Source organism: Eublepharis macularius, chromosome 3 (assembly GCF_028583425.1).
Source record: "Eublepharis macularius isolate TG4126 chromosome 3, MPM_Emac_v1.0, whole genome shotgun sequence".
Classification (NCBI taxonomy): domain Eukaryota; kingdom Metazoa; phylum Chordata; class Lepidosauria; order Squamata; family Eublepharidae; genus Eublepharis; species Eublepharis macularius.
This window is the reverse complement of record NC_072792.1, coordinates 57,697,125-57,768,662: the sequence shown is the minus strand read 5'-3', so window position 1 is coordinate 57,768,662 and position 71,538 is coordinate 57,697,125. Positions and strand designations below refer to the sequence as shown.

Here is a 71,538-nt window from a genome sequence, read left to right as displayed (position 1 = left end):
TTACTGCAGACTAAAATGGCTACCTACCTGAAAGGAAAGAGTATAAGGAATGTGAACAGGAGAAAGAAAGAAAAAGAGGGAAAGGAAATTTGAAAAAGGACATACTGGTGGGCACCATGGTGCCTGTGGAAGCAATGTTGAGAGGCACTGGTTTATACAATAATTATTTTAATACTTAATCAAGTAGATCAAAGCGTTTCTAACACAAGGCACAATGCCAATTCCATTCCCAGAGAATAAAAGCCATAAGTTCTTTTACTTCATTTCAAAAGCAAGCCTTCCTATCCACTACCACCAAAATTCATGCTAATCTTTCATGTGATGAATCAAGTATGAAGTTAGAGTTTTAATGTTTCCAAGACTTTCTAATTAAATTCAGTAAATTGGGAAGCCTGTGGCAATATAGTTTAATTTGGCTATTTATCATTGGGCCTGGACCAGCAATCTGAAATGTGAATGAACTGGACCTCTGACAGGGTTGAGCCCCAAGAGAGAAAAGCCAAAGGAAGACAAAGTAGAGAAAAGAATGAGAATACAGAAAAGGGATTTCAAGAAAGAATTAGAATAATTGTCTAGTTCTGATGAATAAGATAAATGAATATAATCTTATCCAATTTTATTATCTTTAGGGTTGATAAAGCTGGTTTTCAATGACAAAAATAGGGAAATGTATGCTAGATGAGAGGCCAAATGTTCCCTAAAAAAAATCTGCACTGAAATTCGAAATACAGGATATATATTTTTTAAGTCTGAACTCTGTCCTTTGATGTGGTTTCTAGTGATCTTGTGATGGTCAGATTATAAACCAGCATTGTCCAAAATTGCTGCTAATGCCTCAGCAATACCCAGTTGTTAGAAACAATAGCTTGAGTCCAAGGATACCCTTCCACTAAGAAAGAAGTGTTTCTCTGACAGAATAAGTCATCTTTGACCATGGCTGAAAGGTAAAGTATTCATTTTACATGCAGAATGTCCCAAGTTCAGTTCTCAACATCTCTATTAAAATATTAGGTAGGTGATGTGAAAGACTTCTACTCAAAACTTTGGAGAATCTTGGAGAGTAGAAAAATCAACCATGATAGATGAATGGTCTGATTCAATACTAGTTGATTCCGCACACGTTGGATAATGCACTTCCAATCCTCTTTACAGATCACTTGGAATGGATTTTTTCATGTGCGGAACAAAAAATCCACCTCAAACGATTGATAAAGTACATTGAAAGTGCATTATCCAATGTGTGCGGAATCAGCCATAAAGTAGCTTCCTGGGCTCATGTGTTTCTCCAACAGAATTCTTAGAGGAAGGCTCTTTGGTGGCTCTGACAATATGTTCAGTATCTACTGTAACCACTTTCTATGTTCTCAGTGCTAAATTTCATCCACATCTACCTGCACTGGAACAAATTAAACACATCAGTGTTATCTAAAAGCCTGGAGCAGATAAGAGTTCCCACCATTGACTGTGGAAACACCAAGCTTTGTGTTCATGGATTTTTCCCTTTCACTTATGAACTATGAGGGTTCAATGTGGTCATGGTCTTCTGGAACTCATCGAGTTCTGAGGTACATATCCAGAAGCAGGGACCCCCAGGCCTGGGCAGTGGATGCCCTCAACTGCGAGTGGCCACAACAGCTGCTGTATGCCTTTCCACCAATTCAACTGCTCCACAGGGTAATACAGAAAATCATCAAACAAAGGGTGGAATACTGGTGGCACCCTTCTGGCTCAGGAGAGCATGGTTCCAGGAGCTAATGAGATTCTCGACCATGGAGCCATGGAACCCATACAGAACAACCTGTTGACACAGGGAGAGGTGCGACACCCTCAACCGGCTATGCTAAAACTAGCTGCATGGAAGTTGAAAGTGACTGACTGAAAGGAATGGGATATGCAGAATCCGTGATAGGGATGTGCGTTTCGGCATTCAGAATGCCGAAAGAATGCCGAAACAAAAGTGTTTCGGCTTCTTTCGGGGAATGCCGAAACGTTTCGGGGAATGCCGAAACGTTTCGGGTAGCCGAAAGAAAAAAGCCGAAACGTTTCGGGATTCTTTCGGCTTTCTTTCGGCTTTTCAATGGGAAAATGCCTCCGTCTTCCCGGACGTCTGGGGGAGGCATTTTCCCACCGAATAAGCCCAAAATTGGTAGGGACCTTCCTCTAACCCTTCTCTAACAACCACCCATGTTTCAGACAGATTGGACTTTGGGGGGCCATGTTATGGCCCCCCAAAGCAGGTCCCCCCATCCTCCCATAAGAAAGCGAAGGAGCAGCATATTGTTAGCATGCTGCTGCTCATCTTTCTTCATTATTTCCTATGGGGGGAAAATGAAGAGGCAGGCTTCCTTTGCCAGGGGTGGCATTTTGCATGCAAAATGCCCCCTTACCCTCAGGGGCCCTTCTCCCACCCCTCCTCCCACCCCCCACCAAGGCTCAGCCTGCTCCCACTTGGGGGGGGCATTTCATGGCCTCCCCAAGTAGGTGCTCTAATCTCTACCACTGACAGCTGGGGGAGGCTTGTGTTGCCAGGGGTGGCATTTTGCATGCAAAATGCCCCCCAACCCTCTGGGGCCCTTCTCCCACCCCTCCTCCCACCCCCCACCAAGGTTCAGCCTGCTCCCACTTGGGGGGGGGCATTTCATGGCCTCCCCAAGTCGGTGCTCTGCTCTCATCTCTACCACTGACTGCTGGGGGAGGCTTGTGTTGCCAGGGGTGGCATTTTGCATGCAAAATGCCCCCCAGCCCTCTGGGGCCCTTCTCCCACCCTTCCTCCCACCCCCCACCAAGGCTCAGACTGCTCCCACTTGGGGGGGCATTTCATGGCCTCCCCAAGTAGGTCCTCTCAGCCCCTAAAGTCCACCCCTTACAGCCCCACACAAACCCAATTCCCCCCCAGCTGCCACACACAGACCCAAATCCCCACATTAGCCCCTCACAGACCCAAATCCACCCCCACCTGCCCCACACCCATAACCCCAGGAACAGGCTGGCAAAGGCCAGCCCTCTCCTTTTGTTCCCTATGCTGGGAACTTCTAAACTCTCTTTCCCTGGGCAATTCTGCACAGCCCAGGGGTGCCACAATGGTGGGCACACTTCTGAGTGCCAGCTGGTCCCTGTGAAAGAGCACCTGAACCACAGACACCCTCCCTCAAATTCCCCCACCACCTACAGAGATGGCTGGCCAGCCAGCCCTATTGTTCCCTATGATGGGAACCAACTGCACAACAAAGAATAAAACAAGAACAACACAAAATAAAGTTTTAAATTTTTTTTTCTCCCTTCCAAAGTACAAGTAGGCAAAGCATTATGACACATTACACCAGCAGTCCCCCACACAGAAAAATAACACAACTCACTTAACATCAGAGAATCACAAAGCACAATTCCTGGCAAAAACACTTTATTTCTTGAACAGCTTTAGGTTACACAGTAGGAGGGCACAACAGGGCATGATAGCAATGTACTACAAAAAATAATACAACCCACTTCACCGTTTTTGACAGCAATTGTGTTTGTGTGATTCTCTGATGTGAAGTGAGTTGTGTTATTTTTGTGTAGTACACTGCTTTCCTGCTCTGTGGTGCCTTCCTACTGTGTAACCTAAAGCAGTTACAGAAATAAAGTGCTTTTGACAGCAATTTTTTGGGGTGATTCTTTAATGTGAAGTGAGTTGTGTTATTTTTGTGTAAGATATTGCTTCCATGCCCTTTGGTGCCCCCCCCCCTGCTGTGTAGCCTAAAGCTGTTCAAGAAATAAAGTGTTTTTGACAGGAATTGTGCTTTTGTGATTCTCTGATGTTAAGTGAGTTGTGTTATTTTTGTGTAAGATAGTGCTGCCATGCCCTTTGGTGTTCCCCCCTGCTGTGTAACCTAAAGCTGTTCAAGAAATAAAGTGTTTTTGACAGGAATCGTGTTTTGTGATTCTCTGATGTTAAGTGAGTTTTGTTTTATTTTTTCTGTGTGGGGGACTGCTGGTGTAATGTGTCATAATGCTTTGCCTACTTGTACTTTGGAAGGGAGAAAATAATTTTTTTTAACTTTATTTTGTGTTGTTCTTGTTTTATTCTTTGTTGTGCAGTTGGTTCCCATCATAGGGAACAATGGGGCTGGCTGGCCAGCCATCTCTGTAGGTGGTGGGGGAATTTGAGGGAGGGTGTCTGTGGTTCAGGTGCTCTTTCACAGGGACCAGCTGGCACACAGAAGTGTGCCCACCATTGTGGCACCCCTGGGCTGTGCAGAATTGCCCAGGGAAAGAGAGTTTAGAAGTTCCCAGCATAGGGAACAAAAGGAGAGGGCTGGCCTTTGCCAGCCTGTTCCTGGGGTTATGGGTGTGGGGCAGGTGGGGGTGGATTTGGGTCTGTGAGGGGCTAATGTGGGGATTTGGGTCTGTGTGTGGCAGCTGGGGGGGAATTGGGTTTGTGTGGGGCTGTAAGGGGTGGACTTTAGGGGCTGAGAGGACCTACTTGGGGAGGCCATGAAATGCCCCCCCAAGTGGGAGCAGTCTGAGCCTTGGTGGGGGGTGGGAGGAAGGGTGGGAGAAGGGCCCCAGAGGGCTGGGGGGCATTTTGCATGCAAAATGCCACCCCTGGAAAGACAAGCCTTCCCCAGCTGTCAGTGGTAGAGAAAAGAGCACCTACTTGGGGAGGCCATGAAATGCCCCCCCCCAAGTGGGAGCAGTCTGAGCCTGGGTGGGGGGTGGGGGGAAGGGTGGGAGAAGGGCCCCTGAGGGCTTGGGGGCATTTTGCATGCAAAATGCCACCCCTGGCAACACAAGCCTCCCCCAGCTGTCAGTGGTAGAGATTAGAGCACCTACTTGGGGAGGCCATGAAATGGCCCCCCCAAGTGGGAGCAGGCTGAGCCTTGGTGTGGGTGGGAGGAAGGGTGGGAGAAGGGCCCCAGAGGGTTGGGGGGCATTTTGCATGCAAAATGCCACCCCTGGCAAAGGAAGCCTGCCTCCTCATTTTTCCCCCATAGGAAATAATGAAGAAAGATGAGCAGCAGCATGCTAACAATATGCTGCTCCTTCGCTTTCTTATGGGAGGATGGGGGGACCTGCTTTGGGGGGCCATAACATGTCCCCCCAAAGTCCAATCTGTCTGAAACTTGGGTGGTTGTTAGAGACGGGTTAGAGGAAGGTCTCCACCAATTTTGGGCTTATTCGGTGGGAAAATGCCTCCTCCAGGCGTCCTGGAAGACGGAGGCATTTTCCCATAGAAAAAAGCCGAAAGAATGCCGAAATAATGCCGAAAGAATCCCGAAAGTCGAAAGCCGAAAGCGATTCTTGTTTCGGCTTTCGGCTTTAACGATAGAAAATCTTCTTTCGGCTTTCTACTTTCGGCTATAGCCGAAAATTTTTGGCTTGCACACCCCTAATCCGTGATTCAGACCATGCTGGCCTCACGGAAGAGCTCCATGAATAGGAGCTACAACAATACCTGGCAAGTGTTCCGAGATTGTTGTACAGATAAGGGAAAGGATCCTATAGCAATTCTAGTAAAGGACATTCTTCTTTTCCTCCAGGAGGGACTAGAGAAGGGTCTCAGTCCTAGTACCCTTAAGAGGCAAGTAGCAGCCATTTCGGCAATTAGGGGTCATACTAAAAAGGGACCCCTGTCTCAGCATCCTGAGGGGGGCCATGCTACTTAAGCCACCAGCATACATAGATTCCCTACTTGGAATCTCAACATTGTGCTGAAGCCCTTAATGAAGGCACCATTTGAACTGATGGCATCAATTCCACTTAAAGAGCTGACCTTCAAAACCATATTCCTGATCGGTATAACAACCGCGAGAAGAGTATCTGAATTCAGAGCCCTCTTGGTAAATGAAGAACTGTGTATATTCCACAAAGACAAGGTGGTGCTTTGGCCAGACCCATCCTTCATGCCTAAAGTCAATTCAGCTTTTCACAAAAGTTAGGAAATAATCCTGCCCTCATTCTGCCCTAATCCAGTGCATGACAAAGAGAAAGAATGGCATTGCCTGGATGTGTATAGAACACTGAGTTTCTACATGGATAGGACTAAGCAACTGAGAAAATCAGAGACATTGTTTGTGTCATTTCAGAAAGCCTCACTAGGGAAGAGTGTATCCACCTCGACTCTGAACAGGTGGGTCAGGGGATGCATTATTCTTGCTTACAAGGCAAGAGGATTGGATCCTCCACAAGGGATTACTGCCCATTCCTTAAGGGGGGCAGCCACATCGGCAGCTTACAGATCCTTCCCTTCACTAGAAATGGTTTGCAGAGCGGCCACTTGGAGATCAGTGCATTCCTTCAACAAGCATTATAGGATTGATAAATTTTCTTCAGCGCAGGCGGCCTTTGGGAGGAGAGTTTTGCAGTATGCTTTCTAAACATAGACCTGAACATTTCCCACCCTAAGGTACACTGCTTATGGATATCCCAAACGTCAGGAATGACCCACTCCCAAACCACCAGAGAATGGAAAATGTGTATTCACTTACTGTGAAGATTCATTCTAGGTGGTTTGGGGAGTGGGTCATTCCTACCCACCCACCCCAAAAAGGGTGAGGAAGGAAGACAAAAGCGACATATTTCATTTATTAGTGGGGAGGGTGATAGTATAGTACAGGTCAGGAAAGTTAAGTATAGCAGATCATAGCTGGAAAAAGAACTGAAGGTCACTGGAACAAGCCCCTCCCCATCTGGGATCAAGAAAGAGTCAGCTGACCCTACAATAAGAAGGAGCTACATTCCCAAACATCAGGAATGACCCACTCCCGAAACCACTGAGAATGAATCTTCATGGTAAGTGAATACAAATTTTCCATTTTCTTATCCTTTTCAGGCAAGGACGATAAAGGGAGGAGGCCCAGCTTGTCCCGGCCGCTCCTCTCATCCCCACAGTGGCTAGGTGAGTAGGTAGACATACTTAAAGTTGATCTAATGACAAATATCCTTTGCAAGTTGATGCCAAAGAAGAACGAGGAGCCCCAAAGAGCCCCCTGGCCCTACCAGGTGCTGGCTCGATCATTCAGCTTGTTTCATCCCACGTACACTTCCTCAGGGGGCAACACTAATTCCACCAAAGAGAGTAAATTTTGCAGCGACTGTCCTGTTGTGCGTTGAATGTTTAGCACATGAGAATTTTTCCATTTGATGTTGAAGTTTACTCTCTTTGGTGGAAGTAGTGTTGGCATGTGTACATATAAATCACAGCATTTCATAGCAAAATCCTCAGGAAGAACAAGGATCTGATTCCTGCCTCAGTGCATTTTGCCAGAAAAGCAGCATTTTAAGCATACATGTGGCATTCGTGATTACCAAGGCAGGCCACACGGATTTTGAATTTAGGCATCTACTGTACATAAAGTCAGGGCTTTTTTTCAGCTGGAATGCAGTGGAATGGAGTTCCGGCACCTCTTGAAAATGGACACATGGCCTGTGGCCCCGCCCCCTGATCTCCAGACAGAGGGGAGTTTAGATTGCCTTCCATGCTGCTTGGCGCAGAGGGCGATCTAAACTCCCCTCTGTCTGGAGATCAGGGGGCAGAGCCACCGGCCATGTGACCATTTTCGCCAAGAGCGATTTAAACTTTAACCCCGCCCTCCTTGTGCCAGCTTATGCAAAGTGACGTCATTGTGCAGCCCTGAGTTCCACCACTGAGTTCCACCATCTCTTTTCCCAGAAAAAAAACCCTGCATAAAGTGTTTTAAAAAGCAGTACTATCACTAATGAATCAATTTCACATTAAATGAGCAAGTGTTTTTTACAGTTGTCATCAAATCAATGTCCTATTTTGTGTCTGACTTGGAGAAAGTATAAGAACAACTAGAAGCTTGGATCGCCTTTGCTATCTATGGCCAGTTTTAATATTTCCAACTCTGAGGCCATGGTTTATGACATATTGAAAAAAATTAAGTCAGGGAAAGTAAGTTTTAATGAAAATATCTTCTAGGAGACCTGCTACAATATAAGCTCTAGCTTATACATTGTTCAAAAAGATTCTTTTTTGAGCCTTGAGCAGGTTGTTGGATGACACTTCTGTTGTGGAGATCAGAAACTTAAACTTTAAATGTTATTCTTTCTTTGAGATTCAGTTTGTTCCTTAAAATGTAATAAAATAGTTTTCACAGTGGAGTTGGCTTTTTAATACCGGTCTTGTGTCATATCTATCTTCCAATATATGTGTTCCAAATCACTACTAGTGTTGCTACTCTAATCTGCATTTTTCATTTCTACTTTTTTGTAAGTAGTAGAAAATCTCCATAAGAAGTAAAAGGGAGGCCTGCATAATACAGAAACCCAAATGGGTTCAGGTTGTAAGGCTTTGCCCTAGGACTTGGGTTTTGGTGCTCATTCTTAGGGCCTCTGGAGTCTGGACAGAAGGATGAAATTTTAAGGCCTTCAGCTAGCTCACATACCTGAATGCTTCTCTGAAGACTTTAGTGCACACCTGCTTGTGGTTACTGCTACACCTGTAGAGATGAGAGAAGCAATAATCTGACACAGCACAACTACATTTTACATTCAGTGCACAGTTAGTCTTTCTCTCTTTTTCTGTTTGTATATGTGTAGAAGAATCCATCTCTTCAAAGTCACATGAATACAACTACGCACATTCATAGATACTACAGAATACAATTCTCAGTGGTGTGTACAAGTATTAACATTAGAACTGCTATTCCACACCTATCCCCTAACATCCCGAGACTATGTGTTTGGGATATTCATAACCTGGCAACCCTGGGATGAGGTAGGGCTGCAAGATTTTTTTCCTTTATGTACTTAACAACGTCCATTAGCATGATGAGGTATATAAACCAGTGTATTATAGAAATACATGAGAGAGGTGCAATGTGTGTCTGTTCTACTTTTAAGAACTTCTTTTAATGTAATTTCTGTTTACTTCCTTAGATTGGGATTTGCATATGGCTCATGCTGCCCCTGCTATAAAGAATAAAGCATTTATGAAAAGCTAACTTGATTTATTTGCAGTGGAAGTTGGGGAAGGTTTTTATTTTGGAATGCCTAGTCTTCATATGCAAAATATAGTATTAAGCTCCTCTATGTACCTAACTGTGCTGAGCAGCTGATTGGCCACTGCGTCAAACAGGATACTGGACCAGATGGACCTCTGACTTGATACATCAGTTCTTTCCCAATGTTCTTATGTTCTCAAGCCACTCACCTAAAACAGAATTTTGTTAGTCGTGAACCAAAAGAAATCATAGTTATAAGGGGGTGACACTTCCGTTGTAGAGATCCCAATGATTCAGAAGACCCTAAAATGTTGCATCAAAAATGAGAGTGGTTAAGCACAAGAGTTTTATGATTCATGGTAGTTCACTCACTCATTCACTTACACATGGAGCTCAAATCAAGGAATATCAAGGAATATTAAAATGAGTTTGCATTTGGATCTTTGAGATTCTTATAAAAATGATGAACAGGCACATGGTTTCCAATTAACCCAACATTTTGCAAAAACACTCCCCCCACCCACACACACACACACACATATACTCCAAAAGGAAACCCCAGTGGCTGCTACAGAATATATAAAAATGAAGATCTGTGCTTAGATTTTATTCTTAAAATGTCTATCTTTGATGACATAACATGAATTTTTTAGACTGGGAAGAAAACCACATTTTTATATAAACCATGCCAATCTGCTTAGGAAGAATGATACATTAGCACCAATACATTAAACCAACCATTTCCAGCAAGTGGGGAAAGCAAAAATAAAACAGAGAGAAAGAGTGAGAAAGGATTCAGCAGGCTCAAAGTACTGCAGACGCCTAAATTATTCTGGATTCATATTGTATACATATGTCAATCTTAGAGCAAAATTGAACCCTTAAGGCAAAGGTCTCTTCTCAGAGTCATACATCAATGGGTGTTCCACATGTAGCGAGAACAGTTTATTGGAACAGAGAACTGGGCTGTAGATCTGATTGCAGAATTTTATCTGGAATATTTACCATTTAAAACATGATATTCAAAATATATTCATAACCTTAGCAGCCCCTCCCTATATATTAATAATATCTAGATGTGATTTGTCAAGATGAGCTACAAGTGGAGGACATGTATGGATTTCCTCTTCTTTTCTATGATTTTGCATATTAAGGCTTTCAATCAATTAAAGATTTTTCAAGTCTATTAGCTCTTGAGCTCAAATGGATTAATCAATTAATTAACTATTCCAACATACTTTAGTACTGACAGCAACATACAAATTGTGGAAGAATCTAGAGATTAACAGCGCACTCCTAAACAGATCCAGAGGAGTTAGCCGTGTTAGTCTGTAGTAGCGAAATCAAAAAGAGTCCAGTAGCACCTTTAAGACTAACCAATTTTATTGTAGCATAAGCTTTCGAGAATCAAGTTCTCTTCGTCAGATGCCTGATCAAAACTGGGCAGATACAGAAGAGGAGGGGAGAAGAGAGAGAGAGAGGAAAGAAGGGGACATATATCAAGGGGACAGAATGCAATTAGCGTGGAGGCAATCAAAACATTCCTTTGCTTGGAAATGTAAACATCTCCTTTTGGTGTGCAGTCAGTTTGCCGTATTAGTTTGTAGCAGTGAAAGTATCCAATTCCTATGTAGCATAAGCCCTCGATAACCACAGCCCTCCCTGCCACATTGGAAGTGGAGGCGTCTGGAGACCAGTGGGAGAGCACTTCGGTCTGCCGGGGCATTCCACCGGAGACTTGGGGGTCGCTGTGGTTCAGCAGAAACCTTTCAGGAACAGGATCCAGCGGGAGGCTGCTGAGTTGGAATTCATGTGCAGGTTTGGCTCTGTCAGGCTGGGACTGAGTGGAGACTGTGGGTGGTTGTCACATTGTCACAGGTAACAGATTCTCTTTACAGAGGCGTGATCTGGGGGAGCCCAGTGGCACCTGGTGTGGGCTTTCGGGGACCACAGTTCTCTTTGTCAGATGCAGCTGGCAGGGAGGGCTGTGGTTATCGAGGGCTTATGCTACATAGGAATTGGATACTTTCACTGCTACAAACTAATACGGCAAACTGACTGCACACCAAAAGGAGATGTTTACATTTCCAAGCAAAGGAATGTTTTGATTGCCTCCACGCTAATTGCATTCTGTCCCCTTGATATATGTCCCCTTCTTTCCTCTCTCTCTCTCTTCTCCCCTCCTCTTCTGTATCTGCCCAGTTTTGATCAGGCATCTGACGAAGAGAACTTGATTCTCGAAAGCTTATGCTACAATAAAATTGGTTAGTCTTAAAGGTGCTACTGGACTCTTTTTGATTTTGCTCCTAAACAGAGTTCCTCCAATCTAAGTTCATTGGAATCAATAGGTTTAAACTGGAGTAACTCTGTTTAGGATTGCACTGTGTTGATGCCAAAGGTGCTGGCATAACAGCACTTATATTGGCAGAATGGCATTTCCATTGGTAGAGGAAAAAGAAATTTTTACTCTTTCTTTCCACCTGTTGCAGACCCTTCATTTCGTCCCATGCTGTTTGTGAAGATTTCTTAACCCAAAGGAGCAAAATTTCAGAAAGCTCAGTTGACTGCAATGTAAAGTAGGAAGGGAAAACTTATGTTGATACAGTACATTATAATACTTCATTGCTCATCAAATAAGATGGTGTGATGAAATATTTAAACATGACACCAATATTTATTTTCTTACTTCATTTATACCCACTTACTTCATATTTACCCACTTTTCTCCCCGGTGGGGACCCAGAGTTGCTTATGACATTTCCCCTTCTCCATTTCAACCTTATAACTTATTTCTGTGAAATAGATTTGGCTGTGTGACTAGCCCAAGCTTACCCCACAAGTTTCCATGACAGAGCAGGGATTCAAACTTGGACGTCCCAAGCATTCAGGCTCAGCATTAGGCTTCTTGCCAATTTTCTCTTCATTAATTTGTTCTCAGTTTACCTCTCTTCATAGGGTTGCACTTTGCTCCAGGGTTGCTGTGTAAATGGTTTCAGTATGAACTCAGTGTCAAAAAGTAAATTATGTTGCAGGAGAATTCACAATGAGAAGTCCACCACACCTGCACAAGGGTGACCCTGCCAAGTTCAGGACCTAGCTAAACCTAAATGGGCTCCACCGGAGAAAACAGTCAACATACAAGAGAAACTCCGGTGTAAAGGAACTCAAAGGTTCCACAAACAAACTATAATGAAGTGTTTATGTATTGCCATATATTTTTAAAAGTGCTAAGTGCTAATATAGTGCAACTACCAGCAAATCCAACTATATACAATACACTTGACAATAGTCAGTCAATATCATCAGGATCAATCAATACTTATCAAAGTCCAACTGGTGAATAGCTTATTAATCAATATTTCAATATTTCATGCAGATATCAAGACCATGACCTCCAAGTCCATTATCTAGCAGGAGAGCTGAAGCTGAGTGTTCCTGCAAATCATCAGGATGGTCTTGATATCTGCATTAAATATTGAAATATTGATTAATGAACTATTCACCGGTTGGACTTTGATAAGTTCAGGACCTAGACAAGTACCTTCATGTGCTTCTCGCCCTTCACCATATCAGTCTGCTACTATGGCTCAGCTATCTTGACTGCTGAACTTCTAAGTGATATGAGTAGAAAACTCTGAGCCTAAGCAGTTCAGTGCAAAACACAGGTATTTTTAGATCTTTCTCTCCAAGCTGTATGGAAGCTCATGGCAGGTGAGAACTGGCACACTTCACAAGCTCTAATATCATTTCTCCATTCCAAGCTATTCTGGGCCATCATAGGCTTTTCCCCTTCATAGCTTACAGAAAGAAAGCTATTAGTGAGGACTGGCTCTTTTTCTTTCAATATTCCCCTCTCCCAGCTCTGTTGCTTAGCAGTAGTCAAAGCATTTAAAAGCTTATATGACATCATTGCATGGAAGGAGATTAGGGCTGGGAAGGGCAGGCCACACACTCACTGACCAACCCTCTCTACACCTTTCAGGATACTAAAAACTGTTGGGGGCTCAAGTGGATTCATTCCCCTTCCCCATCTTTTTTCTTCTCCCTACTGGAAATAGCTATATTTTGTTTGCTAGCACAGTTATCCAGTTAGAAGGATTTCCCCCAAAGTGCATAGTTAGCCATGTTAGTCTGTAGTAGCTAAATAGTAATGAGTCCGGTAGCACCTTTATAACTAACCAACTTTATTGTAGCATAAGCTTTTGAGAGCCACAGCTCTCTTAATCAGAGGTGCATCTGACGAAGAGAGCTATGGCTCTTGAAAGCTTATGCTGCAATAAAGTTGGTTAGTCTTAAAGGAGCTAACAGATTCTTTACTATTTCCCCAAAGTGCAAGCAATCTTCAGGCAATTACATTCTGGAAAAAATAGAACTTACAGTTTATTGTGGTAGACTGCATTCATACTATTTTCTTATAGAAGGCAGAAGAAAAAATCCTAGCCCAAAGTGATTTTTTTTCCTATTTGGCATGGCCAACGAATTTAGCATCACACTTGCAGGTGGGTATGTGGATTAGGCTTCCATGGCAGGAGCTCTAGAAAAGGTTTATCCTCTGTTTGAAGACCATGAGAAAAGAGACAGGATCTCTCACAGTGAACACAGGAAGAGAAAAGGAGTCAGGAGGCTTTCCCACCTTAGACAAAGAGAAGTATGTTGCTGATCAGGAAAATAACACAGACAGAGAGAGAGACATGCTGTGCCTCTCAAAGTCCAGGTCATGCTGAGTCACCTATTCCAACACCCCCATCTCTCACTTTCCAATGCTCTGGAGCATGCTCAGTTCTCACTTAGATCTTCACCTCTGAAGTTCAGTTCTGTAGAACAATGGCCTTGTGGTACCACAGCTAAGCAGAAGCTACTTATCTAGCACCATAGAGAAATTCTATCTTTCCCTCCCATGCTGGTCAGGAGAAATGGGATTGAACAGAAATCCCCTGGCCATAATCTCATCCCTGGTTTCTGAATATTTAAGGTTCTGAAGCCTTTGCTGCTTAGAATCTTTGGGGTATTGTCACAGCCCTGGGCACCCTACCCCTGGGGGAGAAGGAGCAAAGCATGAAGAAAGGCAGCAGCACAGTTACAGAGCCAAGGAGAGAGTTCTAGTCAGGCCTCCAAGAGCCTGCAAGGAGCAGACAGGAGGAAGGCCAACGTGCAGGAGGTAGAAGGGATAATGGCCTGGCAGCTGGGAAGTACAGGAGCTGAAGGAGCTGAGAGAAGGGCTCATGTTGGGAAAGCTGCCCCTGCACCTAGGTGTGAGCAGGTGGAATATGAAAGGTGGCCAGGCTACAGGGAGGTGGTTAACCACTGGAGCTAGCATTGTAGTGTAGTGAAGGAATTAAAGTGCTACTGTTACAATTCTGGTATGTTGTCTTAACTTTGGCATTGTGGAAAGGAGACATCTCCATAGGGCCCAGAGGGCTTCACGAGTATGATTAATTAGGACTAGAGGGTGAAGACTTTGATTAATTGCCTGGAGAGCTCTTTAAGCTTCAGAGTGGTAAGACCCTTTTAAACCTTATAGCATTCCAAAACTAGGGTAGAAATTAGGGCTGAAGGATGTGTATCCCTGACCCCAATCCTTCCATCACCCCATCCTAGAGTATATCATGAGATGATCAAGCCCATTGTTATCTCTTTTTTCCAACTGGTGTTCAACATTTCATAGGCTTGTAGAGAGGGCAGTGGCCAAGCATTGTCTTCATTGGGTTGAAGAGGTAGATTTCTTATCTTTTTAAATTTTGAAACAAATATTTTTACTATATACCTAAGGATCCCCCTGCCCCAACAAGTATGTAGAAAGCCCACGCCCTGCCTGGGAACAGCTCTCTTCAACTGCCTACAGTTGAAGAGTTCACCATCAGAAGAAGCAATGAAGGCCATGTGGCAGCATAGAATATCCTATTACCTTATCTCTTTCTAAAGATTAGAAGCATTGACATTATTGTTGCCAAGTTTTATGGATAAAGATTAACCACTCTTCCTAGACAATACTGAAAGATCTTGGTAGAACTCAGATATGTAACAGGCACTTCTGACAGGCAAGGGACCCCTGTCATTTATTTGAGATTTAGTGTGAAAGAATGTTTGCTTTGAAAAGAAATGAGTGATCCGATGCTTGGTTTAACACCACATCAGCCATTCAAGTCAGTGCGTACATCTCCCATCACATAATTTGTTACACTGCATAATTGATTATATTAGACTCCTGCATATACCATTTGGACCACTTTAGACCTGTTAAGTTCTCCACACACACAACATGCTTAAATGATCCTTAGGCCTCATATGGACCCTCCCAGGCTGGTATTCATTTCTCCCTAAAAGCCAAGAGTAGCAGTGATGTCACCTCTTTATGCTTTGCAGTTTCAATTAATGTTCAAAGGCTGTCTATCTTCTCACTCATGCCATTTGCTGTGTTTTAGTGCCTTAGCGCAAGAGTGCTTCCATATTCATTACTCAGTACCAAGGTCATTAGTACACAGATTAGGCTGTTCATAATCAAAACCAAGCAGGGAGCAGCCTGATCACATTTCATATTCCAGTTCTGGAAACAGTTGTTTCGCATGCAGAATAGTGAGAAAAATCTCAGTTTCAAACAGAAAGGGGGGAATGCCTAAAAACCATGTTGCATCAAGAGAGCGATACTTTAAATTATTTAAACAAACAGATCTAAATAGAGCCACACTCTTGGAATCTTCCAAGAAAAACATTAAGGATTTTGTAAATATTTATTCAAATTATCCATCCATCCATTCTACATGTCTGAATGTGTGCATAGTAGGCATCTCATTTTTTTTTCAATGAGCAGAATAGATTTCAGACCTAAAAAATGTGACATGCATGAAATAGTTGGCATCACATATTCTCTCAAGAGACTTCAGTTTTTGTTTTCATTAACCTCCTTTTAGAAAGATGAGTTCTGAGATGATCTCATAGAACAGAATTGTCCATGTTGCCATTTCATAGGAAGGCTACAGTCTTCAGGCATTACTGTAAACCTAAGAGAGATCAGAACCTCATCTGACATTCAGCCCACGGAAGGAGCTGCTCTCATTGGATGGAATGTAAATGTGCTTTGAAAATGGCTTTGCAAAATTTGTAGTGTGCATAATTCAATAATTGAAAGAACCTGTCCTTTTCCAACTGGGCAACTGCTCGTGTTTCTTATTTAAAATACAGTGCCAGTGGGTTGCCATAGTTACAGTGAGTTTCTGAAATAAACTTTACTCCTTTGTCATCCCTTTGCCTATACACAAACAGTGGAATAGCAGTCTTCTCTTTACCTCTTGATATGTTGACAGAATTATGGTGATAGGTTTCATATTAATCTTGGGACATGTATGAAACTTGCTCAGATCCTCTATAGAAAGTCTTTGTGGGCTCCATAGGTCGGAGAGCATGGTCATCAGGGATAAGGACTTTTCTGTGCCTGCAACTCAGCTTTGTAATGTCCTTTGGTTAGTGCCTGGCCTATCTAGTGTGGGGAGTCAGGTGAAAACTTTTTGCTTAGATTTTTTTTTTGCTGGCTTTGTAGATGTTGTTGATCAGAGTATGTTAACAGGAAGTAGAACTGTGTTGTGATCATTGCTCTATACCTACTGTAGAAATGCCCAGCAAGTCAAATAAAGTTCCCAAGAAATGCATTTTTACTAACAATATATAAGGGCTCCATTCTGTTACTTGTATTGAATTTCATTTCAAAATATTCAAAGAAAAATAGAGACACCATCCCAAACTGCTTGTGGCAGTGGGTCAAACTATATGCTTTTGGAATGGAAAATGTATTCTCAGAGCCAAAAGCATGCATGGATGAAATTGAAAGGATAAATGCCTCAAAACTTTATTTTTCAGAAAACAATTGACATTTCATAGAACAAACATACTTCAAAGCAAAGAGAGGACAACAGGTTTTTTTTAAAAAAAACAGCTATTTTATGTAATCAGTTAAGCAGCATTGATTTATTAACTGAAGGTTTAAAATGTAAATTTTTAATCATATCTGTCTCAAGCCAAAGGTTGCAGGTTGCTAAGAGCATTTTTGTTCTTCATTTAATTCAGTAGGTTTGTTTAACATAATCGTCACAAGATCTTATTTGTATACTTTATTGAGACGATTCCCATAATTACATCTCCACAATAAAATCCTTCAGATACTGTAAACATTCATCAAGCCCATTAGCTGGCTAAAAGCACCTGCATTAACCAATTAAAAACATCCAGCCAGTTGTCAGATCCTAACATTCAACTCATGAGTTTCCAGATGTATAACAGAGAGACGAGGTAAAAGCTTCCACCAGGTTTTGCTCTGTTCATCAAGACAGCTGAGTTCTTCTGATGTTTTCAATTTACACACATTACTAAAATAAATATGGTTCTTACAAAAAGACATACTGGCAAAATGTGAAGAGCCAGGGGGTCATGCAATGAAAATAAACAACTGTCTCCCTCTCTTTGCTCCCTGAAAAGGTGTGGAAGTTAAAATGAAACAAAGATGATTGTGTTCTGGCAGTGATTTTCAAACTATGTTACTAGGCATACTGCAAGATGCAAGAACCTTGGGGTTTCTTGAGAAATTATCAGGGATTCCTTGGTGCCAAGATCAGTAAAGGCAGATGTGCTTCTCTGAAGGGCAGTTTGTCTCCCATGGCTGATTTCCTTTCAACAGCCTCAGGGAAGTTGTTGGCCACACTGAATTATTCACACTTGGGTTGTATATTGGCCAGTCTGAGGCAGAATATCCAAATGGAAACCCTACCACCACCATCCTACACACACCATGGAAATATAATAATAAACCTAGTTAATGGCAGTCGGGTTTCCTTTAATGGCAGACCAATATTTGCCATCTGAAGTGGGGCCTAATTGTAAGATGAGCACTATCCCATGCAATTAAGACTACATTCTAAACCACGCCCCCCAAATCCTCTTGTGTGTGTGGGGATTTCCACAACATTTAACTGGAAACAATTTCCTAAAGTCAATAAGTTTAAAAATGCTATTCTAAGGCAGTAAACAGATTGGGGGGAAATGATCTAGGTCTTTGGATGCAGTACCAGATGAAAATAAAAAGCTGGACTGGCTACAAAATGCATGGGAATAACAGAACTACATGGGCACACAATTGAATATGTTTTTCTACCTGATAATCACCTGAGAGTGGGAAAGACCCACTCTGTTGACTCCACCCACATGGTGCCACTAATCACACACATACTGCGGTAAGATCTGATGGCACCACAGGGAAGCTACTCCCTAGCCACTGCCCTGGTGTGAGACAGCAGAGCCTACAGGACTGAGATAAAGCAAAGAAAGAGCAGAGCCTGTCCCCAGGGCCCATTCATGGCATTTTATCACCCAAAGCAAAGTATCCCCTCACTGCTTCCTCCCGTATCTCTTAGCTCCTGTGGTACTCCAGCTGCAACCGCATTGTGGTGTTCCAAGCAGTCACTTGGGCAGCTTTCACAGAGAACTTACACAGGCTGCCTCCCTCCTGCAAACATTTTGTTGGAAGTTTTGCATACAGGAAAGAACAGAAACTAGTATTTCAGCATTAAAATGTTGATTTTTGTTGGCAAGCAGTGGTTCCTATCCTGCCATACTTAAAAATTTAATTTACTCCATTGTAAATCCTACTTATAGAGGCATGGCAAGTTATGAATACACACTATATAATTTCCTTGTACAAACATAGAAATGAAAAATAATAAGCAATCTCTCTGTACATTTAATGCAAAGAGTCTTGTTATGTAATATTTCCTTTGGCATCATTCTTTTGAGTCCTTTTTAAACACAGGAATACAAATATTTGTAAGTTTATTCACATCTCACTTTTACAAGATGTACATTCATATCATGAGATTTGATGTAATGTGATCAGGAATCAGAACTTAAAGTGTCCAATGGATTCATGAAGGATAATGCAGATATAACTAAAATTATAAAAGGTATCTATTTTCTTTAGATTTTCACAATAGCAGAGGGCCACATAATATAAACCAGTTGGTTTTAGATAGGGTATTTCTTACTCCTATTATAAAATTCCCTAAATTCCCTATAAATTCAGACTGTGCATATGGAATTAATATACTTCAGTGATATAGTCAATCATACTGGCATCCTATAATTCAGCAACATCAAGTGCTTTAAAATATTTTTTTTAAATGCAAACCATCATCAATTTTATCCTCAACATAATTAAACTATTATACATTAAAATAAAACAATAAAATATCCACATATGCTAATCAAAGTAAGAGAGAAGTTTGTCTCTAGGATGCAATTCACATATAACACAGGCCAAGAAATTACTGCCTTTCAATAAACATTTTCCATTTCAGAATTGATATATTCTACATTCCTTAGCTGATTCTTGTCAAATACCAAAGATCCGTCTAATGTCTCTGAATTTTATTAAGTTTAGAATACCACTGTATAACGAGTGTGACTTTGGACAAAGAAATCATCCACTGATCTACTGGAGAGCTTGTTCACAGAGATTAAATTAATCTTCCCAGCACTGTTACTGCAGGAATCCTCAGCAATACGATTGAACAGGCAGAGCAGAATGCACACCCCTCAAAAGCTGATCATTCGCCAGAAGTTTGCTTGGGAGGCTCATTACCAAGCAGCAATTGAGTAATCATGGGCTATTGACATAAACCTATGAGAGAGAAAAATTCCAAACATAGCATGTTGATACAGAACGAGCAGTTTAAAATTGTTTTTAAAGTTATGGCACAATCCAGCCAAAGTTAAGAGTGATGCCATCCTAAACAGAATAACACTCTTCTAAGTCCATTGAAGTCAATGAGCTTAGAAGCGTATTACTCTGTTTAGGATCTCACAGATAAAATTCTATTGATTTTACTGAAATAGTTAAGCATGTGCCTAAAATCTCCCACTTGAATCAGTGGAACTCTGAAATGCTTAACTTTGGCTGAATCGTGCCAAAATCATACCCATCTCAAAGTACCTTGACATGGCTCCCTTTAACATAAGATAGTCATTGTTCAGAATTATTGTTTCTATTCTCTCTGATTTATCACTCAGTATTTCAAGATAATTGATTAAACAGTATTGATGTACTCACTGGCATTTGAATTCTTGATGATAAACTGTAACCACTGCATATTAAGAAGAGAATACAGGACAGATGCTTTACAGAAACTATAAATCAGTATCTACTTTGACCATCAGCAACTATGTGATGTCTTTTTAGGCTGTAGTCTTTTTTATACTTACCTAGGAACAAACCTTTAACACAGTGAGGCTTACTTTCAAGTAAGCGTTCATAGGACCATGCTGCTGTATCCAACTTTCATCATAAACTGCCACTTCCATAATTTTAATGCTATAGTACATTAAAATAATCAAACTGGATTCTTTTGAATGAGATAATAAATAACATCACTTTACTATTTCTGAAGAACATCACTGAGAAACAATAGATTTTTATGACAAAAAGCTCAAATATCAGGGGCCTGCACCATACCACTTAAATTAGTTCCAGCTGTCGAAAATGTTTAAAGGTTTAACCATCATTGCAGTCTGAACTCACTTAAACTTTAGTCTCTGTTACCTTGATCTAGTGATCCATCCACAGCAGACAGAGAGAACATTATGCATGCACTACAGCCATTTCACATGTTCGTCCCTGTTGCACATGGAGAACGATACCCACATATAGTTTTTACATGTGCAAGATTATGCACCAAGTAGCTTGATTAGACTTTTGGACCCTAGCCTACATATTATGGCCTCATATGTAGAGGAGAATTTGCCCCGCAAACTGCTCTGGATTAGACCGACTGACAAAAGCACATGGAATGAATGTGGGCCTGCAGCTGGTACATCCAATTTTATTGGCATCGCTGCCCTGTTGAGAGAATTCAGAAGCCCATTCTGTTAGCTTTTACCCGTGCACCCTCTTTGACCCAGGCCTTGATGGCCTACTTTGTAAAATCGGTGGCAACCCTGGAGGGCCCTGCATAGACACTTCATTGCCCAGCCTGCTGCCCTCATTGAAGTGTGTGGGTTCTGGCTGAGCTGAATTAGTTTCAGGTCGGCCAGAAACAACCACTTTTCAGCAGATCATGTTGCTCCCAAATGACCCAAACCTAAGGTGGGCCAGCCAGTGCCTATTCACTTCAATGAAACTGCATTAGAGGGAAATACACCCACAGAGAGAGAGAGAGAGCATAGCACAGCACAGAGACCTCATCATACTGTATGGTTGGCCTTTAACAAATGCAAGCCCCAGGGCCATATTAGCATGAGATTCTAAAGCATATTTCATAAAATTTGCCCAGGACAGGATGGAACAATTTTCACTGTTTTAATCACCAAGCCACTTTTAAAGTGCAGGAGAACACAGTATAGCCGTCTCATAGGCCTAAACTCCTCACAATGCATGTGAGCAATCACTTCCTTGAAACGCTCCCATTTCAAGAGTTGCCGGCCTATGAAAAGTTAACATATGATGAACTTTTTGTTTAAAAACTTTCTATGGGGTATGTTAGTTTTTCACATGTAGGGAGCTTTTAAGAAGGGGTTGCTTTCAGATAAGTGATTTCCCCATGTGTATTCTGAGATGGCACAGGTCTATTAGATGGATGGGCCACCTCCCTCTCGGCATGTTTCACTTCTGGACCTGGCAGATCTTGATGGATCATTCCATTTGTGCACCTGAAACTTATTGCTTTTAAGTTCTACAGCACAGTAAAAAATATCATTTGGACAGTATTAAGGATTGAGTTTTCAATTCATTCCTTCAACTACAGCAGAAAAAAATAAATGAGACAGAGAAACAAAAGTGCAGGAAAGTAAAGTTCTTCCCTAATATAAATCAACCCTACCTAAGCATAGTTAATTTAAACAAGTGCCATCAAGAGAAGGGCAGATGTATTTCTTGGCAAGCACTCCAAATCATGAGAGTTAATTTGTTTCTGCTTATATAAGACTAGCCAGTAGTTACCAAGAAAAAAAATGAGAAATTGTATGTGGTTATTAATATTCTGTACTATATAGACTCTTCCTTTTGAAATAATTGTCATTCTGATTGCCCATCTGCTAAATCAAAAAAAAAAAAAGCTGAAACTGACCTGGCACCTTTGTTTCCATGGCTAAAGAGAGAGAAGTTATTTTAGGGGGGAGAGTGATACGATGAACTATTGATTTCTGGTAAATGATTCATTTCTTTTGTTCTGAGGGTTTCTTCCTAGGCAGACTGCTTTACAGGTTTTGGAAGCATTGTGAACACTGGGGGGAAATGTTTGAACAGCAATAATACCAGAATAAATGGGCATTGCATGGAAAACGATGACTGTTGTGTCAGCTTTCTAGGAAAAACTTCCTCCCAAACTTTCATAAGGAGAGTGTCTACTGTTATTCTTGCATATTAAACGAACCCCAGGATGGTATGTCTGTGGTTATCTTGAGCCAGACTGCTCTGTTCCATGGATGCTTCAGCAATGCTTACTTCTCAAATCTGCTGCAACACACAGCATCTCAACTTGTTTTTTCCAAGACAGATTAATATTGCAGTCCTATGCAGAACTACTCCAGTCTAACTCTTTTCAAATCAATAGTCTTAGACTGCAGGAACTTTGCACAGGATTTACTATATAACTCTGCAAACAACACACTGAAATTACTAACAGCAGACAGTTTTCCTACACCAAGATAACTTCTGTGCAGAAATGAAGTACATTACACTATCACATCTGAGGTGAAGCAAATGAATTTATTGTGTAGTAAGAACATGTACTGGGCAAGTGGCAAGTGCATTTCTGGAAAAGTAAATATGCCTGCCACATTTCACAAGTGATATACCCTTTTCCTGGAAAAAATGGCATATGAAGTCCCCCCTTCACCCCTACTAATAGGAAAAAATAGTACTTCCCCAACCCAGTCCTGAACACAATAATCACAGTCCAGTTATGCACTTTGTTTTTATATTATGTGCACAAAGTGCCTGAAGTTAACTGGGACTTAACTGTGCATAACAGTGCAATAGATAGCACCATGATATGCAAATTCTGTTCTTTACCACTGAAGTATCAAATGAACAGTTCTCTTCTGGAAGGAAAATTACTACTGGCCCAATCTTTACTCACAAAGAAAACATCACACCAATGGTCCGTTTAATTCAGTATGTTGTCTCCAACAGTGGCCAGTACTCAGTGTTACAAAGCAAGGGTACATGATTTGAAGATGTACGAGAATGATTGTATGACATTGCTACATTCTTTATGACAATTAAAAGTATTGCCGCCATATGAAGCGCATATTGTACAGAACCCCAGTGTCAGAGAAAATCTCAAGTTGATGTAAAGGTTACCTAATATAACAGAAATGTGTTGTATGGACAATGGCACACAAAGAAATGTAGTGATAGGTTAGGGGCTGAAAAACCTCTTTCAATAAAGATGGCTGATGGTTCCCAAGGAGAATTCAAAGGTATAAAGTGGCAGGTTAGTTTAACTTCTTCTATTTTCACTAAGGACAGACTTTTGTGCCTTGAAAAATCTCACGGGGCAGGTTTTAAAAAGCCAAATAGGTCTGTTTTATAGGCTTTGCTAACTGACCTATCAGCTTATGATATTGAAAGCCATCAATTTCTATTGATAAAAGCGCTCAAGATCTGGGAGACAGCTGTATTCTTTTTAAAGCAGGAAATTCTGTAGTAATAGTGCATGAATGAATTGAGTTTTGTATAATATGAATCTTTCATTAGTCGTCTCATGGAGATGGGAGTTCAATTCAAGAGGAGCATATCTGTTATGGTACTAAATCATTGTGAATCTTCCTCCAAAAATGTTTGCTGCCATTGACTACTGTTTCTTTATGGTGAATTAAAGTGGACTCTATTGACTGCACTGACATTAACTGGATCCAAAAGGTTCCTTTCTCTCCCCCTACATATTCAAAATGCTGCCGCTGAGTGAGAAAGGGGAGAAATATTTATTTTCTATGGTAATATATGATTATCTCTTATAATAAATTAATTTTCTAGTTAGAGTTGTATACAGGTTCATAAAGTATTTGTCATTTGACTTCAGTTCTTCTATCATTCGCTAGCATAAAGCACAATCCAAAGTTTGGCTCTTTGTGCTACTCCCATTGGTTTAATTCAAGGGGACTTTCAAACAAGACATTCCTTATAGATTATGTCCTTTAGCTGCAACCTTGCACACTTATTCAGATTTTAGAGCACTTTCATGCCACAAACTGAGTTTAACTATCATGGCTTTTCTTGTAGAGAATTCTGGGAACTAGAATGCCATGACAACACTCAAGATGTCTGCCAAAAAACTCAGTGATCTCAGAAGGCTAAATTCCTAGGATTCCCTGGAAGATGCCATGGCTGTCAACCTGTATAAAGCTGGCTTTAAGGTTGCATACATTCACTTGCAGGATTGTAGCTGTATTTATGTATGCACTATAGTCTTGGCATCGCGAGGTACTGGGGCTTTTACAAAGAGGTAGGAAAGTCAGGAATCATGCATCAATGTTTAAACATGTCCAAAATAAAATCACTTTACACAAAATAAATATGTGGAGAAAGAGGGGCTAAAATCCCAAGAATGAAGTTACATGTCCGTTGGAAAATAGCAACATTGGAAGGGGGGAGCGGGAATTGTGAGCATCTAATTTTTACAAAAAAGTGATCTTTTGTTTGTTTGTTTGTTTGTTCTGTAGACACTGTTCAAAATTAGCAAACATCCTAGGCCACAAACAAATTTCTTTTTAAAAAAGAAAAAAATACACTTGAGGGAAATTCAAGAGGCTTAATGACTTTATGACACTGCTATTGAGAAGCAAAGATTCCATCAATGAGGCCTTACTATTAAAGGCATAAACAGAGTGGTAGAAGTTGACAAGACCAGTATTTGTTTCCAGAAGAAGCACCAGTTAATACATTGATCTAAAGGAATTTACATAAAAGTGAGGGAGACAGTTATAATCTACCCAGACACTTTGGTAATTTCAGTTCAAAGAATTTTCTCCCATTTTTATCAGTAACTCATACTATCTTAAAATGAACTGACATGTGATGTGTACAAAATTTATACTTCTAAAAAATCCCATCCACTGAACTTGTCCACCTCTACATGCCACTGATTTGGTTGTTGTTTCCTTACTTGAAAACAATTGCCAAATAATAATAATAATACAATAATAATAATTAATACAGACTTTTGAGCTTTGTGCCCAGAAATATGGCACATGAACTGGATTCAAAATCATGGTATTTTCTCTTTTATATATGCAATTCATAATTATTTACCAATCTGTAGAAGGCTCAGAACTATATTATTTTGGCAACAAAACAGCAACTCTCAGGTCTGAGCACAGACAACTGGGTTACAGTTCCTACAGAGTTGGTTATGAACAGAATAAGAATGCGCAGCTATTTTTTCCTTACTCTATAATATATACAGTATTGCACTTTACTGCACTTAATTGCATTTCACTAAAATTAATGCTGCATCAGTATTATGCCTTTAAAAGTGTGTGTCCATCTTTGACAGATGAATCAACCATTCTAGATCCTGTAAACCAGCATAGTTTTCCATTGAAAGATCCAGACATTTGGAAATAAAAGTGATGAAGTAAACCTGTTCATATGGCACAAGCATTTTGGCTTGTTCAGATGGTTCTTGATAAAACAGATGTGTTCGTAATTGTCCCCATTACCACATATTTGGGTTTCTCTTTCTCTCTCTCTCTCTCTCTCTCTCTCTCTCTCTCCTTCTCTCCACACACGCTCTTTTGCTGTTGTTTGTTCCATGCGAAAGAGATAGCCTTTTGGACACATTTTTGTGTTATTGCTGCTTTGTTTAAAGAAGAAAACTGCCTTGTCTCAGATCTGAAATTCCACATTTAAATTCAAACCAGTTCTGCAGCAGCAGTAGCAGCAGCAGTCCACGGTGATGGAAGAAATTCATGGGATTGAAATAATACTGTTGGCAACAAAGAAGAAACGTCATCTTAATGGAGACCAGCCCCAAGGATACTTTTTTTTAAGCTTTGTTGTTTCAATTTAATCGGTGATTTTTCAAACGGTGTTTAAAGTTAGGCACATGCATAAAATAGCAAAACTGGCAGCAGCAGACGGCGTCAGGCTGACAGGATGATCACTTTGGCCAGGGTCAAACTCCAAGTGTTCCAAGAGTCACGGGTTTCACATGAGCTGATGAGCTGCCCCCCTCATCCACTTTCCTCCAAACATCATCTGGATTTTTGTTTTAAATCAGCGCAAACAATTGGGATTCAGGATGTTCTCACCCTAGCAAGATTCATCTGGTGGCAACAGAACCGTTTCATAATTAGCACAAAATGCCTTTTTTAAAAAAATGAGATGGCAAGGTTGATGAATCCTCAGATCAACTGAATAAGTTGTTGAATAAAAGAAAGGAAGGAAGAGGAAGAACAGGCCAGTGTTGATCATCTCTAGAAGTACTGACAAGCCTTTTTTAAAAATAACAACAGTCCAGATCCCAGCCAAGCTTGGAGATGGGCTAAAGAGATGAGGAGGGAGAGCTATTGTCCATCGTTTGCAACAAACAGGCATCTGGGAAGGGAATGTCAAAGCCCCAGGGCTTCTGCGTGTTTCCTGGCCTTCAGCCTCAAATCCGCGATACTTGAGTTTTTGCTGTTGCTCTTTGCAGCTGCGGCCACCACAGCAGCTGCAGAGGCAGAATCTGCCAAGGAGGCAATTGGAAGTCCAAAGGGGGGTGGAGGGAACATCAGGTAAGGGGCATGTGCAGCCAGGTGAGGGTGGAGGTGAGGGTGTGCATGGGTGACTCCTTCCAGCTGCAGCTGAGCTTGGACCTGGGGAAAGAACCACACAAAAGAGTTAGGCCTGGTCTACACAATACCGCTTACTACATCCCCAGCTGGTGACGTCTGGCAAGAGTACTTGCCATGAGTGTTGATCATTACCGATTACAACATGTACATGGTGTGAAGGATATGTGGCTACAATAAATAAACTGTAGTCTTGTCTTGTGGATCCTTAAAGACGAATACAATTTTATTATAAAGAAGTGGGCAGTAGCCCATGAAAGCTTGTGCTGGGATGAAATGATTTTAGTCTTCCCAGTTACACAAACTTCTGCTTATCAGATCATCAAATAGTTGTCTGTAGCAAGTTGCACCACCACCTTGGGATATCACTTTACTTGGCCACTTGGTGCGATGCTTGGTGCGATGCTGAATGGGCATGCATCTCATTCAGGATGGGGTTTCCTTGAGTGGACCTGGCTTCACAAAGTGTAGTAGGTATTAAATGATCTCAATGGGCATACAAAAGAAATCTGTTCCCTTACAGGAGGAGGATGCTGTGCAAGAAATCCATTCTCACAACAAAAGGTTTCTGTACCATTGAAACAAAGAGCAATCACATACAGACAGGGTGCATTTACAATCTATTTAAAACTATCTGCATTCTAATCCTTTCTTCTCAGTCCTCCTGCCAATATTCCTTTCCTTGTTGAATTTTATGTGCCCCTGAGAGAATGCAAAGTTCCAAAGAGGTATTCAAGTTAATTTGCTGTAGCAAAACCGAAAAGGAGTCTTGAGAAATCTTAAAAACTAAATATTTATCATGGCATAAATAAGAAAATAGATTTGTTGCACAAAGCTGATGCTGCAGTGTTATGTGTTAGTCCTAAAGGTGCTGCAAGCCTCCTGTTTGTTTATTAGTAACAAGCATACAGTGCCTGCCTTAGACTTTCAGCCCCTAACAGCCATGAACTCTTCCCTCTTCTGGAGTGTGGTTCATGATCTTGTCAAAGAGGGAGCTTCTATCAGTCACTCAAACAAGGTTAATACTTCCAAGGAAGACTGTTTCAGTAGGTAGCCATGTTGGCCTGTAGTAAAAGAGCAAGATTTGGATCTGGTAGCACCTTAAAGACAAGCTAGATATTCAGGGTATGGACTTTCATGAGTCAAAGCTCTCTGACAAAGGAAACATTAATGTTCAAAAGTTCATACCCTGGAAACCTAGTTGGTCTTTAAGATGCTACTGGACTCAAATCTTGCATTTCCAGGGAAGACATGGAAGTTCCTTTGTGCATGTATTTACAATCTCCAGTTTAATTCATTCTGGGAAAATTCCAGGAGAAGGCAGGACTTCATTAAACAATGTTGTGTAGTTATTAGAATGTCCGACTATGATCTAGGGCACCATGGCAAGAATTCCCACTCAGCTGTGGAAGCTTGCCTGTTGACTTATGGCTTGCCCAGTGACTTAGGTGACTCTAAGCCAACAACTCAGCTTTGTTCTGAGGATAAAATCAAGGAGAGAAAACATGCAAGTCACTGAGTCCTCCTTGGCAGAAAGGTGGAGTATAAATGAAGTAAATAAATAAAGGAGACACTGTGGTTTAAATAGATTAACAGGGTAATTCTAAGCACAATTATACTCCTCCAAGGCCACTGAGGCCAGTTGCCTAAGATTTAGCTCTGCTTAGGAATGTAATGTAAATGACTGCGCTGGAGATAAAGTCAACATTCCCGAACCTTAACTGAAATTCTTGTAGCAGGACCCTACGCAGCAATCCTTCTGCAGATCTGATGCATATCAGATAAAAAAAAGAAGGGGAGAGAGAGGGTTGAATCCATCGTCGCTTCCTCCTATGCACAGTTAGGTGCAGACTGCAGCATTCTCCATCTCGTCCCTTCTCCTTTTCCATATTTGACCACTTTCTGGGTGAAATGGTTATTTTAGGTATGTTTATTTATAGCCATCTATAAAAACTCCAATAAGGGATTAGAAACAGCCAGCGAAGTCTAGCTAATCCTGTGTTGGGGAGAGGGGGTTCAAGGGCTGTGGAGTGGAAATACAAACGCGTGTGTGTGCTTGGGATTAAAAGTATCGGATGAATTGAATTCTGACTCAGGAAAACTCACACTGGAATAAATGTTGTTAGTCTTTGAGGTGCCACCAGACTGGACTATCCGGGCCACCCACTTGGAATTATCACGGTTGGTGTGTGAGAGTGCAGCTATTCAATACTTTTAATTTACTAAGTGCCTTCCAGACAGCCCAGCGCCTTGCCATTCATTGCCCAGAACACTGGACGCTGCCTTACTTTCCCCGCCCCCGATCCCCGTAGTAGAACGCTGCCTGCACATTTTACTTTACATCCTTAAGCATGAAAAGGGATGGAAAGTGGAGAGTTTTTAAAAACCATAAACGCTGATAACGGGGAAGGGGCTTGAATATCCTTGCGCGGGCTACACACCCACATGTCCCGCCTAGTGAGGATTCATTTATTTTCTTCATCTCCTTCCTTGCCTTTAGCGGGAGAAATCCATCCTGTCCAACGCAACTTTAACCTTGTGGTGCCTTTGAAGAGTTCCTTGGTCAATTTCGCTCTCACCCGTAAGAGGTAATGGAGATGAAACTGACAAGCGGGCGGTCTCTTGTATCCTTATTGCCTCTATGCAATTGCAGGCGGCGAGATTTTTTCTCTCTGCTTTTTTCTTTGCTCCCCCTCCCCCCAAGTTTTCTTTAGGAAACGCTGGAAAAACAAGCTGGAGCAACTCCTCTTTTCCCGGTGTCTCGGCGGCAAGGGCGCTTCTACAGGACTCTGCCAATTTTCTGGCTTTGTTTCGTGGGACCTCCTCCTTCCTCCCCTGACCTTGGCCTGAAAGAGTCTAAAAGTAGAGCTCGCCTCTGCCACGTCTCCATCCAGCAATGTACCCAAGCCCCAGGGATACCCGTGGGAGCGATGCAAGAACCGCCTGCCCACCCCACACGTCCTGACTGGCGACAGAAGTTTTTTTCTGGTTCCATCTTGTCTCCTCTGTTGGATAACATTAACTGAAATGAGCCTTATAGGCGACATTTCTGGGTAGCTTTTTTAAAAATCACACAAGCCTCTTTGAGGCAGGTCGCCCTCTGCACATACCAGTGAATGCGTGGCCGGAAAGCGCCTTTGGGATCTAGGGCGCTACTGGAAATGGTCAAGCGCGGCTAAATCTGTAGATGGCAGCAGGTGAAGCTTTCCAAGGCATGAAGCAAACGTTACCACGGCTCCTTACCATAGAACAAGCACAGCAACTGGCTCGGTTTTAAACGTTGGCTGCCCTCCTTATCATGGTCCTCTGTCGTCAGCGATGCAAAGTAGAATGCGGAACAGAAAGCAAACGTGCCTTCTTCTCGCACGCTCTAGCTCCCAATAGTAGCAGGACGTGATGGGGAAGTCGTGCCGGACCTTGCCCAAGTTGCTACCGCTGCCATTGCAAGGCAGGGAGCAGGAGCAGCTGCTGGCACTACCAGTCTACCCTGACCTCTGCCGCCTTTCTGTTGCCTACCCTTTCAGAAGAAACATTTCTGCCTGCCTGGAGAAACCCTTGGGGCAACTGATGAAGTCAGCTCTAAAGCCTGTGCGGGAATAAACCGTGTCAGGCCCGGAGCCCTGCTCTGTCTTCACAGAAGTCAGCAGGACCCTCCCAATGGCCTGTGACTCACGTAGGTCAGGTGCGCCCAGCCCGAAGGCGACCGACTTGATGCTGCCGCCGCCGCTGCCGCCTCCTTCTGGCTGCTTAGTGATTCCTTCCTGCGCTGTGGCCATCTTTTGCTCTCATCTATTAATGCTTTCCACTGCCTCTTGTCAGGCTAATGAAGATTTATTTTAATGTTGAGGCTAAGCCTTCTGGAGTTTTGATACAGCGCAGAGCGCAGCACCAGTGGAGTACTAATCTCGATCACAGAAACCCCTGTTCCACCTCCAATCTGTATAGGGCTTGAGATGTTCAGAGTAATTCACATACAGCATCTCGGCCCTCCTTTCTACAACAAGTATGCAACCATTACTACACCCTCAGTTGCCGACTGGGAACCTAAGCTTGCCGGGCTGTTTTTCTGACATGCTCACTTTCTCTGTACATTTTTTAAAAGGAGGAAGCATCAGTCATGTGAGCCCCACCCTTGTCAGTCTGAACGACAGCCCAGAACCCGGTTTGAGAACCAAGCCTGTTTGTCACAGAGGTGATTTGGGACCCGTCGTTACCTTTCGACCTAACCTACCAGGGTTGTCGGGTGGGTCAAGGACTGCGCCGGCGGGGTCCTTAGAAGAGACGCAAATGGCAAATGCTTGGATTTTCGAGAAAGGTCAATAGAACACCAACGAACCCCGCATTGGGGGTGCAGGAGAAGGAGCCAGAAGAGCAGCACATCTCGAGGTAGTTTACACCTCAGCATGCTGGACTGGTCTAGCAAGAGAGCGCTGGATTGGGGTTGTGGCCAGCCCCAGGGGCAAATCCTCACTGGCTATGAAGCTCACAGGGGGTCCTCGGGCCAGTCGCACCCCCTCAGCCTAATTTAACAGGCAGGATTTCTTGTGAAGCTAAAATGGGTGAGAGGAAGTACCACACTAATTTCCATGATCTTTTTAGGTGAAGACAGAGCTAAAGAGGAGAAAAACTAAACTAGAAAAGGAGAAGCATTTGCATTGAGCAGGCCGGGATGGCTATGTCTCTTTCCTGACTCCTAGGAGGTCCCTGCTCCTTTAACAGCTGGCCTGAAACTCAACTGGTGTTGATAAGAAGACTGCATCTGTTGGGTTTCTATAGGACAGTCAGCAAGGACAGGACCCCTTCAGAAACCAAAAGTGATAAAAGGGCAGAGTGTAAAACCCAAACTTGGTTCTTTAGCAAGGATAAATAAAGGGCCTGAGTTTTTCTTTCAGTGTAGCAGCCCTAAGCACTCTGGCTTGGAAATCCTATTGAAATGAATGGCGCTTGCTTCTGAGTAAACTGAATCGCCTCTGAAACTTGTTTTCAGTGCCAAGACGGCAGCTCTGGCACCTGTGTTGATTGATGAAGTGAGCGCTGACTCAGGCAAGCTTAGAGTTGCAGACATTTTATTAGGCTTCAAGATGCCTCTAGCCTCCCGCATGACTGAAGTCAACCCCCCCCCCCAACCGACCCCCCCCCCGAGCTGCGAGAAAAGAACCTTTCAAATGAGGAGGGCGTGGCTTCCAGGCGCCACCCCTTCCGATTAACAGCGTGCTCGTTAAATGCCCCTCCGCTTTCGGTCCAAACATTATTGGCAGCAAACGAGACAGGCAGGTGGAGGGACTTGCTATAGGAAGAAAAAGAAGCTACCTGTTGGAAAGGCATCCGCAGAGCGCCCATGTTGACGTAAGGAGCCACTCGGCAGGCGTCTAAATGGCTGGCCGTTCCGAGGATCACCCCTGAAAGCAGAGAGACACCTGAGTGAGGAAGGGGCAAAGAGGCGCCCCTCCTCTCCAGCCCTTCGCTCTGAGCTCTACGCACCTTTGTGCATCTGGTTTTCTTGCTTTCGGCATTTGGCTCTTCTGTTCTGGAACCAAACCTTCCGAGAAAGAGAGAGAAAGAGAGAGCGCCGGTCACAATCGCTGGAGCAAGGGTGAAGGCGGCTGCTAGAGCGGTCCTGAAAGCTGGACGCCACGGCCACGTTTAGTTTTGCTTGGGGCCCAGGTGCCATTCCCAACGAGTCTTACCTCGGATGATTCGCTGAACCTCCTCAGGCCTATAGCAGGATTAGTCAAGGACAACAAACTTTTTTTAAAAAAATAGAGGGAATGGGGAAACGATGACAAAGTGATTCAATTACGAAAAAGAGGCGGCTGGTGAAACGGATTTATTTCCCCATTCACTCTGGCTGTTCTATACTACTGACAGACGATAGGGCTCACATAACTGCCACCTTGGGGCGGGGGGAGGGCACCGTGCCAGATCTACAGCATTGCCTCTCGCAGAAAGTTGCAAGAACACACACACACTGCGCCAGGCCCACACGAACTAAGGTGCCAGACTTTTGTATTTGGTGATTAAATATGCCCTATCTCTCTCGGGGATCGTGGCTTTCTTGGTCATTGCGACGCAGAAAGGTGAAAAGGCAGCTGAAAAGGCAGGTGAAAAGCAGCTGACGTCCCATTGGATCATATAAATCAGCAATACAAGATAAATGGGATAGGGCGTGCCACGTTGGGACATGCACAGAATTCCTGGTCAGGCAGTTGTGAAAGAAATGCTGGTATAATTCATTCCAAAAACAAAAACAAAACAAAAAAACCCGAAGCTCATTGCTATGAGAGAGTTAGACAAACATCTGTCAGAGATACCATTTCTGTTAAAACCTCCTTCCCCCCATTTAATAGCTTATGTAATCAGTATTCTTTTATACAATTCTATATGCAATTAATGTGAAAACCAAACTTTGCTAACAGCTGTTGGTGTGGCCTCGGAGAAAGACTTCAGAGTCACCGGCAGCGAAAGGGGACGTTCAGCCATAGTTTTAAACATACTTCAAAATAAATTCTGTTGTTTCAATGGTAATTTCTCCCCTGATGCGTACATAGAAGAGCTATCCTAAGCAGAGCAACACCATTCTAAGCTTCAACGAACTTAGAAGGGTGTAACTCTGTTTTGGGACGGCACTGTTAAGAGTGGCAGACATAAGCTGCCTAACCTACTTCACCGAGTTGTTTTTTTGGATAAAACGGAGAAAAGGAGAATGTTGTGAGTCACTTTGGGTCCCCCCATTGGAGAGAAAACTGAGGTATAAATGAAGTCAATAAAGTGATACAGCCTTCAATTGTAGCGAGACCTCACAGAACCTTTTAGCCGGACCACTGTATTTATAAGGTCAACAAAGAGAACCAGTGTCACTTGGGGGGGGGGGGGGGGAGGCGGTCAGCAAAGCCTGCTTTGTATTCAAGACTCAGTGGCAACAAAAGCGGCAGTTCTGGGAGTGCCTCCTTAATACCGCCTTCACAATTTAGGAGGGGGCCTCTGGGGCTGTTCCAGGAGTTACTGACATTCCTAATACCCGGTCCGCTGTGTCCTAGCCCAGGGGGAAAGTGAGCGCCTCCTGGCCTGGGCAGAAAAAGTGAGCCCCTTTTTCCCTAAAGCCTCGGGGGAGAGCAAGCAGTTTGGGTTCTCCTTGAGAGGGAAGGAAAGCAAAGAAAAAATTGTCGTCCCCCCCACACACACACACGTCAAAAAAATCCACATGGCCCTTTTATTCAGGAGGACTGAACCCATGGGAGCCTCTTTGTTGCGGAACGATAACTGCGTTTGAAAATCATTCCCGGAACACAAAATTAGACGGCTGGGGAGACACACCGGGAGCTCCGTATGCCCTCCAGCCGTGTTAGAGGTATATTTTGGGCCCGGAACCGGGCTGGTAGTTTTCGGAGATCTCTACGTTCAGGAGGGAGAGTGCCTCAATCGAGCCCCCGTCTATAGTGACTTAAAAACAAAGTTGTGGTTCTGGGAAGCAGCTACAGTAAGACCGCGGCCGAGCGTCTGGGATCCCGACGCCAACCAAAGACTTTCGTAAGCGCACTCGCCTGCTAGAAGAAGCTCGCAGGCAAGCGGCCGGCCCCTGCGCGAAACGGCCTTCCTCTCGGCGCCTCGCGCGCAATCCCAAAGGAAAGAGCTCTGGCAGTGATGCGGCACCCTTTGCCCCGCGCTTCCAGCCAGGCACTCAGCATGCGGAAAGGGCTTCTGCGCTGTTGTGGTTTCGAGCGGACGTCTAAAGACGATCCGTATTTCGTCGAAAGAAGGCCTCCTGAGATCCTGAAGTGAAAGATTGCAGCCGAGCCTACGTTAAGCATTTGCTCGGAAGCCATCAGAGTGGGAATTGCTTCGAGGAAACAGGCCTTGGATGCACAGTTGAAACCAGTTAAGGCTGCACTCCGAGACTAAAATCAGCGAAGACCCCCCCCCCCCTCCAAGACTCCCGCATTTATTGAGCCTTAATTCACCAGACGCGACGGAATGGACTCAACTGAACTCTGGGGCGCTCATTTCGAGTAAGCAGGCTCGCAGCGCATGCTTATGGCACAATACAATCCTACGCATACTTACCTTGGAGTAAAACCCATGGAACAAAGTGGGACTTACATCCGAGGAAGCGCACGTAGGGGGCAATGTTTTAATGCAATCGGTGCACGTTTGTTCAGAAGTCCCAGCGTGTTCAGTGGGGGTGTCAGTGTATCTAGGGTTGCCTCCTTAACTTGGAAATCAGTTCAATTACTATGAATTGCTTCCCAGTGAATGTGAAGGACTGATCTGAATATTTATATTTTCAACTGGCTAAGTGATCCCACCGTAAATCCACCAGCGGTGGCGTCATGTTGTATTTCGACCCTGGTTTGTCTTTTCGGCGTCCCTGCTGAGTTTTTAATAGGCTTCACTTCCAGGCGACAATCAAAATCTTTCCTAATTTGGGTTTAAGGAATTATTTCTAATCCTGTCATCAAGATTGTTTTCAAAGCTGCAATCCAGTAATCCTCCTCTAATTCCTGAAACTCAAAGGCAGAACTTCAGGGGTGTCCCTGTGTCTCCCTGGCGCGCCAGACAGCCGTGGAAATTTGGAAGCGAGGCCCCGCAGAGAGAAGAGCTTTCCCCACATGTGTTGAAGGCTTGCGCCTCTGGGCGCAGCGCCCTCTCCCAAGGCGACCCGAGCCACCCTGAATCGGGCGTCGAGCAGACACCTTCGGGCCCCGCCCTTTGCCAAGTTTTCCCGCTCGCCCAGCTGAGCGTCCCGCTTAATTAAGACGAACTGCGCTCCTGCCGCCCGTTTTCGCTCCGAGCTTTCTTGAGTGGCCTTAATGACGGCCGTTTGCCGGGGAGTAATTAGAGCGAAGGAAGCCTTCCCGAGGCACTCATTACCCAGGGGCACTTGGCGGGGAGTCCGAAGCAGGACTTGGGAGTCTTCGCGCGGGGCCGGGAGAGGAGGGCGCGAAATAAGAGTCGCAGCCGGACCCGCTCCCGAGCGCGCCCAGGCCCTCGCACCCCAACAGGAGCGGCCCTTCGCGAGGCCGGGCGCTGCGCCCGTGTCGCTTTCCTTCTGGGCGCCGCCGGGCCTTCCCGAAAGAGCGCCTTCCCTGTAACGCGGCGGCATCTTTGGAAACGCAGCCCCGCCCCGCCTCCCTGGCTATCCCTTGAAGCCTGTGGAATTCAAGCCCACTGGCGCGTCGAGCCCGACTCGCCTTCCTCCCCCTGGGGAGCAAATCCTATCGATTTCAAGGAAACGCGGCTTCACAATGGGGAGGGGGCGTTAGACTGGGCAGAGTCCTCAGCCCAAATGCTTCGGTCTTCAACTCGGGTTTGGCTGAGACCTCATTTGCCAAAATAAACACCCCCCCCCTTCCCATGAAAACTTTTTTCCTTTGTACTAAAACGAACTATCCTAAAGAGCTATGTTATTTTGCAGAAGGGATCTTTGTACAATGTGCTTTAAATATTTACTGCGCTCGTTCACCATCAGTATGAATTCTAAAATATATTAATGGTACCCTCCATGCTACGATCCTAAACATCCTTTGAAAGGCATTATTTCAATCCAGATCGGTTAGTCCGGGTTAATTAAGCCCAAATCATTTACGAGCTCTGGTTTATTATCACAGTGTTAATTCGATGGGAACTTTCTATCAAAGAGGCTCATATCTTCCCCGATTGTCTGGCCCAAAGTGTGGTTGAGAGTATTAAAAGATAACTCATCAGCCAGTTAAGATCATGTCCCGGGGTGACAGCCTTTACTTTGCAATGACGATTCTGGAGCAACATTGCCTCGAAACAAACACGGATTAAGTATAGACAGAACCCATAAATATGGAAGAGCCAGTTGGTCGTCTGAATCATCTGGGCAAGTGCAAGTACCGCTTTCTGACGTCTGGTTGATAGCACCGCGTTTGCCTGCTGGACTGGGGGTGATTGCATAGGGGTGGCTATGAAACTGCCCGCGGGGTAACTAATCCGAATTAAAGGATAGGGGCAGGGGAACTGAACCCGGGAGCGCCCGCTGTGAAACGCTTGCTCTCCCGAGCCGCAGCAGGACGCGCCCCCTTCCCTCTCCTCTCTGGAAGGGGGAAAGTGATGAGGAATATAAAAGTGATGAATTAGCCGGCGCACACAGCCCTAATAAATCAACCCGGGTGTGATTCCCGATCAATTCCAACTAGTCATGAATATGCTAAGTAAAGCGCAGGACAGTGTTTTAGACAGTTATTTCTTCATTAAGGATCACTCAGTGATTTCTTTCACAAATGCTCTAATCTGATTTCCTTTTGATTTCCATTAGAGACAGTGAATAATGACATTTAATTTAGCCCTGCGCCATAAAACCCAAAGATATTTGCTCGTAATTGAATTACTGCCTGCTCCTCACTATGGTCTCATAACTTTCAATTATAACCCTGACAGCTGGGCGATATGAGTTGCCGGTACAACACTAAAAATAAAAGGTTAATAAGGAGTAGCTACCGTAGGAGCTTCCAATTTATTTACAGCACTTTTCCACACTAAATTGAAACTAGATCCTTTAACAACAAGGGACAGGCGCTAGAGACTGGGATTAGGAAGCAATTCGGCGAGTATTAAAATATCTTTGGGGTTCTCCGGGGCCCCCTTCACGGCCTCCTTCCTTCCCCTTTTCTCTGGCTCTTTAAGCCAGTGGAGCCCCATTTGGAGGGTCAAGCTATGCTTATGTTTTGATTTAAGGATTCTCTCTAAAACGGCTGTTTCTGTATTGCTTATTCTCTTTCAGTCATTCTTGCAGGCGGGGTTAGGACAAGGAAGAATCTTTTCCTCCGTTAGAATTCCCACCTGAATCAAGATAATCATGTGAAAGAATGAAAAGACTTACGGGGGAGGAGAGAAGGGGGGGAAGGGGGGAATATTTCAAGACCTGCAAACTCTTGAGACACCAATTTTCCTGTAACTATGAATATCCTGTTAAGGTGCCTCGCCACGCCGGTAATAAACTACTTGAAAGGAAGAGTGCAGAATTCAATTACAAGTAATTTATTTTTATAGAAACACTACCAGTAATTTATTTTTATAGAAACACTACATCAAGGCTCTGGCAAGATATTACAGAGCCTGGCCTAGAAGGAGCTGGAACGATGACATAAAAGTTGATGTCCCCTTCAGCCAAAGTTTAATCTTTTCATTCATTTATCTTGGACGGTTAGATCAATCTTCGGCGGGGGGAGGGGGAGGAGGGGCAATGGACAGCAGCAGCTCCTTCGCCCTCAGACTATTTTCCCCAGCTAGCCTCTTTTCAATGGGTAACCCATCCTCTGCTCTGGGATGTGGTGGTGGGTGTTACTAGAAGAAACTGGGCGGGGGACGCTTCACCACCAGCATTCCTTGTTAAGGGAGACTCTGACGAACCCCCAGAGATTTTAAAAGTTAAATGGCTCAAAGTAGAGGGGTAGGCTGGGAGTCCTGGCTAGCTAAAACCTGGTTCCTGCCGTTCATCCTTAGCCCCATGCGTTTAAAAGGCGTGAGGTGGCAGTCAAGCCCCCTGAAATGAATAGGTCGGCGCCACTAAGGTGTTCGGGATCGGCTTTCTGACTGTGCACCCCCCACTCCTCAGCAGGAAAACTGAGGAGCCGTTCGCAAAAGGGGGTTTTGTTCTCAGAATAAAAGCCCATCTCGAGCTTGTTCTTCGCTTGTCTTTGGCCAGGAAGCCGTTCTACCGGCCGGCCTCCTTGGTCCCCCTTTCTCTGTGGCATCTGGAGAGGAGATCGATGCTCCAATGACTGCTCCAGCTGACCACCTCATACGTGTGTCATTTTTTCGTCCGGCCTCTAATGATCGACCACAAAATGGCATTTTAAAATAAGAAGCAGCGCCCTATTCCAACAGCCACGTGCCAAACCCTCAGCAGAGAAACGGGGGGGGGGGCGTTATATCTGAAGGGAGCAAAAAGGCCGAGCAGATGGAGCGCCATGAATTCATACCCTTGTTCTGCAAGTCAAATGGAGGGCCGTTTCCGCCGCCGGCTCGGGCTAATCCAGTCCCAAAGCTCCCCACCCGCCCAGCGTGATCCCTGCCCATTGTCCTCCCCGGTCGCCCCTCTTCCCGCCCCGCAGGCCTCCTGGAAGAAAAGGACGGGCAGAAGAGGGCGTGGGGTGGGGGATCCTTGCGGCTTGCAGCGCTCGTGCCCGGGTCGCTCTCGGGGAAGGAAGGCGCGCCGGGCCGGAGCCCGAAGCGCCTCCTGCGCCGGCCCCTCGGCTCACCTGGACGCGGGCCTCGGACAGCCCCAGCCTCTGGCTCAGCTCCTCGCGCATGAAGGCGTCCGGGTAGTGCGTCTCGTCGAAGAGCCGCTCCAGCTCGTTCAGCTGCTCCAGCGTGAAGTTGGTCCGGCTCCGCCGCTGCTTCAGCTTGGTCTGCCCGTCTTCGTCCTCGGACTTCACCTCGTCCCGCTTGTCTTTGCACTCGTAGATCCCTGCAAGGCAGAAGGAGAGGGACGCGGCAGAGTTGGAGGCAGAGGCGCAGCGGGACAGAGTCCCCGCGGCCCGCGTCGCGACTCGGGGGTTTGTCTCCTCAGCCCCGAACAGAAATCCCCCCCAGGGGCTCCGGTGATTGGAAGCGAGTGTCCGGACTACACAGAACGCTTCTTCTGGTGGAAAGGGCTCTGGCGTTCTTCTGTCGGCGGCCCTGTGCCGAACACCAATTCCCAGAGCCTTGTCCCATGCTTAACAGTTCAGATTTTTTTTTTAAAAAAAAAAAACTTTAAAAGGAGAGTAGGACTTTATTTAAGAGGGCTTTATTTCGCTCTCATTCCCTTGAAGCAAGAATCCAATCGGCTGTCCCCTATTGGAAGAGACCTCTGTGCCCCGCGCAACCTGTCAGCTCGGGCGTCTGAAGGCTCGCCAGGAGACCACCGTAGCTTTAGACTCACCCAGCTACGAAGCGGGTCCTGGTGTTTTTTCCCCTACTGCCAAGCCTCTCCTCCAGAGCAGAGTTATAGCACCAGATGTCCCCCAGCCTCAACTTGGCGGCGATTTAACTGCCAGCCAGCAATTAAAAAAGGAAATAACACCGTTCCGCTAATGCAGAGAGGCCTTTGAGGGTGTCCGCAAATCCTAGCTGAGCAAAAGAGGCCCTAGCCGGCAAAAGAGGCCCTGGGGTGGATCGGGGCCCCTGCAGGCCATCAGAGAGGCGGCGAGGGGGTTGGGAGGACACATTGCTTTCTAAAAAGATATGAAGGGATTCAGATGCCAAAGCAAGTCAGAGAAAGGTGAAGGGTTGGATTTTTAAAAAAATAATTAAGATTTCACCTGGTATAAACGTGTAAAGTAGCACAGGAGCCTGGCTTCTGCACCAGGCTTGGAGGGCCCGGCCGAATCTAGGCAAGAACCCTGCTAAAGGACCGGGTGAACAGGCGACCTGTGGCCGGAGCAGAGTCCACTCTGCCCTCGGGGCCCCGTCCTTCGAAGCAGCAGGCCCAATTCTTGCCCCCGAAAAGAAGGCGGGGCAGGGCAGACCCGGAACGGAGGACCCAGAGAACACCCCGCCCAGGCTCCCCAGGCGATCTGTTGCTCAGCTGCCCCTCCAGGAGAACGTGGCCTCTCGTCTCTCCCCTTTGCTCCACAAGCCCTGAAGACAGGCTGACCTCGAGCCCTTCTTTTTCTCCCACGCGTCACTCTTTGGCAAAACGTCACATTTCAAAGGGGCGAAGGACAGTCGGGGGGTGTCGCTCAAGGTGGGGGAAGGGCGAAGATGGCTTTGGAATTGGCGATCCCTGCTTTGAAGGCAACAGGAACTAGAAGGGGGGGGGGGCGCTTACAGTATAGCTCTACTCTTGGGATTGTGGCGCCGGGAACCTCAGGCCCTGGTACAGGGCTACAACATGAAAGAAACGTTCTTCTGCCCGACTTCAACCCATCCCCCCCCCCAGAAGCCCTACTAAGTTCCCTGGGAATCACATGCTAGGTGATTCCGTTTGGGGTTGCAGGTTCTATCTTTTTTATTTTATTGTATTTTTTGCGCCATATACACGGCAATCCCAAACACATTCCTCAGAAGTTTATCCCACGGATTTCGGCACAACTGATAATCAACAACAAACTGTATTAGGATCGGGGCCAAACACGGCTCCTCCTTTGCTGTCTATCTCTATTTCTTGAGGGATTTTTTTCTTTGCTGTGCCCCACCCCCAAATATCTCTTGAAAAGGCAGTAAAATCAGCGTCCAGGTTCACTTGCATAAAATATTTCATTAAAATCAATACGAATTACTTTCAAGTGCACGAGTTTAGGGTCAGGAACAATTATTCTTTAGCGGCTAAGTCCCATAGACTTCAGCGGGACAAGCTGCAAAATAAAAGGAGCTTAGCATTGCCGGGTGTGTCCCAAAGTGAACATAAAGGCAAACAGCTACAGCATGGCCATTATCAGAGAAATCTTTCCGTTTCCTTTAGTGGCTAAATTGTTGGTTTTTTCCTTACAATGACTTCGGGGGGGGGAAACAAAAGAACAAGATTCCGTAACGGTTTCGTGTTGCTTTTGTTTCCTACTGTCTGGCTGTAAAACTGATCAGACCGAAATACAAGATTTTAACAGATTGTTGACACTAACAGCCAGATCTCTCGATAAATCATCTGGAAGTCACTTATGCTTATTTCAATAGAATTGACTTCCAGATCGATGACTGATTGTAGCGTTTTATCCTTTTCATGGATGTTCGAATGGCTTCCCTCCTTGCGATTTTTTTGGTGGATACAAGTCAGCGTTCCAATCATTCACAAATATGGTAATGATGGTTTTGTTTTTGTAATGCTTGCTGTGACGCTAGAACTAGACATTCTCAGTGCCATTTGACCTGCAATAATTCAAATGTTGACTTAAAAGGAATGATTACATATTCTACTCTACTCTATTCTTTATAATATTCTACAATGTATAATACTATATAATCTTCCATTATCACACGTTCATCAGGTACACACACATATGTGTATAGTGTAGGAGCATTAAGCAGAATTTAAGCTATCGGAAGGGCTTTAACTTTTCTCCTTAGATTAGAGCGACTTTAATAGACACAAAAATACAGAATTATCAAATGTATGCGAAACTGAGGTTTTATGGAGCCTGACGTTTTTAGCGGAAAGCTCTTTCTGGTGGAAAATGTGGATTTAAAAAAGAAGACTGAGAGCCCAGCGGGTTACCTGAAATACCTTGCTGCAGAGACACAGTCAATTCTAAAGCCCCGTTATTATTGCAAGAATTAAAGGAGCAGAATGAGACAATTAAGAGAAAGAAGCTTCGCGACAATTAGAGGTTCAATTGTCCCTCCCAATTATATTTTAAAACAGTCGCTTGTTGACGGTTTCCCTCTGCCAGATGACAGGGCAGCATTTGATTCACTCAGGCTGGCCCAGAAGAGGCAAAACCTGTCCAAATGGCCGAAAAACACTTTCTCAACTTTCTAATTAACTCCCCAATCTAGACCTATTTCAAATATCTCTTTCTTTGGGAAACTGTGGAAGAAAAGCGCTATCAGGCTTCGGGTGGAAAACTCGATCTAACATCAGGGACTTGGGAGGAAGGAACTGAGCCCGGGCGAAATTGACAAAGAGACAAAACTGGATTGTATTTACCTTCCCCAGACAACAACCGACTCCCCCGCTTCTCTTCTACCCCTCGTCCTCCCTCTGCCCCCCCACAGGCCTCTGGGACCCCCAAATTTCTGACTCCCCCTTAAAATTAGTCCTGATGGCAGCCGCTACAGAGTCGCCGTCCAACAGCTGTCCTTGCTCTGGGTAAAGCGACTCTTCCCAACTAACGGAACGATCGCCGGGCGCGGCGTGCCTCGGAACCCTCCTCCCTTTTCGGCTATTGTTTGCGCGGAGGAAGCGGCCGAGAGGGTCGAAAGTTCCCAACTCCCTCTATTCTCGTTCCTTCTTAAAACTGCGATCTCTTCTTTGGGGGCGCTGGGAAGTTTGCCCTGGCCAGCCCAGGGATCGCCCGGCCTGCGGGCCTCTGGTTGGCCGGGGGTGCGGGTGGCGGGGTGGGGGCAGGGAGGGAGAGGCCAGGCCGCGAGCGGGCCGCGGGCGTCGCTTACCTTCGGCGGTCCTGCTGGCGTGGTTGAAGTCCTTCAGCTTGTCCTTGTCGCTCTCGCCGTGCTCCTTGAAGAGGTGCACCGGGCAGTGGGCGCCGCTCTCGGCCAGCTCCTGCAGGCTGGGGCCGTCCGAGGCGCCCAGCTCCCGCGAGCGCGCCAGCCCACTCTCCAAAACTTCCCGGTACGTGATGGAGTCCTTCTTGCCGCCGGGGCCCCCGCCGCCGCCGCCGCCGCCGCCGCCGCTGCTACCCCCGCCGCCGCCGCCGCTCTCCTTGCTCTTCTGGTCGAAGGATTTGGAGACAAACGCGGTCAGTTCCTCCATGGCGAGTCGGCGGGGAAGGGAGGGCGAGGCGAGCTTTATCCACAGTGAGATCCTTTCCGGGGGAGCGGCTGGCTGGGTGCCTTCGCTCCGGAGAGCCGGCCGTGCCCTCTGCCCAGGAAGGGTGCTGGGCGCGGGGGCGAGGGGGTGCGCGCGGGTGTTTTAAATCGTCCTCATCCTCCTCCGCGGACCACAGGAGCGCGCAGAAGACGGGGCGCTGGAGAGGGGTTAGATCACTCCTGCTGTTATTTATGCCTTTCAATTTGAGATCACACTATTTATACATGGCTACCTCAGCCCAGCCCCCCAGCTCTCGCTGTCTCCAGCAATTACTGCCTGTGCCATAGTCGCAGGCGGACTCCGAGGAGCGATCTCCCCCACCTCAGGCCAGCAATTGGCTTTCTTTGCATTTCATCACGCTTTGGCATCCGCTGCACCTTGATTTAGGGGAGCCAAAGAGCAGAACGAGAGAGCGCGCGAGAGAGATCCAATGAAACTCTCCCTCCCCCCCCTCCTCCTCCTCCCAAACAGGTATCTCTCCGCATCCTTTTTCAATGGCCGGCAGAAACGAAACAACACCAAAGGGGGAAAAGTCAAGGAAGACTTGATTGGCTCTAAGGAGACCGTTTTGCTTAAGGACACACACTAAGAGGAAAAGCTCGTCCGGTAACTCTTGATTGACAACCGGGAAGGGGGAGGAAATGAGAGAGAGAGAGAATCTGATTGTTCAATAAAAAGGTAAAAACCGTGCAAGCTTGGAGGCGTGTATTTCTTGTAATCGTTTGCTTATTTCGCTGCCCTTGTTTTATCTACTTAAACCTAAAGTGGTCACCTTCTCCCCACCCTCTCAAGTTCTTAAAATGTTCCTTTCTTGCTTCTGGTAAGGAATTGGGGTCTGTGTGTGAAGATTCTTTAAAGGAGTTTTGCTTGTTTCGGGTGTAAGAGACTCCAGAGGCTTAGAAACGTAGCAGGATGGGTTTTATTTCTACAGAGAACCGGGAAAGGGGGTGGGGTCGTGTTACTCGGTCTCAGCCAAAGCAACACAAAAGTCTGGTTGCACCTGTGAGATCCCTACCTTGATGGGGGCATAAAGGTGGGCAAGGCAACGCATCCGTTAGTCTTTCAGATGGCATGGGGCTCTTTGTGACTATTTCTTATACTGTTCTGTCGCCTGCAGAGATACGAGAAATGTCACTTCTGCCTATCTGTCTGCCTGGCTATCGATCGAGCTGTACTGACTTACCATGAGGGACTCTTGGGGCGGTGGGGGGGGAGACAATCTCCATAAGCAACAGCCCAATACGAAACCGCTGGTATTATTTTGACATCCCTTCCCCCTAATCCAAACACGTGCTATTAGGCAGAACCCAGAAATCCTTTTTCATTTCTATAGGGAACCGATCTGGTCGTTCTTACCTCTGTAAAGCTAAAGCTGCGTACGCCAAACACAATTACAACTCGATTCTGTGCATATTTAGTCGGAAGGAAATCCCGAGGACCTGTTCTTAGAGTGACAGCCAGAGCCTAACAATGTTTAATCAGAAATCAACCCCATTGAGGTGAATGGGATTTGTTTTAAATTAAAAGTGCTTAGAGCTTCAGCCTTAAAAGGCAACCTTGCACACGCTTACCCGGAATTATTAAAATCAGCGAGGCTTGCTTTTCGGAGATTGCTGAATAAAGTGTGTCTGGCTAACGCCATGGAAATCAACGGGGTTTTTCTGCCAAATGGGTGTCATTTTCCCATCCCGAAACTGGCGTCTTAATTCGCACTCAGGCCATCGGTTTACCCTGCGATGACGCCTTTCTCCCTGTTAGCAAATGTGCAGAGATAGAGCTGAATATCAAGTTGATGCTTTCCCCCTCCTCCTTTGTTGGGGCAGAAAGAGGAGGAAAATGAACGATCGCGACCCAAATCACAAAGGGTTTGGTCCAATCCTGCTGCCGTCTCTCAGACGTGAGATTCTCTGCCGAAAACGATCCCTAAAACATCCGGAGGGGATTCCGTAGTGGCTATAGCAGAGATAAGATTCTTACCGGAATAGCTACCTATACCTACATCATGCTCCCCCCATCCAAATAAGTCAGCTTGGTTGAAGGACTGGTTCATTATTCCCTTTCTAACAGGCATCCTTCCCCCGCCCCCCAAATCCCCAAACTGGCTGCTATCCTGTACACATTTACCTGGAAGAAAATGCTATTGAACAGAATGTGACTTGCTCCAGAGTAAACATGCATTGAATCGCGATTTCTGTGTTAATAACTTGGAAGGAAATACCCTGAACTGCTGTGAAACTTTTCTAGCTGGCGTGTTGGTTGGGATCGGGGTGCAAGAAACTCTGGGGGTGACCTAAATCATTCCAGAGCCCCAAAGCAACCCGCCTTGGCCCTCCCTCTTCCGCCGGGCCCCTTCCCACCCCTCCTGCGAAAGCTGTTTTTAATTAATCGACGGGTCCCCGCAACAGCAGACTTGGCACCTCCGCCAAGGGAGAGGGGGAGAGGAAACAATTAATAAAAGCGCTTTTTAAGAGGAGATCAATTCCGGCGTGAATTTTAAAATAATTATCTGGAGGAACCAGGATTGATCGTTTGATCCTGGCGCGGCCGAGGGGCCTCCTCGCGCTTCAGACGGGCCTGGCTTCCTCCCCGGGCAGCAGAAAACTCATTCAACCAGCCGGGGGCGGGGCTGGGGCGCCTGTCGATCGGGACAAACGGACCTTGTCTCCCCGCACCAGCCGATCGGAGGAGAGTAACTAATGCCTGGCAATCGATGGTCGGTATTAAGGCGAGTCGGCTCCCCACACAAAGGCGGAGCGGCCGCTGCCAGTGCCTTGAGGGACGCGCTGGGGGTATTAACAGGCTCGACGGTCTAACCGGATCTCGAAGACGGCCACTTACTAGCACTTCCCTCGCTGATCGCGGGAGCTGGGGGCGCTCGGGGCTGTCTTCACAACAACCCGGTGAGGCCTACAGAGTGTCCACTCCATTCTAGCCAATCCTCCCTACGGAAGCCAGCATTCCCATCCGAGGATCAAGGGGAACATACTAGGGCCGCAAGTTTATGCTCTACTTCCTTGGGAGTAAACCCGCTCAGAACTCAGCGGGATTCATTTCACAGTAAATCTGCATGGGCTTGTGCTGTAAGACTGCAGGCATTTACAAGGCAGTAAACATCACTGAGTGAAGTAAGATTTGCTTGCGAGTAAAAGTACGTCGGATTGGGCCCTGAAGCCCAAGTCTCCTCCAGCTATGTTAATCTTGAAAGCTTGTCTTGTGTAGTGGTTAGAGCGACGGACTTTGACCTAGGCGACCCAGGTTCGATTCCCCACTCCGCCATGGAAGCTGCAGTCACAGACACTCAGCCTAACCTACCCCACAGGGTTGTTGTGACTATAAAGAGGAGAAGAGAATTATGCTTCCAGAACTGTCTCCCAATTACGGAGAAAAGTAGGGTTAAATAAATAAAGTGAGCAGTTCGGCCCATTCTTTAGTTACATTTACCCTCGCTCAGAGTTATCATAGTGAGTACTAATTCGAATTAAGTGATCTTAAACCTCCTAGAACACCCGGGTGACAGACGGAGTATGACAATAAAAGAAGCAAAGATCGTAACCACCTCCGGTTCTCAGGGAATTCAGCTAGTGGAAATAGCACACTGCGTTGAGAGTTAAGCATTTCATTAATAGAGGGATTAATTTCTACCGGGTGCTTTTTAAACATTTTCCTATCTTCTTAAATGTTCCAAAATGTCATTTTTGTCAATACAACCGCGAAAATGCAGTGCAATCCTGAATATGTATACTCGGGAATCCCAGTAAGTCCAGTGGAACTTCCCCCCTAGTAAATATGCTGAGCATTGCAGCTCGAGGTACTTGGGGCAGCTCCACACATTTTCTCTACAAGGTCAAGTGTGAAGGCCATTTAGTATCTATCCAGCAGAGGTTTCCAAATAAGCGCAAAAGTTTGCCAACAATATGCAACAGCCTCGAATCCCCACCCCCACCCCCGTTCTGTTTGATATCTTTGTACAGGGGAGGTCAACCGTGAACAAGGGTCAAAAGGCAGGTGGAAATTTTGCGACCTTTTAACACACCGCCTTACAAATGCTTTCGGTGGGACTTTGTGCTAAATTATCCTATTAAGAATTAAGGTGTTTGCAAAACTTTCTTAGTTAAGGTCACCTTTGTTTCGATGAGTAAACTTTCTGCCAACTGTCTAATGACTTCCCAGTGGGTTTTTTCCCCCATTGGAAGTGGGTGCTCTTCATATTATGGGATAGGAGATTTGGGAAACTTAGTCTGTGGTGTCCGCCCTTTCTCAACAACAGTGATCCCAACACAAATGATACAAACTATGCCTAACCAGTCTTCTTGCCTCGTCTGCATGCAACCAGCCTCCGGCTCGAAGGTGATTTTCCTTTGACTCCCTCGCCCAGGAATGAAGGCCGGTCCCTGGGCCCGAGGGCTCGGCTCTTCCAGGGCCTCGGGACGGGAGCAGACAGAGGCTGCGCCACTCCCAGCGGCTCAGGAAGCAGCAAGGGGGGGCGGTGGGGGGAGCTGCAGCCATATAAGGGCCCTACTGAACTCGAGGCGGGCAAGAAAAACCATCTCCATATTTCCCCCCTGACACTTTTACGAGCGTCCCGTGGCAAACATTGGTTCACCTATTTGCAACACAAATTAGGGTTCGTTCTCCTCCCGGAGCTGATGAATTGGGCCATGGAGGCAAAAGGGAGGGGGTGGGAACGCCAAAGCCTTGATTTTCAGGAAGGAGCCTTGCGGAAAGATGGGTGGGAGCCGGTGACCTCGAGCCTCTCGGTGGGGCCGGCCAGCTTTCTGAGAGTTGCCTTCGTAGGGTGGGTCGGAGGGAGGCCTCTGGGTTTTGCACCGGCACAGCCCCCGGGAGAATTTCCTTGCGTCGCCCCGTGGGGATGAATGGCAATCGCCCCCCAACCCGCAGCTCCCATAGATCTCAACTGTGCCGAACAGCTCACCGGAGGACCGGGCTCGTCCCCTTTCGCTCTGCTCCTGGGAAGGCCTCCCCTCTTTGCAGTCCTTTGCTCAGCCCTGCTCGAGATGGGCCGCACAGGGCGAGCCCGTCCTGCAGAACAGCATCTACCTGCCAGCCGTTAACGACTTAGCAAGCCCGGGGGAGGGACGCGGGCGAGAGAGGTTGGGGAGGCGGTGTTTCAGTCGCTGCTCCCGGCGAAATCCGCTCTGGCCAAAGCAAAAGCAGGCCCCACCTCAACCCTGCCCCCAAATTCGGATCAGACTCTGGCAATCCATTTGGCAAATTCACTCCGACGGGTCACACGGGCAAACTTTGCCCCCTCCTGCCCGATCAGAATTTGGTGGGAGAGGCCAGCAGGAAGGGGGTGCTCTGAGCAGCCCCCTCTCCAGACGTCCCCCTCCCATTCGATCCCTTCTGATCCGGATTAAGCGAGCAACCGAAAGGGAAAGCGAAAGGGAGGACTTGTCCAATTGCCTCTGGTCTCTGCCCTGCCCTTCCACCCCTGGCCGTCCCTGTCCTCTTCCCGAGGCCAGACCGTTGGGAAGTTCGCTCCTCTGCCTTCTCCTCCCCAGAAGCTCACCTGGGCTGAGAGCAAGGCCAGGTTAAGGCCTTCGGAGGCCTCCAACTATGCCTTGCATGGCCATTCTTTTTCTGAGGCCCTAAACTGTGTAACTCCGGCTCTGGGGAGAGGCAAGAAGGCCCGCTGGGCGCCAGGGATCTGCCCCGCACCTCCTTCGGAAAGAAAGAAAGACTCCCCTTGCTAGCTCCTGTGCATTCATTGCCCCTGTGAGTCGGTCCCCGTGCTGTGTTACGGGCCTTATCCACCAGGCCGGCAGGCGAAGCAATGGGGCGATGCTGCGGTGGCGGTACCAGGCAGCCCCTCCCCCGGCCTGGAGTGCTGCGGGCCCCGAGAAAGCCTTGGCCGGCCGGCGCCCGAGATTCTGCTGGCCGGGCCAGGCCCAGGGAGCGAGGCGAGGGAGAGAGCTCCTTTGCAGTGGCCCGGCTGGGGCTGGCAGCGAGGAGCCAGGCGGCGCTTTTAGCCGGGCTCTCCTGAGGTGCGGGGAAGAGCCAGCCCGGAGGGAACGCCGCATTTCCCCGGAGGCTTCCCCGGTGGCTTTAGGGTCGGGCTCCCCGCTCCCTCGGGATGAATTCAGCCCCTGGACACATCTCTGGCGGGAGCTCCAGACAGACTCTGGGAGCTTTTGTAGACCGGAATGTCAACCTCCCTTTCCTCCCTCCTCCCGCAGCAAAACGAGCCCGGCCACCCGCCTCCCCAGGACATGCCACCGAGGGCGGGCGGGTGGATTAATCCGAATGGAAGCCGCGCTAACGCTCCGCAGTTTTCTGGGCGCTCTTTCGGCCGCGGCTCCCCCACTCCTTCCTCTCCCCGACCATGAAATATTTATAAGGATCGATCGAGGGATTTCGGTGTGTTTTCCCTTAACACATTTCATATGAAAGATCTCTTTTTCAAAAAAGAAAGCGCGCATGTCGTTTCTTTTATGCACGTTATTGATTTAAGCAACAGCCGCGTCTCCCATGGAGGAGCTAATAGATTTTAATAGGGGTGTGCAAGCCAAAAATTTTCGGCTATAGCCGAAAGTAGAAAGCCGAAGAAAATTCTCTATCGTTAAAGCTGAAAGCCGAAACAAGAATCTCTTTCGGGATTCGGGATTCGGGATTCTTTCGGCATTATTTCGGCATTCTTTCGGCTTTTTTCTATGGGAAAATGCCTCCGTCTTCCAGGACGCCTGGAGGAGGCATTTTCCCACCGAATAAGCCCAAAATTGGTGGGGACCTTCCTCTAACCCTTCTCTAACAACCACCCAAGTTTCAGACAGATTGGACTTTGGGGGGCCATGTTATGGCCCCCCAAAGCAGGTCCCCCCATCCTCCCATAAAGGAGCATCTTCTTCATTATTTCCTATGGGGAAAAAATGAAGAAGCAGGCTTCCTTTGCCAGGGGTGGCATTTTGCATGCAAAATGCCCCCTTACCCTCAGGGGCCCTTCTCCCACCCCTCCTCCCACCCCCCACCAAGGCTCAGCCTGCTCCCACTTGGGGGGGCCATTTCATGGCCTCCCCAAGTAGGTGCTCTAATCTCTACCACTGACAGCTGGGGGAGGCTTGTGTTGCCAGGGGTGGCATTTTGCATGCAAAATGCCCCCCAACCCTCTGGGGCCCTTCTCCCACCCCTCCTCCCACCCCCCACCAAGGCTCAGCCTGCTCCCACTTGGGGGGGGGGCATTTCATGGCCTCCCCAAGTAGGTGCTCTAATCTCTACCACTGACAGCTGGGGGAGGCTTGTGTTGCCAGGGGTGGCATTTTGCATGCAAAATGCCCCCCAGCCCTCTGGGGCCCTTCTCCCACCCTTCCTCCCACCCCACACCAAGGCTCAGACTGCTCCCACTTGGGGGGGCCATTTCATGGCCTCCCCAAGTAGGTCCTCTCAGCCCCTAAAGTCCACCCCTTACAGCCCCACACAAACCCAATTCCCCCCCAGCTGCCGCACACAGACCCAAATCCCCACATTAGCCCCTCACAGACCCAAATCCACCCCCACCTGCCCCACACCCATAACCCCAGGAACAGGCTGGCAAAGGCCAGCCCTCTCCCTTTGTTCCCTATGCTGGGAACTTCTAAACTCTCTTTCCCTGGGCAATTCTGCACAGCCCAGGGGTGCCACAATGGTGGGCACACTTCTGAGTGCCAGCTGGTCCCTGTGAAAGAACACCTGAACCACAGACACCCTCCCTCAAATTCCCCCACCACCTACAGAGATAGCTGGCCAGCCAGCCCCATTGTTCCCTATGATGGGAACCAACTGCACAACAAAGAATAAAACAAGAACAACACAAAATAAAGTTTTTAAAAAATTATTTTCTCCCTTCCAAAGTACAAGTAGGCAAAGCATTATGACACATTACACCAGCAGTCCCCCACACAGAAAAATAACACAACTCACTTAACATCAGAGAATCACAAAGCACGATTCCTGTCAAAAACACTTTATTTCTTGAACAGCTTTAGGTTACACAGCAGGGGGGAACACCAAAGGGCTTGGCAGCAGTATCTTACACAAAAATAACACAACTCACTTAACATCAGAGAATCACAAAAGCACAATTCCTGTCAAAAACACTTTATTTCTTGAACAGCTTTAGGCTACACAGCAGGGGGGGGACACCAAAGGGCATGGAAGCAGTATCTTACACAAAAATAACACAACTCACTTCACATTAAAGAATCACCCCAAAAAATTGCTGTCAAAAGCACTTTATTTCTGTAACTGCTTTAGGTTACACAGTAGGAAGGCACCACAGAGCAGGAAAGCAGTGTACTACACAAAAATAACACAACTCACTTCACATCAGAGAATCACACAAACACAATTGCTGTCAAAAACGGTGAAGTGGGTTGTATTATTTTTTGTAGTACATTGCTATCATGCCCTTTTGTGCCCTCCTACTGTGTAACCTAAAGCTGTTCAAGAAATAAAGTGTTTTTGCCAGGAATTGTGTTTTTGTGATTCTCTGATGTTAAGTGAGTTGTGTTATTTTTGTGTAAGATACTGCTTCCATGCCCTTTGGTGTTCCCCCCCTGCTGTGTAGCCTAAAGCTGTTCAAGAAATAAAGTGTTTTTGACAGGAATTGTGCTTTTGTGATTCTCTGATGTTAAGTGAGTTGTGTTATTTTTGTGTAAGATACTGCTGCCATGCCCTTTGGTGTTCCCCCCCTGCTGTGTAGCCTAAAGCTGTTCAAGAAATAAAGTGTTTTTGACAGGAATCGTGCTTTGTGATTCTCTGATGTTAAGTGAGTTGTGTTATTTTTCTGTGTGGGGGACTGCTGGTGTTATGTGTCATAATGCTTTGCCTACTTGTACTTTGGAAGGGAGAAAATAATTTTTAAAAAACTTTATTTTGTGTTGTTCTTGTTTTATTCTTTGTTGTGCAGTTGGTTCCCATCATAGGGAACAATGGGGCTGGCTGGCCAGCCATCTCTGTAGGTGGTGGGGGAATTTGAGGGAGGGTGTCTGTGGTTCAGGTGCTCTTTCACAGGGACCAGCTGGCACTCAGAAGTGTGCCCACCATTGTGGCACCCCTGGGCTGTGCAGAATTGCCCAGGGAAAGAGAGTTTAGAAGTTCCCAGCATAGGGAACAAAGGGAGAGGGCTGGCCTTTGCCAGCCTGTTCCTGGGGTTATGGGTGTGGGGCAGGTGGGGGTGGATTTGGGTCTGTGAGGGGCTAATGTGGGGATTTGGGTCTGTGTGTGGCAGCTGGGGGGAATTGGGTTTGTGTGGAGCTGTAAGGGGTGGAATTTAGGGGCTGAGAGGACCTACTTGGGGAGGCCATGAAATGGCCCCCCCAAGTGGGAGCAGGCTGAGCCTTGGTGGGGGGTGGGAGGAGGGGTGGGAGAAGGGCCCCAGAGGGTTGGGGGGCATTTTGCATGCAAAATGCCACCCCTGGCAACACAAGCCTCCCCCAGCTGTCAGTGGTAGAGATTAGAGCACCTACTTGGGGAGGCCATGAAATGGCCCCCCCAAGTGGGAGCAGGCTGAGCCTTGGTGGGGGGTGGGAGGAGGGGTGGGAGAAGGGCCCCAGAGGGTTGGGGGGCATTTTGCATGCAAAATGCCACCCCTGGCAACACAAGCCTCCCCCAGCTGTCAGTGGTAGAGATTAGAGCACCTACTTGGGGAGGCCATGAAATGGCCCCCCCAAGTGGGAGCAGGCTGAGCCTTGGTGGGGGGTGGGAGGAGGGGTGGGAGAAGGGCCCCTGAGGCTAAGGGGGCATTTTGCATGCAAAATGCCACCCCTGGCAAAGGAAGCCTGCTTCTTCATTTTTTCCCCATAGGAAATAATGAAGAAGATGCTCCTTTATGGGAGGATGGGGGGACCTGCTTTGGGGGGCCATAACATGGCCCCCCAAAGTCCAATCTGTCTGAAACTTGGGTGGTTGTTAGAGAAGGGTTAGAGGAAGGTCCCCACCAATTTTGGGCTTATTCGGTGGGAAGATGCCTCCCGCAGACGTCCGGGAAGACGGAGGCATTTTCCCATTGAAAAGCCGAATGAAAGACGAAAGAATCCCGAAACGTTTCGGCTTTTTTCTTTCGGCTACCCGAAACGTTTCGGGATTCCCCGAAACGTTTCGGCATTCCCTGAAAGAAGCCGAAACACTTTTGTTTCGGCATTCTTTCGGCATTCTGAATGCCGAAACGCACATCCCTAGATTTTAATTCAAATAGGGGCCCTCAATCCTGATTATGAATGGATTGGATTGATCCACCCCAGCCACACTGCTCCATCTATAAAATGTAATAAAAGGCATGATTATGGCGAGGGAACGCTTTGCCGTCGTCACATGACAGCCCGCCCTGCCTTTCCCCCACCCCCATTTAAAGATTTATTTTGGGATCATCCACAGGAGGGAAAAGGCGTTGGGATGAATCAGCGTTTATATTACACACACACCGCACAAGCCCGCGGGAAGTTCTCTTGCGCAACTGCCCTCAAAATGAACGGTGCCCATTCATTCCCAGCAGGCTGGAGCAGGAGAACGTATTCGGGCCTGTATTCGGCCCGGATTTTGCCTATCCGGTGCTCCTATCTTAGAAGGCTGCCAGACGACTCCTACAAAGTAGCTCCTTGAAATGCTCCTTCATGGGTATAATGTGTGCTCCTCTTTTCTTTCGTAAGGAACAAGCAGCCAAAGATACCGGTGTTGGGGGGAGGCTCTTGTTAAGAGAGGCCCGGGCACGGCTTCAGGCCCACCGAGTGCTGAGGTTTCCCGTGAAAGCCAAGCAGAGCGGATGGATGGGCTGAGGTGCTTCATTCACCGAATGCGCGCGATAAAAGGGCAAGGCTGGCCAAAGCTGAGCGCTTCTTTGGTCTGGACGTTTTGCTTTCGGTCAGAAAAAGAAAGAGAGAATCAAACATTGTTTTTCTAAGTGCTGTGAGGACCTTCATCTTTTGTGAGCAATTTGTCCAAGAGTAGGTTGTAAAACGCAGTTTGCCCCTTTCAGGCTCCCCTTGAAAAAGGACCCAGAGCTTTTGCTATTAGCCTGTGAGCATCTCTGCACTCAAGCTGCGATCGAGGAAAAGGTAGGCAGCAATGTCACCCCGGTCCTGACATCCAAAAAATCCCCTGCGTGTCATTGTATGAAGACTGTAAAAGAATCAAACTACCGTTTGCCACACTCTTCCAGCTCTGCGCCTTTTGCAACGTTTCCGTAACACGATTGTCTTTGCCACCACCCCGGGAAGAAGCTTTCTCGCCCAGAAGGGTCAGGGCTTCTTGCACTAAGAGCACATGATGTATTTGCAGCTCTCCAGATCTCTGTTCGCGCCATCTAAAAATGAAAAGGCCAGCGCCTTGGGGCACAGAAGACGCCACGTCACTGGGAATGGACGTGAGGCTTTCCAGGGAAGAGACTGGGACTGCCTGTTAGATTTTCAGCTTAGACATTAGTGCTCCAGTTGGACCTCTGATGTCCATCAGAAAACAAGCTCTCCACTAAATCCGAACGCTGAGATAAATTCAGTCCTGAGCCTAGAAAAAGCAGGAGACTTAATAACAGCAACTTCTGGTTCATGGACTGCATTTTGAGCGGAGTTTAGTGGACAGCAGCCCTTTGCTGCTTCGCAGCTTCGCAGGAAGGCTTCGAAGAGAACCTGGCGCCTAAAGCTGCCACCCTTAAGAAAGGCCCGAGAGAGGTGTCCCAGTTTGCGCAGTGTATTTCCCCCCATCCTGTCCATAAGCAAAGGTCTGATGAGTGGCCGCAGAGATATCATCTGCCCTGGATACGATGAGAAGGAGTTGAGGTTGATCTGGCCGGCCATACCCGAGGCAGGAAAGGCTGCTGGGGCGCCTGAGCCGAAGATCCTCCTCGGCAGCCGGCTCGTGGGATTCTTTAATGTATGTGGAGGGCAATTCATTCCTTTCCCCCGAATTCATAACGAAGTGGAGTTAAAGGGGAGTATTTGTCTTTGGAGAGAGTTTCAGAGATCGAGGGAATGATCTATTAAGGAAGGAAGGGAGAAAGAAAATTGTAAACACTTGTTTTAAAAAAGAATTTTTAAGGAAACTATTGCTTCCCTCTCAGTTCTCATGAAAGATTTACAGGATTATGAAGGCGGCAAGTGGAAATTTTACCCATTGGAAGCTTGAGTCTCTCTGGGCTTGTACACCATTTGATAGGAATGTCCAGATGTTAATATCTTGTGCGTGAACACAAATACCAGTATATTAGGAGAGACCCTATTTATTTGATTAATTTGCTGCAGTTGAGGAAACACTCTTATGTGGGGGGGGCTTGTTTTATTTAGACTTTTTCATTCATTTCTAAACTAGTCGAATTCCCAACTAAATGGACGACCTTCTAGGTGCAGACAGGATCCACGCGGCAGGAAAGGGGGGGCCGGCACCACGGATTTAGGCGGAGGTGCCTCTCGTCCCTGCTCCTCGGAGCGACCTGTGTGGGAACAGAGAGTTCTTCCAGGCACCTCCGCCCGTGAGGCGCACACAGCAGCGCGGCTTGCAAAATCCAATAAACACATCTCAAGGAGTCTCGGGCTTGCTGTTTCCCTCACCAATAGGATGAAAACTCTGCAGCACAAATGCAGCCCTAAACCTCTTATCTGGGGCTGAGTTGCACCGGTGTCTCCAGGGCCTGGTTGGAGATAAGCGCGCCGATCGGGGTGCCTATGGTCTGGTTCGAATTTGGTTCGAGGCACTCTCTTGGAAGAACTCGAGGAAACGGCACTTTCGAGGGATGGGACCCAGAAAATGGTACAAGAAGAAGAGGCTTTGAGGCAAGATCAACTTCTCCATAACGCCCCAAGTCTAAGTCCATTTCCGACAAGATCCGGACAAAATGAAATACTTTTTAAAATGAGAGCGAGTCCAAGAAGAACGTCAGCAGCTCCCATTTAAATTCGCAAGAATGTGAAAGTACTTAATTTTGGCTGGCTAGACATATTGTTTTGAATGCGACTTGCTTGGAAGGAAATGTCTTTAGGGTCCGGGGTAGTGCATCAGCCCGTGCAACCCGATCCTAGCCGGGTTTATTTGGGAGTAAGCGCCAGTTACTGGAATTACTCTCTAGGAAGAGAATCAGCCCCATGAAATCCGTGGAAGCATTGAGCTCGGAGGGAAGTCATGAGAGGGAGAACAACTGAAAGGAACAGGAGATGAATGTCTAGAGGGTGCCTGTGAAACTTTCCGGTAAAAGTGTAGAAGATATTTCAGGCGTCATTTCTTCACACATTTCTTCATACCTCCTGGCTCAGCAGGCGAATCCAGACGGAAATTTCTACTAAAATCACCAGGACTTCCATGAACGTTTCAGACTTACTGAGATGCCCAACCGCGCAAACGTGGGAGCATATCCAGCGCTTTGCTCTGAAACGCCTCCCTCTTTGTTCAGTGAGATTTACTCCCGCAGTTAAGAAGTGCTCAAGGAGTTTGGCAAAACCATGCGTCTCTCTTACTTCCACTTTAATACATTTGGGCGCGCTTAGCATAAGGTATCTGCAATGAACAGAGCTGCCAACGGTGCTAGGGCAAAATGTCCTGTCCCTTTAATAGAGGCTTAATGTGTGGAAATTGGCAGCTGAAGTTTCTGCCAGCGGGGAGGTAAAAAAAAAACCCACGGGGAAATAACATTCCATTAAGCCTCTATTAAAGGGACAGGGTGATTTTTTCCCTCCAGGCAGTTGGCAACTCCAGCAAGGAAACCAGGTTGGATGGATTCCGCTGCCTGCCCCTGAATTTGAGAGATGCCCACTTGTGATTTCTCGATACGTGACAACTCCACGAAACCCCTGGCCTCTGAACGCGTGAACTGACTTTCCCGCAAGTTCCCTTTGCAACTTGAGATCCATGCTTGCCCGTGCAGGCGTCACCTCCAGGGTGTAGCAGCCCCGGAGGGACTCGCGGGTGCATCTGAAGCAGCCCTCGGTGCCGCTGTTTCGGCATGGCACAGGCAGCCTCGCGGCAGAATTCCTGGGTCTTGAAGCGTCCCTCCGAGCCCGACTAAAGACTTGCCAGCAAGTGGCAGGCGCTCCCCTTGGTGGGATGTGGTTGTTGGCTGGAGGAGAGCTTCGTGCCTGGCGGTGCCCGCCCTCGCCCATCTGCTTTCAATCTCCCCCGGCCACCGCAGACAATGCAGGAGAGAGGGCTGGGGAGCCAGCCTGCCCCCCCGCCGCTCTAAATGAGGAGTTGGCCGGTTCCAGCTGCAGCCAGGGGCTTCCAGGCACCGGCCGGCCACGACTCGCGAGTTGCTGGCCCCAGGCGAGAAGCGCAGCTGAGCAGGCAGCTGGAAGGGCTGCGGGAGGAAAGGCGGCGAGGCTGCTTGCCCGCGGGCGGCCAGCGGTCCAGGCGACGCGACATTTCTCCTCCGGTCCAACCTGGAGTCTTGAGTTCAAGTTCTGCTACTGAGACTCAGGGCCATTGAACTCAGTGGCACTTAAAGTAAGCTTAGATAGGAGGACCGGGCTGCATGGGTGTCGCTCTCCCCTTGGGATATTAGCTAGGGTTTGATGCGAAATAAACTCCACCTACGGAAAGAAATCGCAAAGTTCTTTCTCGGCAGACGAAGAAGAGTTTTCGGCCGGAAGGAACACCCTGCAGTCTCCCTACGTCAACCCCGGCTTAGTGCAGCCTCCTACGCTAGTTCCAGAGGGGGGGGTGTCTATGGGTCCGCAACAGCCCAGACAAGGAAAAGTCCTTGTGGTACCTGAAAGGCTACAGGACTGATCATGGTTGAAGCATTCCGCCTCGAGTCCCAGTGGGAAAGGCGGACTGTAAATAAACTAAGTAAATGCCTGGGCTAGAGACTGGCGCGCCTAGGGCAGGAAAGCGCCTTAATCTAAACAGATAATAAAAGCTTTGCCAGGATATGAGACCTGAGCAGCACCTTAGAGACCCACAAGATTTTCAGAGTGTCAGCTTTCAGGGCCAAAGCTTCCTTCTTCAGCTCCCTTCTTCAGTCACTTACACAAAGCTGACATTCTGAAAATCTTGTGGGCCTCTAAGAGCCGCTGGACTCCTATCCCGCTGTTCTACTGCAGACCAACACGGCTGCCCACCTAAACTGTGCTGTTCTCAGAGAAAACATTCCGGCCAGCTTTGGGCTCCAGAAAAACCAGGGTGGTGCCTCGGAGCTCCCTGTCGCATGGCAACTCCACGCCCCGTAACCACTCCACGCCCTCTCCCGGGTCCTGTTGAAGGGCAGTCCACTTGCATAAGAGGCCTTGAGTTTGCAGGTTCCAGCAATAGACTTAATCGATATACTTATATCCCGCTTTCCCCCTCAGTGGGGAAACAGCGTTTACAACATCCTTCCCTCTCTTTATCCCCCCAACAATGCTGTCAGGTGGGTTAGGATGAGAGAGAGGGACTGGCCCTAGACCAGAGCCCGCTGGCACCTTAAAGGCTAGCAACATTTCCCCCTCAACAGGAGCTTTCCTTTACTGCTTCAGCAGTGTGTCCCGGGGTGGTCCGCGGTGGTGTGGAGATTCACCTCCGGATCTCCTTGGTCCTAGTCGGCCACACCAAGCTTCACAGTGGTCAGTTTGTTGCCTCTGGACAAGGTCCAGCCTTCTCTTTTCTTTGGCCTCCTTAGCGGTATGCTGCATCTGATCGTGGAGGTTTTAATCACAGTTGCTCCTTAATACGCACTTACGTACGGCCAAGGACAGCGGCCAGAGGGCGGATTCTTCTTCCAGAGCTCTGGGGTGAGGGGCCAAGAGGCTGAAGGCACTCGCTTCTGTTTCCCCCTTGCGCCTGGATTCCCCTTGAAGGGGCAGCGACGTAGCAGTTGGGAGGCGCGGTCCTGTCCAGACGGGCAGATCTCCAGGCTAGTTCAGAGCACCTTATTTCTTGCCTCGGCTGGTTCCCCCTTGCGCCAGAAGTGGGATCGATCCTGCCACAGTAAGGCCTGCCTCAGTCGCTTCCAGATTAGGTGACTGTGGCCTGTGGGGCTACCCTTGAAATGCTTCGGAAGCTTCGACTGGGCCAGGACTGGCTGCTCCTTTTCTGGCTGGACATATCACCGTTTGGATCAGGGGCCAGGTTACTTACAGGGCCGCCTGGTTCCACGCTGTCCTGCCCGGACCCTGCCACCAAAAGGTTGTCCCCTCCCCGCCCTCCATCCCTGAGCAGCTAAAGAGCCACATCTCCGGCCCAGTCTTTGGCTGAGTGCGCGCCGATTGTCTCTGGGGTTTGTTTTGTCAGGGCAGTCGACCGCGTTTGGTTTGGTTTTAGCTGCAGGGCGCCGGGAACACGGAGTGGAAAGGCGAGAGGGACTCTTTTGGACGCTGAATAAATACATTTGGCGCAGGAAGATGACTGGGCTGGGGCTGGGGGGGGGGGGGGACGGCCGCAGGCCGTTAGAATGGCCGCTGCCTTAACACTGCAGCCCTTCTGAAGCCGCGGAGGTCAACGGGGGCAACCCGGCTCCGGGTTGCTGGGTGAGCACTAGGAGGCGCGCGACTGTAACCCGGATGGACTTCCACGTCACGCTGCCTTTCCATCGAAGCTCCACCTCTGCGTGGAAAACCCCTTCTCCCTAGTACACCCCCTGCCACGTTTCTTTGAGAAACCATTTAACTACAATGTATTCTTAAGGGTTATACCCATCTATAATGTATATTATGAACTCATCCTTCCTTAAGGACGGGGCGTTCTCTCTTCCCTTTTGTCATGGCAACAACGTGGCTCAGTAGAAGCTTGGCCCCACCAATCATCAGAAGAGTTTCATAGCGGCGGGGATTCGAACTCGGGCTCCTGGGATGGTCACATTCCACTTCGCTGGACCCGAAATTAAAAGTTGTAAGGGGAGTGATAAGTCACAAGAGGCCCAAGGCCCCTCGCGGAGAGAAGTAACACGTATGTAAAGTTAAATGTCCCTAGACGTCAGCGAGTGTCAAAGGGTCTGGCAGGAGTTGTTGGGATCCTTCTGCCCCCCTAACATTCCCGGGGCTTTGAGAGTAATAAGGCAAGAAGAGCAGCGCCCCCGTCGCCGATCAACACGCCCCATCAAGATCATTCTGGAGCGGCGGTTGCAGCAAAAATAAACAGGCATCTTTAAAGACATTTTATTCCAGCATAAACTTCCGTGGTTTTCCTGCGCTGAGCTCCTTGTTTTTTCTGACCGGGCGGGCTCTAGCCCATGAAAGCTTATGCTGGAATAAAATGGCCTTCCTCCTTCAAGTACCACAACAGGCTCCCGTTTATTTTTGCAATGAAGGCCCGTTTATATTAAGAGCCAATCTGAAGCTGTTTTATACCGAATCGGGCCACTGATCCATTTCCCTCGGGATTGTCTACTCAGGGGTGGGACGAAGGGATTCTTAAACGCCTTGGCTCCCTCAAAAAAGGCGGCTTCTTGAGCTAAGCCCGATAACCCCTTTAAAATTCCCCGGCATTCCCTCAGTGGCAGGGTCTGCACAATGGGTTTGTTGGGAAGGCTGCCGGAGGGAAGACGGCGGACGCCAGCTTCAGCTATTAAGCACAATAACTTGCGAAATGAGACTAAAGAATCACAAGGAATCCTTCGCGAAAAACCTCAACCCCACCCCCCTTCCCATTAGGGATGATGGAGAAGAACGGGCTGATTTCTCGCAAGCCTCCAGGGCTCAGCGCCACCAGCTCCTAAGACCACCGCCTGGGCATCACTGTCAAGCGCCACTTTCCTTAAATCTACATCCTCAAGGAAAATGGAGCCCTTTCCCTTCACATGTCTGGGCTAGGGTTGCCAATCTCCAGGTGGTGGCTGGAGATCTGGAATTACCACTGATCTCCAGGCCACATAGATCAGTTCCCTGGAGAAAACGGCTGTTTGGGAGGGTGGACTCAATGGCATTGTTCCCTGCTGAGCTCCTGTTCCTCCTCAAACCTCACCCTCTCCAGGCTCCATTCCCCATATCTCCAAGAATGCCCCAACCTGGAGCTGGCAATCCTATTCTGCGACGGTAGCTATGGGATCAGCAGGGGAACCATAATGCCGACGCGTTCCCCTCTCTGCAGTCTCCACCGACGAGCCCTAAGATGGCCTGGTGGCGCCTGAGAATGAGCAGAAGGAGCCGCTCTTTTCAATAACCGGCCCGGGTGCCTGAACGGGGAAACAAGAGGCCTTAACCAGGATCAGGGTGTGAAGTTCTCGGACGTTTGCGCCTCTCTCAGTCCGGTAGTAAAGAAAAAAAAAAGGGCGGGGGGAGGTAGAATAACAGCCACCCGGCAGACGCGAGTGCAGACCTGGGCATCGCTTGGATCGCGTTTTTTCCAACCTTTTTTAAAAAGGCAAGTTGTAAAGGCCCTGAAATTAAACGGCAATTAGCTCGAACCAGTCGAGGGCTTTTTATGGCTTGGAACGGAGTTCAGCCAGAAGAGAGGGGTCGTTTTTATTGGGGCGAGGGGGTGAAGGGAAGCCAGCCGACCCAGCCCTGGTCCGAATTGGGTTGGGGGGCACGTAATCAAACGCGGGGTGTGTGGGGGGGGCATGGCCTTTTTAAACGCAAGGATTTCCGTTGTTCTGGAAGGAGAGAGGTGGTTATGTGCGGGATTATGGGAGGTGAGGGCAGGGGGGCGGCCAGGGAAGGGAGCCGACGCTCAAAGTGTCTGGACGGCCCCAGACAGCTAAAAGGGAGGCAGAAAAGAAGTGAACGCCGCCCCGATCCTACGCATTTTGCCGGGGCAGTGAATTGTTAAATCGGAGTGGCTAGAAAAGTCATATTCACGATTTTCACCGCACTTGACAAGAAGAGCGAAGAGCCGGTGTTGATGGCCGCAATGAGTCATACTGACCCGGATCAATGGCAGTGCCTAGAATCCCTTTGGCGATCCTTGCACGGTCAAAGCAATGTCACCCTGGGAATCCTCGCGACCACCTTATAATACGGGTCAAAGTCATTATCCCCATATTGTACCAGCAAAGCTCCGAAAATGTAGCTTTAATACATTGTTATTCCACCCTAAAGGAGCTCGGGGTGGTCAACATCCGTCTCTCCTCCACTGACGCCTCACAACAACCCTGTGAGGCAGGTTTGGCTGAGAGTGGGGGCTCGAACTCGGGTCTCCCACGTCCCAGTCTCGCAGCCTAACCGCGGCACTGGCCTGTTTCTTACACCACCCGAGTTCTGGCTGAAGCGGGATTTAAACTGGGGCGTTGCTGATTCACAACAGCCTCAGTAGGTTGCATATGCTCAAGGTTACCGTCGAGGCAAAGAGCAGTGTCTTCCTCGAAGTGACTGCAACGAACCACGAAGTCGCCTTCAGGGTCTGGGCAAGGAACTCTTGGGATGGTGGGTTTGGATGCCCCAAAGGTCCCAAAACCGACAGGAGTTCTTCTCGTCTGCGTGGCCGGCTTTGCTGTTGAACCGGGCAGCGCTTCCAGCTTGAGGAGGAGTTCTGGATCCGCAGCCGGAGGTGCAGCCCGCCAGCCAAAGCGCTGCGCTTCCAAGACTGGCATGGAAAGTCCTCGCGCAATGTATTGCGGATAGACCTCACAGGCGTAGCAGATCTGGAAAAGATCTCCGCTGGTTTCTGCTGCTCTCGTGTTTTGTTCATGCGGAGAGAGAAAAGGAGAGTCGAAGCGATCCGAGAGTAAAATGCGCTCCAGCAGACGCCGCGGGGTCGGAGGAGATTCCGCCAAGGATACAACACAACTCTCACATAAGTGCACACGTGTCCCTTTCACACGGCCGTGGCCAAAAAAAAATGTGGGGTTTAGGAAGGCTTTTCAGACCGAGGAAGGGTTTCCGCCCTAACTAGTCTTTAAAAACAACTGAAAGCGAAGTGATAGAGGTTAATCCCATGGAATTTAGTCCTCTGAGCCTCAGTTCCATGGAAATAAATCAGACTTCCTTTTAAGCAAACCGAGGTTGGATCGAAGGGGCTCAATTATGCAGAAATGTTAGCATCAAAAATGTGCGGACAAGAAACTTTCCTATCCCCCCTAACAATGTGATCAATAAACGTTAGAGGTCCCAATCCAGGTACAGTCAGCTCGTCATAATGGCAGTCCTATTCAAAGTCACACCTTAACTCGTCCCACTGTTTTCAATAGGCTGATTTACAGCGACCAGCTGGATCCGACCCCGGTCCTCACCTGACGTAGGTTTTGTGACGCCAACCCGCCGCTGAGGAACCTCGCCCGAGCCAGGACTGTGGCCAGCAGCCACCTTTCTTGACCAGGTGTTGGTTCCCCCAGGAGACTGGCTTCTCCAAAGCGGAGCCCACCGATTCAGTCGAACATCTTCAGAAATAAATAAAATTCACTTACTTTTTCAGTCGTCCATGACACCCCAGGCCTCGTCTAAAAACGTACCGAGCCGGACCCTAAGCTTCTGGCCCTAGGGCATTTCACATAAGATTTCAGCCACAATAGTAAATAGGTACTCGGTTCTCATCATCCAGGCAACCTTGCCCTCTTCCCACCTCTTGTTACAGACCTGGGCGCTGTCCCTTGAGGAAGAGGTGCTCCTACTGGGTGGTTTCTGGGTCGTTAAATATGCCATGTTTAATGACTTATGCTTTGTTTCAGCAATGTTTCAACTCTGTCTCTGGATTTATGCTTGTTTTCAAATCTCTTCAGCCCATAACCTGTTATGTCCCTGCTGTTGATCCTAATGTCTCGCACTGTTTATTCTGCCTTGAGCCTCAGTGAGAAAGGCAGACCATACATAACATAAATAAATACAATTAATAGAATACTCCTGGCCAGGGCTGGAAATCCTGGCTAATCCCTTGTAGGTGAAAAGCATATTGGACATGAACAAGACCTGAGTTCAAAACCCCATTCAGCTTTGAGCTCAGGTGCTGCCTCTACATGACTGCTAGGGGAAGGAGGGGGGAGGGATGTGACGTTTTCCTGAGTGAGACTTTTAGGGACCTCCAGAGTCAGGATACGATAGATAACCCCTCCCTCTTGGCTCTTCAGCTGTAGCAGGGCTGTTTCTCTACAGGTGAGCAGTTGCCCCAAAGGCAAGTGGCCACAGCGGTTGGGAATTTGCACTGAACAGAAGGCCCAGTGATGTCTCCCAGCATGCCTGAATCCCATCCAACCTTGAAAACCCTTCCAAGATTGTCTTGCCTGAACCGCGTGCCCCTCTGCAGATGAAGGTTTGACCTGTGTTCTCTGCTATGGGATTGCCCAAACCAGCACCCCTGAGCACTTTGCAATTACATTGCTGCCTGTTTCAAGTCTCCTGGCTGAGCTCTGTGGTTGCTGTGAGTGTGGTTGCAGTGCAGGTTGCTCCACTGGAGCACTGCATTAAAAAAGTCTCCTGAATGAGTACAGATGGATTTGAAGTAGGCCACTCTTACTTCCAGAGCGGAAGGCACTTGGCACAAAGGAATGTGTGGCTGCATCAACAGGCTGCTCCACATTAAGTTTTAGTCCCAGTAAGGAAGCTGATTGTGCTGAAAACACCCCTGAAATCTGGCATCTCTGGGTGCTTCCTCGTTGTAAGCCATGATGCCAGCACAGCAGGTCCTGTGTGTGTATGTGTGTGTTGTACACCGGCACTGCAAAGAAGGGGCCTCAGTTTTCAAGGCTCTTTTTCACTCTGATCCTTTGCATCAAGTGCTGCAGTGACTCTGAACTACTCTCCAGAAAAAAAAGTTGCTGCTTCTGCTGGTATTTGACTCCTACTGGGGCCCTCAGAGGTGGCAGTGTATACTTCAAATGCAGAACTACATGCTTGTGTTTGCCCCCTCCTTCCTCCCTGCTGAGCCCATGAGCAGTTGCTCCGGATTTCTGCCCCAAAGTCCAGCCCTGAAAGTATCACTGTTTGTATCTCCAACTAGGAGGGTGCACCAGAATCCCTAGGAATGTGTGTTCCTTTAGCAACTAAGAGGGTAAAGGCTACCGTGAAAAAGGCCCTTCTTTATTAGCAAAATGTAAATGAATAGAAAATATTTATACATTTATTTATTTAATTCATTTATATCCCACATTTATCCTCACAACAAGTTTATGAGGTAAGTTAGAGTTGAGAGTATGTGACTGACTCAAGGTTACCCAGCAAGTTTCCATGGTAGAGTCTGGGCCTCCCAGATCCTAATCTGACTCTCTAACCACTATACAACACTGGTTGTTTCTTAGAAAAACTGAGGACATTAGTTACTATTCATTATTCTGGTGCCTGGCTGTCTGGTTCAGAAAAAATTAAGAAGTCAAACTCAGAGGAGAAATGACACTGAGAGTCACGGTTCCTCTCTACTCCTCCTCCTCCTACTTACAGTGCTACACAAACCTGGACTGTGGCTGTTTACTTTGCCTTACCCAATCCAGCCAGGGAGATGACAATAAGCAAGATAATTTCTTTCCCCTTCCCTACCATCTCGGATACAGCCAAGGTGTTGCCCTTGGGTCACAATAGAAAATACAGTTTCCCTGGACTGGGAAGTAGGTGGGCAGATGAGCAAACAGAATTTGACATTTTATGGTGTTAGAATAGCCTGGTGGAGCCTCCCTGGCACAGCCCTGGCCATTTCATCCAGATGGCAGATTTTACAGCCTGGAGAGGAGACATCAAGATCTCTTTGATATGCTGTCACCTTCATATTGGGCAATCTGGGTTAGGTGGGCTTTGGACTTCTGAACCCCAAGCTCAGACTGAGTAATGGCTCTTTGGCTCATGTGAGAAGATCCTGAAAAGGACTGCCTCTTTGTCTGTTGTCCGTGCATGTGTGTACAATCAGCATGTGAAGCTATGCGCCCACCCATTGGCTGCTAGCCAGAAGCCCAATGTTCAGAACTCATAAATCTCATAAATTTCTATTTAGCTTATCAACCTTTTCCCTTGCCATTTATTTCCTTAGTCTTACACTGCAGTTATTCTAGAGTTGTGCATTGTAGTTATAAAGTTCTGGCAATTCTTCAGACAATCTTTTGGATTCTACCACAGACAGGCTGCAAAGGTCACTAAAGAAAATGGGGAAATAATAAGTTGTCTGAATCCTCTTCAGATTTCATTTGCCACTGGAGGAGAGCAGAGTGGTCCAGTGGCCCATCCAGGGCTAGCTCCAGCTGTAAAGTGCTAGTGAGGTGAAGGCATCCTTCACTTGGTGATTCCTATTCCTATATAACTATTGGCTAGAGGAAGTCCCAGGGCTGTTGTAAGCAGCTGGGGAAGCCAGCAGTTTGCCAAAAGGCCCACAGATGGCAATTAGCTTCCCTCCCCCTTGCCTTGGCGACCTTGGGATCTGGCTGAAGAACTTGACTTCCTTGTGGAGAATAAGTAATTCGCTCCCTCCATGTTCTTAATTAGAAGATTAGAAGCTGTCAGTGGTGAAAGAATGTCAAATTAAACCCAATGCCTGGTTAAGGAGAGTGCCAACTGATTCCCTTCCAGGGGCCCTGGGCCTGCTTTCTCCATTAATGCCCAACTGGAGGGGATATGAAAGGGACCCTGAATGGGTTTTCCAGATTCAAGAGAGAACCAAGCCCAAATCTTGTTGCAACCGTGCTTGGCCTAAGGCAGCTGCTGCTCATGCTGGTGGAGAGAGAAGCCCCAGAGAACGAAGGCTAAAGGTCTCCCACAGATGTGCAAAGAGCTAGTGGGGGTCTTTAGGAGGGGGGAAACTGCCTAAATCTCCTGGCAGCTCGCAAATGCTGAAAAGCTGAGTGTGAAAAAAGAGTGCAAGGTGACCAGGAGCCATTAAGTACATTGCCTCTGGTCACCTTTTCTCTTTAAAAACTATTTATAGTTACTAGGCTCCCTTTGGGGCTATCCCTTTCTCTGTTACTTCATACTGTTTCGTGCTCTCTTTCCCTAACATTCAGGGCAGCCCTTACAGTGTAGGTTTCCTTTAGAGCTGAGTCTCATGTTTGTAATAATCTGTTTATTTGCAAATACACTAGTGAGCAGGTATTGCTAAGGGCGCAGAAAGTAACAGGATCATGTCAAGTTTGGTCTAGTCTACCCAGACCCCAGTGAAATCTAAATTGCTCTTAGTCCATGTGCTTTGCAGAGGTTGCATAAACTAGGCAAAGCAGCATCACACCTCAGCCATTTCCATTCACACAAATCATTTTCCATAGAGTTGAGCCAATCCATTTTGTGTTGCTGTTGATGATCACATTGCTAGAATTATGTGATGTTGGGATCAAAGCAAAGGTTTCATGCAGTCCCAATGACAGACAAAATGGTATAACTTTATCAAACATCTGCTCTACGTGGCTCTAAGACAGAATGACTGAGGTCAGAAGCAGCTTTTGGAGGGAGGAACAGCCTGGGCCAAAATTCCAAAATAACAACATTTGATTTGTATACCGCCCTTCAGGACAACTTAATGCCCACTCAGAGTGGTTTACAAAGTATGTTATTATTATCCCCACAACAAACACTCTGTGAGGTGGGTGGGGCTGAGGGAGCTCCAGAGAGCTGTGACTGGCCCAAGATCACCCAGCTGGCTTCAAGTGGAGGAGTGGGGAATTAAACCTGGCTCTCCAGATTAGAGTCCTGTGCTCTTAATCACTGCACCAAACTGACTCTTGATAGCATTTTTGAGAGTATTCTTTGAGAGTACATGAGTATTCTTTGAGAGTATTCTTTGAGAGTACATGAGTTCTACATAATATAAATAGTAAGCAATCTACATGTTCTGAGATTCCACTTTAAGCACTTGTAATTTCCTATTCCATGCAGTTTGCTAAGAAAAGAAATGAATGGCAGTGGCAATGATGCCACTCCTTATAAATGCGTATGTGTGTTGGGGGTTGCAGCAGCAATGAGATATAAGTTTCCAGAGTAGCAGAGTTTGATAATAGCGCAATGGAAATAAGCAGACAGACTTCTGTGATTCTAGCTCTATAAAAATACTTTACTACATAATAGGGTAAAAAAGGGTACATTTGGTAGGAAAAACAACAAACAGTTTCTGACTACATCTTGATAGTTTCAGCTAGGTACTAGAGAGAGAAAAACATAGACTTCATGGTCTAGTGAAGTAGTACTAGCAGACTGTAGTGAACAAAGAGCAATGAAACCTTAGTATATGTTGCTAGCTAATTGCCCCCCAATAAACTGGCTCATCCAATAGACATTCCTGGATTCCCTCATTAAGACTAAAGAAACCCACTTTCTCTGGCGGGAACTTCTCTTGAAGCCTAAGTGGTCCTATGCTAACTAGCTATCTGACTAAACAAACAGAACAACAATTTAACTCTTTCATGACTGAGCGTAGGACACTTGCAAAAATTCCAACTATGTGCCATTAAGTCCCAACCAACTTATAGCAACCCCAGCCAGTGGCTTTCAGGGGAAGTGGGAAGCAGAAGGGTTTTTCAGTGCCTTCCTCTGCAGAGTCTTCCTTGCTGGTCTCCCATGCTAGTACCAACCCTGCTTAGTTTCCAAGATCTGATAAGACTGGGCTATGCCATGCTGCCATCCCTGACTCCTTATAGGGAGTGTTAATTTTAAATATATATATATATATATATATATATATATATATATATATATCATTGCATAGGAAAATATCTAACTGTTATCCTTTCATGCTGAATCTACCTTCTATAATACTTCAACAAACTGCACTTAGATTGAAAAAAGGGAAAGACTGGAAAGGCGGAAAGATAGAAACAGCATTCCACTCAAATGACTGAAACCAAAAATGCTATCAAGAGATTTATTATTCTGTCTAAATAAGAATGAAAGGACAAATCAGTGCAGCTCATTATCACGTTTGGTCAAAAGTTTTATTTTTTCAGTAGAACACTTTCCACTTTATCCACATAAACTTGCTGGCTCCTACACAGATAACTAAAATAGCACCATGGCGCAGCCAAAAAGCTTGGAGAATTCCCAAGGGATACAGAAAAGCCATGTCATGATATCTAATAGTAAACTGGCTGCTTTCCATATGAATGATGAAACAAGCACAATGGAGCCATCAAAGGAAAAGATAGGGGTCTCTAGGAAGACTCCTCAGACATTCAGATAAAAATGAAACTAAAAACAAAACAAATAGGATTTTCCAAAATGGCCTGATGAGGTCTGAAGATGCTCCAAAAAGACAGAATGCTGATAAGTATTCATTACATGGGGTGGAGAACATGTATGCTGCCTTATACTGAGCCAGACTATTGGTGTATCAGGGTCAAAATTGTCTACTCAGGCTAGCAGTGGCTCTCCAAGGTCTTGGCTGGAGATTTTTCATATTGCCTACTAGAAATGCCAAGAGAGCCCCATGGTGCACAGTGGTAAGCTGCAGTACTGCAGCCCAAGCTCTACTCACAACCTGAGTTCGATCCTGGCAGAAGGTGGGTTCAGGTACCCAGCTCAAGGTTGATTCAGCCTTCCTTCCAAGGTAGGTAGAATGAGTACCCAGTTTCCTGGGGTAAAGTGTAGATGACTGGGGAAGGCAGTGGCAAACCACCCCGTAAAAAAGTCTGCCAAGAAAACGTCGTGATGCAACGTCCCCCCATGGGTCAGTAGTGATTTGGTGCTTGCACAGGGGACTACCTTTACCTCTTTACCTACTAGAGATGTGTGATCTCCTTCCGCATTGCAGAATGTCCCAGAATGTCCTCATTCTGGGGCTTTCTGCATGCAAAGTAGGTGTTCTGTCAGTGAGCCATCCCTTTCAGGATGGGCAGGAATTGATGGCTAAGTTGATCTCTTCTATGGTGTAATCATCCTCAGAGCCCAGTTAAGTTGAAAATTAGGGCTTTCGAATCAAAGCTTTAATTTCCAGTTTAACATTATTATGGGACTGATTTTTCCACAGTGGTCCTGTTGGAAAGCATGGGGAACATAAGGTGCAAGCCTCTAACTTCCACCCCAAACATGAGGAATTAGACCCATAATAGTTCAAAGCTGAAAAATTTAGAGCAAACTGCTTTTTCTGAAGCTGAAAAAAACCCCAAGGTGGCTATTTAATCTCCAAATCCAGACCCATGAGGAAACTACACTGTGGGCCTGGGGAATTGTTCTGGAGCATGCCCAGCTGTACAACATATTTTCCCTGTGGGGCTGACTGTGAGCTTTTCTCTGCTTTGGATACCACAATGTGACCCTTCAAGCAGGGGTGCTGAGAAACTGGACAGAACGCAGTTACCAGTTGAACTTACTGTGGCCGAATTTATTGTGAACTTACTGAGCTTATACATGAGTCAACCCCTGATCTCTGTTTCTCTCGACATTCCGATTGGATGCCATGCCAAGCAGCTGTGTGCTTGTCCAGTTTGTTTCTAAGGCTTTTTGGAATAATATGGTTTCTATGGAATAGGGTTATAGAAAATAAATGTGTATTTTATGTACTGTGGTCTGAGACAGGTTTTGCATCTGTGCAGAGTACAGAACCTTCTTGATCCCGTTCAAGATATGCAGAGCCAGGTCATTAAAGTGACCTGATTTCACACCCAGATCACTTGAAGTTCACCTTTGCACCTGCACAGTTAGGTTTCATCATTTATAAAGATTTTTAAAAGAGCCCATGGAGGCAACCAGAGCAGCTTTTCCTCCTAGGGAGGGGTTAGAGGAAACTCTAATAATGAACGCTGATGAGAGAACTAATTTGATGCACCTATTGCTACTCCTGTAAGGCACTGTGAGAATGCAGATGCACAAAATGCTCTTGATCTGAACAGTCTACTTGCCTTTTTCATTGATGAAGAAGCCAACTGTGGCAGACGTAAGGAACACAGACAAATCTCACATCTGTGTAAGTCACTGTGAAAAGTTTCTTCCCCCCCCCCCTTTTACATTAAAAAATGTGACATTACCCCCGTGGCTGGGGGGAACCAGAGGGAGAGTTAAATGAGATCATGCCATTTTGCATAACTGAACCCATCCAAACTGAAATGCCATCAAGCAATTTGTCAAATGTTTGATATTGTAATTAGCAAACAGACCTCAAGCTGGACTGGTGAGGGCTTCAAAAATGGCCTGAAAAGAACTTAACATGTTTCAGGAAAAGTGACATAGTGAGCACCTGAGTGTCAGGTTAAAGGGAAAGGGGAGGATACTCAGGAACAGGAGATCTTAGAGACTCCTCAAGGGAGAGATTTTTTTAGATGTGTGATGTCTATATTAGCCTCCCTCCAATTCCTCATGAGTAGAGATGGGCACAAAACGGGGGGGAAACAAACCCTGAGTTTTGTGGTTTGTCACATTCCACAAGCCATGAAACACAAACTTTCACGAAATTGTCCCATTTCGTGAAACAATTCATTAGGTTCATGATTCGTCAGATCCCAGGACCCTACAACGGCCCCCTTCATACCCAGAGATGCCAAACTTGCAGAGGGACTTCATCAGGCTCTCCTCCAGCCACCCTCCAAGTAGCTCTCCTCAGGCTCTCTTTGCTGACTTTTCCCTCCCGTTCTCCTTGCCTCCTGCTTTCTGCCGCTGCTGGAAGAAAAGTCAAGCGGAGAGGATCTGCTTGGGTTTTCCTCTC

The 71,538-nt window shown here is 46.8% G+C and overlaps 1 protein-coding gene across 2 annotated transcripts; it reads right to left on the bottom strand.

Moving 5' to 3' along the window:
* Window positions 1–24,723: 24,723 nt before the first annotated feature.
* SHOX (short stature homeobox) lies at window positions 24,724–43,128 on the bottom strand. 2 transcript variants are annotated; one of them, XM_054974223.1, is made up of 5 exons: window positions 42,810–43,128; window positions 38,981–39,189; window positions 32,238–32,295; window positions 32,064–32,155; window positions 24,724–26,780 (listed from the first exon to the last, which is right to left on the bottom strand). In XM_054974223.1, the coding sequence occupies exons 1-5, from the start codon at window positions 43,126–43,128 to the stop codon at window positions 26,535–26,537; spliced, it is 924 nt and encodes a 307-aa protein (XP_054830198.1). In that variant the 3' UTR covers window positions 24,724–26,534. The 2 variants fall into 2 exon arrangements, with proteins under 2 accessions (XP_054830198.1, XP_054830197.1); XM_054974222.1 differs by having other exon boundaries at window positions 32,067–32,155.
* Window positions 43,129–71,538: the final 28,410 nt, after the last annotated feature.

What these genes read in the sequence shown, in the direction of transcription:
- SHOX (XM_054974223.1), bottom strand. Translation starts at nt 43,128, where the DNA reads ATGGAGGAACTGACCGCGTTTGTCTCCAAATCCTTCGACCAGAAGAGC. An exon ending in TGTCCGAGGCCCGCGTCCAG is followed by an intron (nt 32,296 to 38,980) that starts GTGAGCCGAGGG and finishes CTTTCTCGGAAG; the next exon opens with GTTTGGTTCCAGAACAGAAG. An exon ending in GGATGCCTTTCCAACAGGTA is followed by an intron (nt 26,781 to 32,063) that starts GCTTCTTTTTCT and finishes TTCTTTCCCCAG; the next exon opens with GTCCAAGCTCAGCTGCAGCT.